Source organism: Rhinoderma darwinii, chromosome 5 (genome assembly GCF_050947455.1).
Source record: "Rhinoderma darwinii isolate aRhiDar2 chromosome 5, aRhiDar2.hap1, whole genome shotgun sequence".
NCBI classification, from domain to species: Eukaryota; Metazoa; Chordata; class Amphibia; order Anura; family Rhinodermatidae; genus Rhinoderma; species Rhinoderma darwinii.
Genome location: NC_134691.1, coordinates 82,890,946 through 82,963,034, shown reverse-complemented (window position 1 = coordinate 82,963,034; position 72,089 = coordinate 82,890,946). Strand labels below are relative to the sequence as shown.

The 72,089-nt window shown below is 43.0% G+C and overlaps 1 protein-coding gene across 3 annotated transcripts; it reads left to right on the top strand.

Moving 5' to 3' along the window:
* Positions 1-27,433: 27,433 nt before the first annotated feature.
* Positions 27,434-50,411, top strand: UBXN2B (UBX domain protein 2B). 3 transcript variants are annotated; one of them, XM_075826213.1, is made up of 8 exons: positions 27,436-27,732; positions 32,692-32,792; positions 37,022-37,142; positions 37,882-37,974; positions 42,187-42,296; positions 45,893-46,030; positions 48,568-48,729; positions 50,204-50,411. In XM_075826213.1, the coding sequence occupies exons 1-8, from the start codon at positions 27,568-27,570 to the stop codon at positions 50,391-50,393; spliced, it is 1,080 nt and encodes a 359-aa protein (XP_075682328.1). In that variant the 5' UTR covers positions 27,436-27,567; the 3' UTR covers positions 50,394-50,411. The 3 variants fall into 3 exon arrangements, with proteins under 3 accessions (XP_075682329.1, XP_075682330.1, XP_075682328.1); XM_075826214.1 differs by lacking the exon at positions 37,882-37,974 and having other exon boundaries at positions 27,434-27,732; XM_075826215.1 differs by lacking the exon at positions 45,893-46,030 and having other exon boundaries at positions 27,434-27,732.
* Positions 50,412-72,089: the final 21,678 nt, after the last annotated feature.

The window sequence follows — 72,089 nt, the reverse complement described above, 5'->3', positions numbered from 1 at the left end:
GACGATGCAAAATTGTTTGATTTTTCAACATAGAATCCTGGAGCTAATAACTGTTTTATTTTTGCATCAACACAGCAATATAGGGTCTTGCTTTTTGCAGGACAATTTGTAGTTTCTACACAAAACATTTATCAAATTTTTGAGGGGAGAAGCAAAAAAAAAAAAAAAATCCTGTTTTTTTTCTATTTTTACATTGTTCATCACTGACCTAAAACAAGTGTATACATTTAAATTAGAGGTCAATACACTTATAAGTACAAGGCGCTTCATCAATAAATATGGAGAAACCCCCACATTTTATTATATTACTTGGGATAGACTCGAAAACATTATTTTCCTACATACAAAAAGTTGAGTTAATGAACGATCCACCACTAACACTGGCGTAGCTATAGGGGTCGCAGCGGTCGCAATTGCGACCGGGCCCAGAAGCCAGAGGGGCCCACGGCCCCCCGCACCACATCAATAAAAAGTTACTATAGTAACTCGGGCCGCGGGCCCCTGTTACTATAGTAACATACTTTACTTACCTTCCTGGTTCCGGATCGCAGCGGAGGTCCTGACGTCAAGCGCTGTGCGCAGCGCATGACGTCACAGCGCTATGCGCCGCACACAGCATCGAGACTACAGAACTACCGCCGCGGCCGAAGAGGAAGGTAAGCTTAGCCCTGACTGGCGGGGTCTGACTCCCGGGACCCGCCAATCAGCTGTTTTGAAGGGGCCGCAGCACTCGTACGAGAGCTGCTCCCCTTCATTCCTGTCACTTCATTCCGGTCACACTGTGAATCGGTGTCGGCGATTCACAGTGTGAGCGAGTAGTGAAATGAAGGGGAAGCAGCTCTCGTACGAGTGCTGCGGCCCCTTCAAAACAGCTGATTTGCGGGTCCCGGGCGACACATCAGCTATTGATGGCCTATCCTGAGGATAGGCCATCAATGTTTAGGGACTGCACAACCCCTAAGCCTACGATGTAGCAGGCTTAGGGGGCCCATGAGACAGAATCACAGATTGTGTGATCCTGTCTGCTGGGCCCTGTATCTAAGCCAATCACATGGTAGGCTTAGATACATGGCCCATGCGTGATCCTGTCTGCTGGGCCCTGTATCTAAGCCTACCACACTGTAGGTTTAGATACAGGGCCCCAGCACACAGTAATCTTATACTGTATAAGATTACTGTCTGCTGGACCCTGTATCTAAGCCTACCTTGTGGTAGGCTTAGATACAGGGTCCCACAGACTGTATCACACATGGGCCCTGTATCTAAGCCTTAGGGTATGTGCACAGACACTAATTACGTCCGTAATTGACGGACGTATTTCGGCCGCAAGTAAAGGACCGAACACAGTGCAGGGAGCCGGACTCCTAGCATTATAGTTATGTACGATGCTAGGAGTCCCTGCCTCGCTGCAGGACAACTGTCACATACTGTAAACATGTTTTCAGTACGGGACAGTTGTCCGGCAGCGAGGCAGGGACTCCTAGCGTCGTACATAAGTACGACGCTAGGAGCCCGGCTCCCTGCACTGTGTTCGGTCCGGTACTTGCGGCCGAAATACGTCCGTCAATTACGGACGTAATTAGTGTGTGTGCACATACCCTAACACATGTGTTACTAATCATATTTTGTGTGTTTTCTTACAGGTTCGGTCGTTGGACTACGGCGGATTCCAGGACTACTTCGATGACGGCTTTTTTTTTATTAATAAAATGGTTAATGAGGGCTGTGTGGGGTTTTTTTTTTATTTCAATAAAATATTTTTTCTATGTCTTTGTGTTTTTTTTTTAAACTATATTACTACCGCCTTAGTAATGGCCGCCGGCTGATTGACAGCATCCATTGCTAAGGCGGGGCTTAGTGTTAGCAGGTACAGAGGCTAACACTAACCCCCTTTATTACCCCGGTACCCACCGCCACCAGGGGTGCTGGGAAGAGCCGGGTACGATCCAGTACCTGACCATCTGTAGTGATGGTCGGCCACTGGGGTGGCCGCAGGCTGGTATTATCAGGAGGGGAAAGGCCAAAAACAGTGGCCCTTCCCATCCTGGTAATGCTGCCTGCTGCTGCTTTATTGTATCTGGCTGGTTATGAAAAATGGGGGGGGACCCCACGTCATTTAAAAAAAACAAAAAAAAATAATAATTGGAAAGAACGATTTCGGGTCCCCCCCAATTTTCATAACCAGCCAGATACAACACAGCAGCAGCAGGCAGCATTACAAGGGTGGGAAGGGCCACTGTTTTTGGCCTTCCCCAGCCTAATACTACCAGCCTGCGGCCACCCCGGTGCCTGCCCGTCACTACAGATGGTCGGGTACTGGTTTGTACCCGGCTCTTCCCAGTACCCCTGGTGGCGGTTGGTATCGGGGTAATAATGGGGGTTAGTGTAGCCTCTGCACCGGCTAACATTAAGCCCCGCCTTAGTAATGGAGGTTGTCAATCAGCCAGCGGCCATTACTAAGGCGGTGATAATAAAGTTTAAAAAGATACAAGCGCATAGAAAAAATATTTTATTGAAATAAAAAAACAACCCTCATTAACCATTTTATTGAGAATAAAAAAAACGCCGTCATTGAAGTCCTCGTATCCGAAGTCCAACAACCGATCCCGTAAAAAAAACACAAACACAAAAATAATCAGTAACACATAAAGAAGCAAAATTATTATTCTTACCTATCCTGGGTCCAGCGCTGGAGCCGCAATGTCAACGAGCTGGGCCCTGTATCTAATCCTATCATGTGTGATACAGTCTGCTGAGCTGTGTATCTAATCCAATCATGTATGATACTGTCTGCTGGGCCCTATATCTAATCCGATCATGTGTGATACTGTCTGCTGAGCCACTGTATCTAATCCTATCATGTGTGATACTGTCTGCTGAGCCACTGTATCTAATCCTATCATGTGTGGTACTGTCTGCTGAGCCACTGTATCTAATCCTATCATGTGTGGTACTGTCTGCTGAGCCACTGTATCTAATCCTATCATGTGTGATACTGTCTGCTGAGCTGTGTATCTAATCCTATCATGTGTGATACTGCCTTCTGAGCCACTGTATCTAATCCTATCATGTGTGATACTGTCTGCTCAGCCACTGTATCTAATCCTATCCATAGTTTATAGGGTCGTAGTGCTATAGATATGCTATGCTGTCTCATATACACACTTTTTTTTTGGGCGGACACGTATGTATTGGGGCTTTTTCCCCTGACATTTTAAGCCCTGAGGGTATGTTCACACGGCAGCGTCTGTTACGGCTGAAATTACTGTGCTGTTTTCAGGAGAAAACAGCACCGCAATTTCAGCCGTAATGGCATGTGCAGGCGTCTTTCGCTGCGTCCATTATGAACGTAATTGGAGCTGTTTTTCTATGGAGTCCATGGAAAACGGCTCCATTTACGTCTGAAGAAGTGACCGGCACTTCTTTGACGCGGGCGTCTTTTTTACGCGCCGCCTTTTGACAGCGGCACGTAAAAAAAAATGACCGTCGGCACAGAACATTGTAAGACCCATTCTAATGAATGGGCAGATGTTTGCCAATGCTTTCGAGCCGCATTTTCGGACGTAATTCAATGCTAAAACGCCCGAATTACGTCCGTAAATAGGGTGTGAGAACCCAGCCTTAGTGACGCCCCCGGCTGCTAGAGCTGCATTGTTGGGTCACTTAGGAGACCCAGCGATGCAGCTGAAAGCGGACCGTCGGCCATGAGAAGTTTGTGGGGGGGGGGGGCCCAGTAAGAATTTTTGCATCGGGGCCCATGAGCCTCTAGCTACGCCCCTGACCACTAATTATATATATATATATATATATATATATATATATATATATATATATATATATAAAATCAAATGTATTTTATTGCACATCTTTTTACAGAAAAGCTTGCAGCTCAGTAAACGTACGGACTAGGAGAAAGTCATTTCATTAAACAGTTCACAGGATATTAAACAAAAAAATTCTATACATTTCATATCATATACAGTGGTTGGAAGCAGATGTTTATGACCACTGTATAGCAGCCTATCTGCTTCGGGCACTGACCCTGCAAAGCATCCGGCCCCCTGAAGCAGTCGAGACAGCTGATCATTGTGAGGTCCGGGTGTCTGTCCCACCACGTTCACATATGGATGACCTATCCTGTGGATAAGGAATTATAAAAACCATCCCCAGCCTGATTTCAGTACAAAGTGAATGTGTGGCCCTGCATGTGCATGGCTCTCTTCATTGAAGGGAATTATGTAGACAGCAGAGAGAGCTCCTTCTGTCATTCTTGTGACCTGTAAATAGAATTGAGCACTCTGAGATTGCTTCAGTCAGTCAGTGACCATTTCATACCGTGCCCAGGACCAGTCTGTGACAACACCCCTGCCAACTTCTGTCTCAGGGTATGTTCACACGCACTGTTTTCAGACGTAATTCAGGCATTTTACGGCTCGAATTACGCCTGAAAAGACGGCTCCATTACGCCTGCAGACATCTGCCCATTGCTTGCAATGGGTTTTACGATGTTCTGTTCAGACGAGGTGTAATTTTACGCGTCGCTGTCAAAAGACCGCGCGTAAAAATACACCCGCGTCAAAGAAGTGCAGGACACTTCTTGGGATGTTTTTGGAGCCGTTTTTCATTGACTCCATTGAAAAACAGCTCCAATTACGTCCGTAATGGACGCCGCAAAAAACGCGAGTACTTGCAAAAACGTCTGAAATTCAGGAGCGGTTTTCGCCTGAAAACAGCTCCGTAATTTCAGACATATTTTGCGTTTGCGTGTGAACATACCCTCAGAGCAATGTGCTCTTTTAGCAAGGACACCTCTAGGCACTAGCATACTATGGAACATGTAGAGACGATCAATACAAATACGATAAGCTAATCTCCGGAATACGACTAGAACAGGGGTCTCAAACTCGGCCGGGTAAGTGGGCCGCATATAGAAAAAAATGGGAATTTGACGGGCGCATTACTTTCAAATTTGATACAATACAAAATTATTGTTAATCAATTCGTTATTTGAACTACTATAACACTATATTACTAGAATAATAACACTACATTACTATAATAATACCGCTAGGTTTAAAATTTGAGATATTTCTCCACGTGCTTATTTCAACAATCCAGCTTTCCAGTTTAAGTGTCGCTAAATGCAGATGCTGCCGCAGAGTCCTCTGTAGATGCTGCCGCAATGCCCTCCGTAGATGCTGCCGCAGTGCCCTCCGTAGATGCTGCCGCAGTGCCCTCCGTAGATGCTGCCGCAGTGCCCTCCGTTGATGCTGCCGCAGAGCCCTTCGTTTGTAAGGGGGTCGAACACTGTACTTCCCCTTACGTAAAAGAACTGAGTTTATGCTTTTTATTAAGTCTGTTCCATTGTCTATTTGTTTTGCCGTGTATGTATTAAGTGTGTATCAGCTGTAATAATTTACTTTGGCCACTAGATGGCTCCATCCTGGCAGGAAGAGATAGAAAGCAGGAAGGAGGAAGTGACGTGCAGTGCAGTGTGAGTGGAGAAAGACTGAGAGGGGCTGCTCAGAGTGTGTGAGCGATGAGGCCCAAACACTGACACCTTGGAGTAAGCGGGTGAGCTGCAATATACACACGTGGCAAGGGCTCGAGTGAGGGACCTGAAAACCCTGAGTACTGAGCGGTGCTGTACAACTAGGTCCGTGTAATAACATGGGGATTCAAGCCAGTTTATGGAACACATGGAGCAGTGAGCAGTAAAGACTTGTCCTCCCCTTTGATAGCCAAAGACTGGTCTGAGGACACGAGTAAAGTAAGTGACCACAATAGATGGCCATCCGGATCACAGATAAGGGTGTGTGTGCAGTGTCTAGATATGCCAGGTGGGCCGGGAGCCACCAAGGACTGTGAATACCCAGATTGCTAAGCAGGGCATAAGCCACGGAGTACTGCTCGAACTGTATGCCAGACGGGCCAGGAGCCGTCAAGGGCTGTAATCAGCCGGATTGCCAAGCGGGGCGGGAGCCGCTGAATAGGCCTAAGTGCTAGATATGCCAAGCGGGGCGGGAGCCGCTGAATAGGCCTAAGTGCTAGATAGGCCTATTCAGCGGCTCCCGCCCCGCTTGGCATAAGTGCTGGATTGCCAAGTGGGGCGGGAGCCGCTGAATAGGCCTCAGTGCTGGATTGCCAAGCGGGGCGGGAGCCGCTGAATTGATATAAATGCTGGATTGCCATGCGGGGCACAAGCCGTCAAGGGCTGGTAATGACCAGGTTGTCAGCCAATGGATATAGTTGCATTTATTAAGAGACTGTGTTATTGCATTTGTAACGTTCAAGAATTCTGCCTCTCCAAGAGACTTTATCTCCAGTAAAGTGTGAGCATTGAATCAACTGTGTCTGCTACATTATTGTACCTGTATAAAGGGGGCCTGCAATTTCTCCTGGTGTGGACTATTTAGTTGCAAACCAGACTTGATAAATTAGCCACTGTGGCCCCCCATGCACCCTCTAACACGTTGATGCTGCCGCAGCACCCTCCGCAGATGCTGCCGCAGTGCCGTCAGGGGCTTGCACAGAGCTGGAGTCCCGGAGCAGAGCCGCTTCTGGCACTCTGCCTGGGATTCCAGCTCTGCTCCTGACATCACTGTCCATATATGGACAGAGATGTCAGGGGCAACCCCAGAGCTGGAGTCCCGGGCAGAGCGCTAGTAGGCTCTTCCTGGGACTCCAGCTGTGCTCCTGACATCACTGGGACTCCTTCTCTGGGGAAGCCCCTGACATCATTGTCGATGTATGGACAGCGATGTCAGACTCTTCCCCAGAGTCCCGGAGCAGAGCCGATACTAGCGCTCTGCCCGGGACTCCGCTCTGGGGAAGACCCTAACACACTGTCCATATATGGGCATCGATGTCAGGGAATTCCACAGAGTCCCGGAGCAGAGCCTATACTAGTGCTCTGCCCGGGACTCTGCTCTGGGGAAGACCCTGACACACTGTTCATATATGGGCAGCTATGTCAGGGAATTCCGCAGTGTCCCGGAGCAGAGCCGATACTAACTCTCTGCCCGGGACTCCGCTCTGGGGAAGACCCTAACACTGTCCATATATGGGCAGCTATGTCAGGGAATTCCGCAGCGTCCCGGAGCAGAGCGGATACTAGCGCTCTGCCCGGGACTCCGGCTCTGGGGAAGCCCCAGACATCGCTGTTCATATGTGGACAGCGATGTCAGGGAATTCCAGAGTCTCGGAGCAGAGCCGATACTAGCGGCTCTGTGTTCCGCGGGCCGCAGATGACAGCCCCAGGGGCCGCATGCAGCCCACGGGCCGCGTGCTTGAGACCCCTGGACTAGAACATCTCATGTAAGAAAATATCACAAGGGTTTAATTATTCTTTCAATTAGTAGTAATTCTCCATATAATGACAATACATATGAAATATGAACAAAACTTAGAAAATTTATAAAATAATTTGATAAAAACGGTTCACTTGCGATTAGAGCCATGCTGTAATTTTCAAATTTGCGCAGTTTACGGCTCTCTTTAGTAAGGTTTCCTCAAAGGGATCTAATCTACATTTTTTTTTCAAGCTTTCTTCCATTTACAAGCATGCTTAAAGGAACAGTGTCACCAAATAATTTTTTTTATATCAGTTTTATGTTAGGGTTTTATTAAAAACGTTTATATTTATTTGTGTGTTACTTTTTTCTATTTTTACACTTTTTCTTCCCTATGGGGGTTGCCATTTTTTTTTCCATTTCTGTGTGTGTCGATTAACGACACATACAGACATGGAATACGGCAGCTCCAGTCCCATAGGGAATGCGAACGGGGCCCGTTCCATCCACTATGGTGTACGCCGTGTGTGTGGGAACGGCGCATGCGCCGCTCCCACACAGTCCAATTTGAAATGCGCGCCGTCCGGTGCCATTTTCCTGTGGACCGGAAGTCGCGGCCGGACAGTAAGATTACTACTTCCGGTCGCGGCTTCCGGACTTGTGCACATGGAGCAGCGGCAGCGGATGGACCGGAGGGAGCGGCGGCGACTGGAGCAGGTAAGTGATTTCTGTGTATGTAAGTGTTATACTGTGTGTTTACTAGTGTATGTAAACCTTCTACACTGTGTGTTAGCTCAAAAAATGGCGACACACAGTGTAGGAGGTTAGACCGTTCAATACCCTCGTTTCTCCCGGTACTAGCCAGGATAAAGGAGGGAGGGATTTTTTCCCAATTTTGCAGCATAAAGCAATGTGGTTGCTTTACCAAATGCAATGCTGCAATTTGGGGAATTGCTCCATCTAGTGACCAGTGCTGGGAAATATTATAAATTGGATTAAAAAAAAAATAAAAAAAATTAGAACAATGTTTAATCACCCACACACTAATTGTTTAACTAAAAAAAACAAAACATGTTTTGCTGGCAACACATTCCCTTAAGCTCTCTATGACCTCTCCAGCGATTACCTTCATAGAATGCATAACATAAGTCTTTTTACAGAGGACTTCCACCCAAGATGTAAAAATGTTCATATTTTAGTAAATCAGTTCAGTAAAACCACAAGGGATCCGATTGTTACATCTGGAATACACTCTTAAGCACGGGTACAAGACGCATGTCTGAATGAGGCCTTAGAGTAATAAACGACGTTTGCTAATCGGGTTTATTGATATACAATTATATTTTTGTCTTGGCTGCTGCAGCCATTTTTGCAGCCATATTTGTTGTGACTTTTTAGCTAGTTTCTCAGTAAGAGTATGTTCACACAGCTTATTTTTGGCCGTTCTTTGGGCCATAAACGCCTGAAAAATCGGAAACGTTCTGTTCCGACGGGCCGTTTTTTTAAGCGGCCGTTTTGAAAAATGGCCGCGTAAAAAAACAGCCGCGAAAAAGAAGTGGAGATCACTTCTTGGGAAGTTTCTGGAGCCGTTTTTCATAGACTCTATAGAAAACCGCTCCAAAAAACGGCCGTAAAAACGCAGCGAAAAACGCGAGTGGCTTAAAAAACTTCTGAAAATCAGGACCTGTTTTCCCTTGAAAACAGCTCTGTATTTTCAGATGTTTTTGCGTTTGTGAGTGTACATACCCTAACTGATTTTCTCACCAATGACAAAGTGACAGCTTACCATCAGCTGCTGGGAAGCTAATTCAGAGGTAAAAAACAATATGGCTGCAATCCATGGTCAAATAAAAAGAAAAATTTCAATACCTCTAAGTTATTGAGACATAAATCACCAAACATTACATCATCACACAATATTTCCGAACACTAATCCCAACGTTCTCACCTTAACGCATATACATTTCTTAGATGGAAATATTTTATTTAGTCGTTTCAGTGTAAAATTAAGCTGATTATTTGTAAAGAATTGAACCACCCTCTGTGAACTATAAGGTCTCTATAAGGTGTCTACGGTCCGTGATTACGCCACGGACGGGCTGCAGAGTGTCATCCGCAGGCCGCCTGCAATCACGGACCGTGCAAGATGTGCATTCATTTCAATGAGCCTGGACCACAACTGTGGACCATATAATGAAGTGTCCTATTTTTTTGCGGTCCGGGCAATGCACGGCCCGTGGAAACCACTGTCGCGTGCATTGGCCCATATGTTAGCATGTGTTTTATACTATCCGTAACTGCGGAAAGTATACAGCCGCAAAACTACGGTCGCATGCATGATGCCTAAAAGGCTAATTGGGAAGATATTAATGTTGAACTCCACTGCTCATACGACATCAGACCCATCAAATTCTCCCACTTACTATAACCCCCAGTTTTCTCCGTTGGATTTATAACTAATTCCCTATATACAGTATTTATGCAATATAACACATTATCCTGCTACTCATTTATTTAAATAAAGTAAAATCTTACATTGTCAACTTAATGCATCTAACCGCATCCCTCAGTTGTATATACATTATATTACCAAAAGTATGTGGGCACCTGACCATCAGACCAATATTAAAAGGGGTAATCCAGTTACAACAAGTTACCCCCTATACGTAGGGTAGGGGGTAACTTGCTTATTGGTGGGTGTCGACAGCTGGGACCCCCACCGTTTAGGATACAGAGAACCTGTACCCCTCGTATGAACAGAGTGGCAGGTCGAGCATGTGCACTGCCTCAAGCTCTATGGCAGTGCCGAAAATAGCCAAATGCTGTACTCGGCTACCTCCAGTGCTCCCATAGAGGATAAATGGTGTGGCAGTGCGCATGCGTGACCTGCCGTTCCGTCCAAACAAGGGTTACGGGACCCCCGTTCTCGTAAATGGTGGAGGTCCCGGCTCTTGGACACCCACTGAGCAAGTTATCCCTTACCCTATGTATAGGCGGTAACTTGTAACCGGAATACCCCTTTAATCATATTCTAAAACTACTGCCATTAATATGGAGTCGGGACCTCTTATGCGGTCAGAACAGCCTCCACTCTTCTGGGTTGGCTTTCCACAAGATTTTGGAGTATGTCTATGGGAATTTGTGAGGTCAGGAATTTATGTTGGATGAGCGTGTCTGGCTCGCAATAGGCTTTCCAATTCAACCCAAAGGTGTTCGATGGGGTTGAGTTCAGGGCTCTTCCACACCAAACCCATCACATCCTATCTTTATGGACCCTGCTTTGTGCACAGGGCCACAGTCATGCTGGAACAATAAAGGGCCTTCCCCACGCTGTTGGAAATATACAATTGTCTAAAATGTCTTGGTATGCTGTAGAATTAACATTATACTTTACTGAAAATAAAGGGCCTAGGCCAACCCCTGAAACCCCTGAAACACAGCCCCCCCCCCCCCCCATAGCATTATCCCTCCTTCACCAAATTTTACAGCAGGCAGTTTGCATTCCGGTATGTAATAATGTCCTGCCATCCACCAAACCCAGATTCGTCCAGACTGACTGCCAGCGTTCTCACTAGCGGTGTCTTTCTCTGCCACTCGCCGTAATTTTCTCCATAGGGCTCAAGTCACACAGTCGCTCGATTAATCAGTATACACAACTGTCTGGCCAATCTGAACATGTCCTCCCGGCCAATCAGAGTCAATGAGCACCTGGCCAATCTGAACAATCATTCTGGGCACAATATATGAATCATCAAAGTGCTCCTCTTTGCGCTAGTTATTAGATGGCACCTTCAAAAAGTAAAACCTGTCCTGCAAAAAACAAAACCACATACAGCGCCATCGATTTTTTTATTTTTTTTAAAGAGAGAAAAAAAAAATAATCTAAAAAAAATTGTTCTGGTCCTCAAGGCCAAACTTGGGCTGGTCCTTAAAAGGTTAATAAACGTAATAAAAAAGAAAAATGTTCTATTTTATATGATATAATTTAACTGTGCCACTATAAAATATAATCGGAATTTAGGAAGATCGAATCCACATTTTTCCTCCAAAGTCGCTCGTTTAATCCTAGGAGGCTTACCTTTCCATGAAAATAACTCCTTCTATTGACATAAATATCCTGTTATTACTTATACAGGACAGAACACGAGGAAGTATAGGAGAGAGAGGACCAACATTTTTATCAATGCAACTGTTTGCAAATGAAAAAGGGAGCTTGGCCCTAACCCTACCCCTTACTTTATGTATAGATGGACTTCTATTATTGTCAACAAGTTCCTCAACTGAGTCTGATACAGTACACCCCAAACTTTGTCTAGTGCTGTAACTTCTGATTTACTACTACGTGGCCATTTTCATATTATAAATTACATTATTGTTGGTGGTTTCTGATTATTTTGGAGGAATCTACTGACAATCCAATGTCTAAATGGACTCTCAGACAGTCCCCTTATGGCAAAGATCCAACAGGATTGAATGTCTACCTGTTCCATCTGAGATATAGATGTGTCTCACCGCAGCTTATCGCCCACTTTTCAAATAACATGCATTATTCTGCCTGTATGTTATGGTGAACTTGTTAGTGTCCCTATGGTCTCACAGTCAGAGTATGGTGGATGATTAGTATCAGTAGTAAACATTGACCATTATTTAATAATAACTATATATCTCCATGCCTATATTCACATGATGAAGTCACATACGGTCTGTGAATGTAACCAGGCATGACAAAGAATGGAGGGTGAGATGACAGGCACTGAAAATGACACATTTATTCCGACGACTGTACCAGACAGAGCAGCTACTCTCCTTTATTAGTTGAATCAATCCTTCTCCAAGGAAGGAGTTTGGAAAAAGAAACACGGTAATTGCTCATAATGCCTCTTAATATACCAAAGTTGAGCCGTTGCTGGAAATACCCTCTTCCCCACATGGACCCTCCACAAACACACTAAAATTTCAATCACCAAGTTCCTCTCCTTGGCGTTTGGGATTGGAAGTGGTGGCAGCTGGTTAGCAAACTGCAATGACAAAAAAAAAAATAAGACACCGTTTTTATTAGAGTCCCTCTTTTATGCCATAAGCAGAAGGAACTCCTTAGTACAGATAAGATCAGTGATGGCCAAGATAACGCATGCACTATTTTATTCTCTGTTGACCAATTGCCATGTCTCAGCTACAGTCTGTGTAGATGGGAAGTATTTATGCACAGTTTCCTGGAAGCTTGTTAGATCCTGTCTCACAGTGCTTTGTAAATGTTACTACTCATTATATGAGCGCCACCTAGTGTTTGATTGGCTCATGTCTCCAGTTTTCTCACCATATGTAAAGATTTACAGCACATTATTTTCAATTCCTGGTGAGTTTTTGTGGTATAATGGCAAATAGTGCAGTGTACAGTCCAAAGTAAGATTTGTACAGTCCCTGGAGACTTGCTCCATCATAATTTTGTGGCGGTGTATACAGTCCTGTGCGGAAAAAAAATTATGCTGCGTAAATACTTGCGGTTCATACCTTCATAAAAAGTGACCTGAAGATAAAACAATGTCCCAAGTGCTCACATAACAGTTGCCACCACGATGCCCCGATGTCAGTTACAATGGCACTATAACATTGACACCATGCTCATATAACAAGGGCAGAAAAAAATGCTCATAGGCTTCATGCGCACGAATCGGGATATTGTGCAGAAAATCCGCATCTATCCGCAGGTAAAATCCGCACCTAATAGTGTGTTTTGTAATGCGTTTTAGGGGCAGTTTTCACATTTTGATGCAGAAATAGGTATGTTTTTATACTGCATATATATATATATATATATATATATTTTTTTTTTAAAGCTAGTCAGATGCAATTCACAAGCAGAAAGGCAAGGGCCTGGACATGGGCACAGTTTAGGGCCCCATGACTTTGGAGGGATGCTCTGGTCCTGAGGGGAAGTTTTAGGTAAAGAAGGGGTTAGGAGTTTAAGATAAATAGCGGGCTAGTGTTAGAGGTGAAAAGTTCAGAGTGGGGGGGGCTTATAGAGTGGGAGGTGACCTGATTGGTCAACATCTAAGGGCTGAAGGAGGGGGATCCTGAAGCAGGAAGAAGGTTCCTCAGTTAGGGTACAGCATTTTGAGCAGTTTAGAAGCAGGATGGAGGCTTTGACGAGAGACGTATGGGCCTTGGCGGAACAGCGGGGACCGCAATGGCTCCAGGCTCAGCTGGAGCTTGTGAGAAGGGGGGTGGAGGAGGTGGCTATGGCACCAGCACCTTCCAGACGCCCTAGGAGGTCTCGGCCTCCTGAACAGCTTAGTCCTAAAGTGACCCACAGGATCGTGCACCAGAGACGGAGCCCCGCCAGGGAGCCTCCGAGGTCAGGGGAGGGGAGAGTACGGTTCCCTCTGCTAGGCGCTCAGGGAGGAATCCGCGGCATTGGCGTGTCTCTCCAGGAAGGTGTCTGGCTGCTGGGTCTCCCCCTACCAGGATGCCACGTCGTTTAGACGGCGGCTCACTACCGCGGGCGGTTATGAATGTGGCTCAGAGCAAGGCTGGGGCCATGGACGCCGTGTCAGGACACAAGCTGCCCTGCCATTTTCTGTTGCGCCGCTGTGTATGGCAAGTGGTGCACGTGACGTGGAGAGGGCCCGTGCATCAGCAGGCCCTCAGGAACTTAGTACATGCCAGTCGCCGGCCGGCAAAAGAAACTCTGCACCTTTTTCTTCGAGGGCTGAGTTTGCAGGTCCTGCCAGTGAGGAGCCGCTGCCCTCCAGATCTGGAGGCGGTCTTCTGGCATGTGAGGAGTCCGCTGAGGAGGGACAGCTGTCGGACGGTGAGGATTCCAGTGACTAGCTTCGTGGAGTGTTCGCGTACGTGGAGTGTAGGATTAGCTCGTAGTCAGCCTGGTAAGTCATGTTTCTGCACTCTTTAGGTTTACTTTGTGATAATACTGTGGTTGTTTAAGCGGATAATCGACCTAACAGGAGTCATACAAACCAAATCACACAAGTATGGATGTAAAAAAATACCTTTTATTGAATAGGATTAAAAACAACAACAGTATAAAACTAAAAGGATATGTAACAAACTTGAGCCGATCAACATTCAACACTAGATGTATTGATACAGCATATATGTACAAAGATTTTCACAAATTGAATTGCATAATAAAATGACTACCAAGAAGACGTGCATTATTTCATTTATAGGTAAAGTGCATCAAGTGAATGCTAGTGCACTAGATTTAAAATGGTTAGTCAAAAGCCCCAGTTAACAAAGTAACTCCATAAGTTGGCATAGCTCACCTAGAGAGCGGTCAGGGTAATATGATCGGCTGCCTCGCCGTGCGTTTTTCTCATCAGTATTCCTAAATGCATGCGAAGTCGGGACCACGTTCCAATTGTTTGGACCTTATTTAAGTGTGCCAATACTGTGGTTGTGGCTGGACGGGCGCATAATTTGGTTGCGGTAGGTGATGCTCGTGTGCATGATGATGGTGATGTGTTGCAGTTCGTGAGAGAGCGGTTGGTGCCTGTTAGTGCGCCCGTACAGTAGTCAGGCCCGAGTAATGTTTGGCAGGCTGCATCATCTGCTAGGGGGTGGGTGATTGCGCCGCCTGTTGCAGTTGCAAATAGTGATGTGAATGTAGCCTCTCCGGTTGCTGGAACGTCGGCGGTGGATACGGTTCGTTTGGATGATCGTGCCAGGGTTGAGATTTACGTTTGTTTTTATAGTCCTTTAGGCACGCACTTGAAACAGGAGGTGCGGGAAAAGATCTGGCGTGAGGAGTACGTCTAGATCTTTTCTCTATTACCTCTTGAGAAATTTAATTTGGACCAGGTGAAACCTGATTGGAGCAAGAAAGAGGTGGAGGAGAAGAGGCGTTATCTTATTCCTCGTCCTTTTTCAAACTGGCTTCAGGCTTTTGCTATTTTAGCTAGTGTGGTAGGCGAAAAGGCCCCTCAGAATTGCTTGGCATTGGTTTTGTTATCTGGACTCCATGGGGGAAGCTTATCGTATATACGGAGGCACCGCTTGGCTCTGGTATGACAAAAGATTTTGTCAAAGGAAGGCCTTTCGCCCTGGTCTTAAATGGGACCACAAGGATATTAGCTTGTGGATGCGTCTGATGGCGGCACCTTTCATGGGGGGGGGGGGGCGGGGTTCCTTGCAACGCAGCGGGATCCTCGGTGGGCCCCCGAAAGAGTTATTGCTGGCATTACAACTAAATAGACTGTCGCTTCGGGTCCTCCTGTATGTTTAAGCATGAGTGCTCCAGTTCTGGGGGACCCCACACCTATCCCAAAAGTTTCAAGCGGGGAAAAGGCAAGTCCGGCTAGTCTGCAGCGAAGAGGGATGGCACCAGTGTAGAAGGAATGATTCAGTTTCTAAATAGATACCCGTATTGGGAATCCGCTGCTTTGTTAGCTAGGTTTTAAGTTGGATTTTGTGTTTCGTCCACAGCCGAAGCTTTGCAGTTCGGGCCGCAGAATTTGAAATCCGCTCATATGCATCCTGAGGTGGTGTCGGATAAATCGGCAAAAGAAGTCTCCTTGGGCAGGATGGCGGGTCCTTTCTTGGTTCCCGCCTTTGCCACATTTGCGTATTACCCTGCTCGGGGTGGTAAACAAAGGGGAGCCAAATAAGTTTCCGTTAATAAGTCACCTGTCGAACCCGGAAGGTTAACGATCGGATAGGTTTGGAGTTATCATCAGGATCCTATGTGTCCTTTGACAAGGCGGTTGATTGGGTGTGCCGGTTTGGTATTGGCGCCTTAATAGCGAAAACGGATATCGAGGCCGCTCTTCGCCTTTTACCTTTTCATCCCGATAATTTTTATTTGCTGGGCTGTGAATGGGATGGTGAATTTTATGTTGACTGTTGTTTACCTATGGGTTGTTCAATTTCTTGTTTTTACTTTTGAGAGATTTAGTATATTTGTAGAATGGTTAGTGAGGGACGAGTCTGATTTCGATTCGGTCCTTTACTGTATGATTTCTCTATGATTTTTTGTGTATTGGCCCAGCTGGGTCATCAGGGTGTTTGGTTCTGTTGCGCACTGTGGAGCAAGTGTCTAGTTGTCTAGATCCCGTTGGCTCCTGAGAAGACGGAAGGTCCGGCTAACTTATGAAATTTCTAGGGATCGTATTGGATTCTCGGGCCATGGAGTGCTGGTTGCCAGCGGATAAGTTGGAGGACTTGCTTTTTACAGCCAAGAAGATTTGCTTGCATCAGTTACAGTCATTGTAAGCTCAACCCTGCCAATGGGACGAGTTTTCTCGTGTCGCTTGGCTCAGGCGACGACCGAAGTATCGCTCCCCTTGGATTTCATTAGCTTAAATGCTGATCACAAGGCGGATCTTGCTATTTGGGCTGAGTTTTTGAGATCTTATAATGGTCGATGTGGATGGATCGGGTGGTGTCAAATGAGGATTTGGTTACGGATGCGGCAGGGGACAATGGTTTTGGTGCTTACTTTTCTGGGAGTTGGTGTGTTGGTGAATGGCCGGCAAAATGGAAAGCTGCTGGTTTGACTAGAAATTTGGCATTATTAGAATTGTTCCTTATTGTGGTAGCGCTTGAGGTCCAGGGTGGAGTTTGTTTTTGTGTGACAACATGTGTGGGGTCCACAGGGTGAACAATTTGTCAGCTGGCTCGCTACCAGTGGTGCATTTGTTGCGGCATTTGGTGTTGCGCTGTCTGGGCCTTAATTTGTGGATATGTGTTTGCCGTGTACCAGGAGTTCAGAATTCTCGGTTTCGGGAGTTGGTGCCAGATGCGTAGCAACTGGGTACCGAATGGCCCGCTGGCTTTTGTCCCCAGTCTTCAAGCGGCAGATTTGGTGAGGGGGTCCTTGGCTCTTGGGATACTTATACTATGGTGTGGGAGTCGTGGGGATGTCTGGTGGAGTTGGTCTGGGGATGTGATTCGGATGAGGATCGTGTGGTTCTGCTTTTGTACATGCTGGCAAAGGCTTGTGGAGGACAGTGTCGGTGGTGACTGGTTGGATAGCTGGTCTGGCGTTTCTGTTAAAAACTTGAGGGAGCAAAGGATGTTACGAAAGATTTTGTGTTACGGCGGGCCATTCGGGGATATAGGAGAGGGCATGTGGTGCGGAATCGGTGCCAGCCAGTGTCCTGAAGTGCGACAACTGACACCAGCAACCCAGGACGGCGTCATAAAGAGCCTGGAAACCGAAGGATACAACAACTGGGGGAGTCTGGTGTCCTCGGGTCAGTTGTTGAGTGCAGTAGGTAACGTTTGTGTGTCCAAATATGAGAGTTGCTTTTTTGTAGTGGCTTTTGTACTGGCTTTTTTCGAGGCATTCAGGATTAGTGAACTAGAGAGCAAGAAAGTCAGAATTCATGGGATGGGGGGGGGGGGGTTGCAGTTCTCATGTGCCTTGCATATCTGGTGTAGTATATTGCTACTTGTGAAAGTCCAAGACTGATGTGTCTGGCAGAGGTTTTGTGGTGGAATTGTTGGGGGTGGACGGCTTGCAGGAATGTCTGGTGGAATGGGTGTCCTCCTTTTTGTTGGTGCTGGGCTCTCGGCCAGGTTCCTTTTTGATGCATGCGGATGGAACGGCCCTATCTGTGTACCAGAGTATTTTCCGCAAATGTATAGAGTGGTATGGTTTGAATGTTAAGGACTATGGTTCACATTCGTTCTGAGGCTGTGCGGTGGGGTTTGATAAACTGACATGCTGCGGATTTTAAAATATGCACTGGAGGTAAATTTACATGCAGAAAAAAAATCTGCACTGTGTAGATGAGATTTCTTGAAATCTCGTTTACTTTGTCGGTACGGTATTATGCTGTGGATTTTCCGCACGAAAATATGCGCAGCAATTCCGCACAGAATATGCATTGTTTGCATTTGGCCCTAGTGTCAGCCACAGTACCCCCAGCCAGCCTATCTGCCCCAATGTCACTTACAGAGAACTCTTCTAAACTGCTGTAGAAATTAAATTAGTTTTAAAAAATTTGCTGCCTACGGGAGCCTAGTACAGAGACCATACATTGTTTACTACGTACTTCATTGTGTGAACAGTGCGCAGCACAACTGGGACACACTAATTAAGTACACTATATTAGCTAAAGTATTGGGACACACCTCTTAACGCATTATCACGTACATGTATGTCACAATCATTAAAAGGTATATATGGAGGGCGCTCTATACTCAGCAGGTGTCGGCTGTGTAATACAGATGATCTCACTGCAACGCGCGGAATCACAGATCACTTGGATTCCTCCCTTTTAACCCCTTAGATGCTGCGGTCAATGGCGACGGCCGCATCTAAGGTGTTAGAAAGAGGAGGGTGGTCCCCTCGGGACACATTTGCGGGGTGCACCAGGTCTGCCATCTTTGTACACCTATTGTTTAATAGAAGCCTGTCAAACTTGCTATATGCTGCAATACATTGGTATTGCAGTATATAGCGCAAACGATCGTTGGTTCAAGTCCTCTAGGGGGAACTAGTAAAAAATCTTTAAAAAAAAAAATATGTTACATATTTTAAATGTCTAAAAAAAAAAAAATACTAAAAATATTAACATAACTTGTATCGCCACATCCGTAAAAGTCCAAACTATTAAAATATAATGTTAACGTCCCAAATTTTTTTAATAAAAAGTGATCAAAAAGTCACATATACACCAAAAAGGTATCAATAAAAACTACAGATTGGCCACAAAAAATAAGCCCTGATACCACTCAATCGATGGAAAGAAAAAATAGGAATTAGACCTACCGGTAATTGTATTTCCAGGAATCCATCATGACCGCACCACAGGAGGTTGCCCTATTGACCTCTGTAGGGACAGGAAGACAGAGAGGTTAAAAGGCCCCTCCCACCACCCACTTGCCAGTGTTTTTCAATTACTACACCAGGATGGATGCAACCCTATTTTATTTCTAGGGATAATAACTGACACGTTAATTGCACAAATCAGAATTTCAATAAGGGTGGGAATGTAAGGGTGCAGTCATGATGGATTCCTGGAAATACAATTACCGGTAGGTCTAATTCCTATTTTCCAGTACATCCCTCATGACAGCACCACAGGAGCAATACCAGATTATAATGCTCAGGGCGGGACTACGGATTGGAGGACTTTCCGTCCAAAACTTAAATCCGTATCGGACAGAACATCGAGCCTATAATGTTTGCAAAACGTATGATGGCTTGACCAAGTGGCAGCTCTGCAGATTTGGTCCATAGAGGCTTCTCTTCTTTCTGCCCAGGATGCCGAAACTGCCCTCGTCGAATGGGCTCTGATGCCCTGTGGGGCACATAGTCCTTGGGACTTGTAGGCTTCTTGTATGGTAGTCTTACCCATCTTGCTAGAGAGCCTTTTGAGGCTCTTTTTCCTCTATTCTTTCCCCCAAACAGGACAAATAGATTTTTATCTCGTCTCCAGGAGGAGGTTCTATCCAGATACTGAAGAATTGTTCGCCTGACATCCAGGCAATGGAATTTTTCTTCTTGTTGTTTTTTTTGGATCTGGATAAAAGGAAGGTAGAATTATTTCTTGTTCTCGATGGAAAGCAGTAGATACCTTTGGAATAAAGGAAGGATCCAGCTTTAGAATGATCTTATTCTCTAGTACTTTTAGGTACGGTTCTATGACCGACAGAGATTGGATTTCTCCAATCCTTCTTGCTTAACTCTAAGAATGCAGCTTTTAGAGTTAAAAAATGCATACTAATTGTGTCGAGCGGTTCAAAGGGGGGCTCACAAAGAGTCGTTAACACTACATTCAAATCCCAGGTAGGAACTGATTTCTTTAGGGAAGGTTTCAGTTTAGAGACTGCTTGAGTGAATCTTCTGATCCACCGATGTTCAGCCAGGGGAGTGTTAAAAAAATTACCTAAGGCTGAAATCTGTACTTTTAAGGTACTAGGGCTAAGCCCTTTTTTGAATCCCGATTGTAAAAAATCTAGGATTTTCGCGATGTTGGGAGAAAAGGGGTCTGGTCCTGGGTCTCCATACCAGGAACAGAATTTCTTCCAAATTTTTTGCTAGATTTTTGAGGTAACTTCTTTATGACTTGATAAGATAGTTGAAATTACCTCATCTGACAGACCGTGGTTTCTCAAGATCTGCCTTTCAGGATCCAGGCTGACAACTTCAGAGTTTCTATTCCCTGAAAGAATAAGGGACCCTGGGAGAGAAAAGATTCTCCTTGACTGGGAGCATGATAGGGTCTTCCAACGCTAGGTAGTTTACGATTGGAAACCAACTTCTTTTTGGCCAATAGGGAAGAATAATGATGAGCTTTGTCAAATCTTCCTGGATTTTTCTTAATACTATTGGTATTAGAGGAAACGGAGGAAAGGCATAGGCCAGATCCATGCCCCAGGGTTGGGACAATGCATCTACTCCCAATGGGTTGTCTCTGAGATTTAGGGAGAAGAATGTCTCTACTTGGGAGTTTTTCCTCGTGGCAAACAGGTCTATTTGTGGATAACCCCATCTTTGGGTTAAGGACAGAAAGACCTTCCCTGTTTAGGGACCATTCTCCAGGGTCTACTTTTTCCCGACTCAGGAAATTTGCTGATAGGTTCTCTGAGCCTTTTAGGTGGACTGCAGAGACTGCCTATCAGTCTCCTGCCCAACTGAAAATTTGTGTAGAAAGGGCCTGAAGAAGAGTGTGTCTTGATCCCCCTTGATGGCGAAGAAAGGACACCGCTGTCGTGTTGTCCGATAAAATTCTTATATGCTTCCCTTTTATAATGGGTGAAGCTCTTATAAGTGTCTCCCATACGGCTTTTAGTTCTCTGAAGTTTGAGGACATCATCTTCATTTGAACAGGCCATGTGCCCTGAAAGTGCTTGTCTTGGATTACCGACCCCCAGCCGTGTTTGCTGGCATCTGTGGTAATCACCACATAAGGAGAAGTTCTCCAGGGGACTCCCTTGTCTATGTTGTTTGTGCAGAGCCACCACAGGAGGGATGATTTCACAGTCTCGGAAATTAGAATTCTTGAATTCAGGGAGTTCTGTTTTCGATCCCACTGGGACAAGATCAGATTCTGTAAGGGTCTGGAGTGAAATTGACTCCATGGGATAGATTGGATGCAAGACGTCATCATTCCCAACATCCGCATACATTCCCTTATGGAACAGGCGTCTTTCCCCAAAAATCTCCTTACTTCTGCCAGTAGGAGTATTTGTTTCTCTCTTGGGAGGAAAAAATGTTGAAGGGAGGAGTCTAGTAGTACTCCTAAGAAGACCTTCTGTTTTTGGGGAGGAAGACTTGACTTCTGAAAGTTGATTATCCATCCCAATTCCTGTAGTAGGGAAAGAACCTGTGACCGATGACTGTCTAAGATAGACAGTATCTGCCGTCAACAAGAAGTCGTCCAGATATGGGATAATTACTATGTCCTGACTTTACGAATGCCATGATCTCTGCCATAATTTTTGTAAAAATTCTGGGGGCGGAGGAAATGCCGAAAGGGAGGCAGACAAACTGGAAGTGAAGAATGGAAGTACCGTTCTGAATCGCGAATCTGAGGAATCTCTGGTAAGCGGGGTGGATAGGAACGTGATAATACGCATCCTTTAAATCGATCGTACACATTGATGCCTCTTCCCTTATTAGAGGAATAGTCGATCTGATAGACTCCATCTTGAATTTTCGATATTTCACCCACTTGTTTAGGACCTTCAGGTTGATTATTGTCCTGTAGGAACCGTTTGGTTTTTTGACTAAGAAGATTTTTGAATAGTGGCCTTTGAATTTTTCGTTGTGGGGAACTGGAGTAATGGCTCTCAATTTGAGTAGTTTCTGAACGTCCCGAATAAGGATCTGATGGTCTTTTGCTTGGTACTGGGTTATTAGAAATTTCTCTGGAGGAATGGAGAAAAATTCTATTTTGTACCCTTCTTCTATGATCTTTAGAACCCAGGGGTTCTGGGTTATTCCCAACCATTTGGGATAAAATTGTAGGAGTCTTCCTCCCACGCTCTTGGCATCATTGCTTTGAGGGCTGAAATGAATTATTGGGGTTAAGGAGATATCCTCGACCCCTTCTTCCTTTGGGGTAACTCCAGCGACCGGACTTCCCTTTCCCGCTGTAGTTCTGTAAGGTAGGTTCCCTCTGTTGGCGAAACCTCCCAAACTGAGGTTTTTTTTGGGGTTTCTCTTAAGGAAACCCCTTTTTCCTATCTGCTGCATTCTCCAGCATGTTATCCAGGAGAGGACCGAACATCAGAGACCCTGTAAACGGGATAGAACATAATTTGTTCTTGGACTTCGTATCTCCTGACCACATTTTGAGCCATAATGCTCTTCTAGCAGCATTTGAGAGAGCCCCATTCCTGGCAGCAAATCTAATAGATTCCGCTGAAGCGTCTACCAAGAATCCGGTTGCCATCTTTAGTAAGGGTAGAGATTCTAATAGGTCTTGTCATGATGTCTTCATCATCAAATGGGTCTCCAGCTGGTTTCACCATATAAACATTGCTCTTGCTACTGATGTGGCCGCGATATTAGTCGAGATCAAAGCAGAGGAAGATTCCCACGCTCTTTTCAGTAGCCCGTCTGCCTTTCGGTCCATGGCGTCCTTCAACTGAGAGGAATCTTCAAATGAGATTGCGTTTTTTTTAGCAACCCTGGCTACTGGGACATCTACTTTTGGGATCCCATCCCAAGGTTTAGTGTCTTCTGGATCAAAGAGAAGTCTGTTTTTAAAATCTCTTGAAATGAAGAGCCTTTTTTCTGAATCTTCCCATTCAGTTGTCACCATTCTTTTGAGATTTTCGTTTACTGGAAAAACCTTTGTTTTCTTTTCCGTTAGACCTCCAATCATCCTGGATGGTATGTGGTTGGTCTTCTTCGGGAATATCCATGGTTCGACAGGTAACAGGCAATGCAATATGCAATCCACAAAATCAATCCAAGTTAGAGGTATCAGCTAACTACATACCTGTGCGTGTCCCTTTAAATGCGGGCATTTTGTATTTCCCGCCTTCCAAGATGGCCGCGGACCAGAAGTAGCCCGACGTCATTTCCGGTCGGCTATTCGTTGAGGTGCAGCCGCTCATAGCCGGCGACTGAGGCTTGCTATGCGGAGCAGAGAGGATCCCTGCCGGTGCGTCCAAACCTATGGAGCTGCCGGTCCCCGCCTGGTCACGCGGCCAGGCCGAAGCCTGCTTGGGAATCCCCAACCCCACACACTACCGGAACCCTGCCTTGGATTCCTCCGGTAGGTGTCTTAGGTTGGGAGCGAAGGGACCTCTCGTTCGAGGGGTGTTAGCCTAGGCTTTAGCGGGAAGAGAAGGGGGAGTGCACGGACCCCCCGATCTTGCCCCCTGCCCGAGTTTTTTCCTGCAGTAACACAGGAGCGACGTCTCTGCTCCTGACCCTGTAGGGACAGGAAGAACACTGGCAAGTGGGTGGTGGGAGGGGCCTTTTAACCTCTCTGTCTTCCTGTCCCTATAGGAGGTCAATAGGGCAACCTCCTGTGGTGCTGTCATGAGGGATGTACTGGAAAAAAGAATTATTGTAAAAAATTATTTTAAGTTTTTTTCTTTGTAAAAGTGGTAAACCATACAACTATAGAAATTTGGTATTGCCGTAATCGTATCAACTCATAGAATGAAGTTAACATGCCATTTTTACAGCACGATGAATGCCATAAAACCGAAACCCAAAAACAATGGCGGAATTGCTGTTTTTTGCCCATTTCACCCCACAAATATTTTTTTCAGTTTCCCAGCACATGATATGTATAACTTGTCCCGCAAAAAACAAGCCATCATATAGCTACGTCAACGGAAAAATAAATATAAAATAATGAAAATTGGCCCGTCATTAAGGGGTTAATCATTAAATTCAGGTGTTTCATTCAGTGCCATTGTCACAGGTGTATAAAATGAAGCACATAGCCATTGAGTCTGCAAGAAGAACATTACCTGCCTCACTGTATTGTGCCAAGTTTGGTGGAGGAGTTATCTATGATGATAGGAATCACTGCCTCCCCCATGGGAAAACTGTCCTGTACTGTAATCACGATTTCAGTTTTCCGCGGGGAGGCAATGACTCCCAGCATCACAGATCACTGATGCTAGGAGCCCGGCTTCTTAAAATGTGTTTGGTACGGGAAGTGCAGGCGACATACGATCCATATATCACGGAGCAAACACAGCCATGTGAATAAGGCCTAATAGTAATTAACCCCATAATTTCCCTCACAGATTAACTCAATGTTGCCCATTATAATCATTATAGTAAGTGTTCCCACCAAGTACCTCACACAGTCATAATGGGCAACATTGGGTTAATGTGAAAGTTACATGATGGGGTTAATTACACTTAACGTGAGTGAGGCACATGGAGGTCCAAAATTGATTACACCATGTGCCTCACATCAGAAAACGGAAGGACATTTTTGTAGGTTTTTTATTGTTGGCAAAGTATCGTTTTGGTATAGAGTATCGCAATACTACTCTAAGTATCGGTATCGAAGTCCAAATTCTGGTATCGTGACAACCCTAGTCGGCAGTATTGGTGTCCCCGAGCAGAGCATCAGTTGATGCTCTGCCTGGGGACTACCGTGCTGCTGGCGACATCCCTGTCCTTATATGGACAGTGACGTTGGCAGCAGTGATGGACTTTCCTGATGTGAGGCACATGGTGTAATCAATTTTGAACCTCCGGGTTTGAAAGGCACCATTTAGTACCGAATTTTTAATTAAAGTATATTAGTAAGTGACTTCTTTTTACATAAAAATAACAATGCAATGCAATTTTTGGTTCCCGGATAACCCTTTTAAATGCCACAAAAACATGACATCAGGCATCAGGAAGATGAGGTTTTTGCACAGAAGATTCACAAACAAGGCCTCAATAGTAAAAACATCTGCAAGAGGACACTAGAGGGGGAGGGGAGCAGGACACTGGAAAGGGAGGACACAGCCGGGTACCGCGACCACACACCTGAATGTCCAGCACGGAGGATCTACATGAAATAATTTACTTGTAAGTGTAGTAGAAAAAAACAGAGCCAACAATTAGGACATGCATGCCGACATACTGAGATATTGAATCATTGATTGAAAGGGGCTTGTTCAAAATAATTTTAGTGAGGAGTTAAATTACTGAAGTCCTTCATTCTGTGGAGTAACAGGTGTCAATTTTGGCCCTTATTTAAGGTAGGAGGGTGGCAAATGTTGCCCATGTTGGTTATAGTGCATTTCCTTCGGAAATACAGGGGAAAATGGATTGTTCCAGACATTGTTCTGATGAAAAACGTACTTTGATTAAAAAGTTCATTGGAGAGCAAAAAACAAAGTGCAGCAAGTTATAGGCCGCGCCACTAAAACGATCTCAAATGCCTTGTAGTGGCAACCAAAACCTATAAGACACAGAAGGCAGCGGGGAACTTCTGCTCGAATGGATGGAAGAATAGCCAAAATGGCAAAGGCTCAGCCAATGATCACCTCGAGAAAGATCAATGAAGATGTGAAGTTACCAGTGAGCACTGCTGCAATCAGAAGACTATTCAGTGAAGCCAAGTTACCAGCAAGAACTCCACGCAACGTCCTGTTGATGAAAAAGACGTCCTGAATCGGTTAAAATTTCATTGACTGGCCCAAAGAGAAATGGAGAAATGGCGCAACGTTTTCCGGACTGATAAAAGCAAAATTGTTCTTTTTGGGTCTAGTGGCTGCAGACAGTATGTCAGATGAACCCTGAGCACTGAATTCATGCCACTGTACACTGAAGACCGTAAAGCATGGTGCTGCAAAAATCATGATATGGGGATATTCCTCATACCAGGGTGTTAGACCTATTTATCGCATATAAGGGATCATGGATCAGTTTGAATAGATCAAAATACTTGAGATCACGTTGCCCTATGCCGAAGAAGAAATGCACCTGAAACGGGTGTTTTAAAATGACAATGACCCAAAACACAGCAGTTAGCGACCAACATCCTGGTTACTGACCAACAGGATTGAGGTCATGGAGTGTCCAGCCCAATCCCCTGACCTCAATCCCATGGAGAACTTGTGGGGTGACATGAAAAAAAATGAGGTTTTCTGAGGCAAAACCCAAGAATTCTGAAGAACCGGAATGTCGTCCAATCTTCCTGGACTGGATACCTGTTCAGAGGGGCCAGAAGTTGGTTGACTCCATGTAACCCCAATGTCAAGCAGTTCTCAGGAACAATGGTTATTCCACTAAATATTAGTTATAGGGGTTTTCCAAGAATTGAAGATCAACACAGCGGCCAGAGAGGGACGTCACCCGTCAAGTACCCCGCGGTAGCATTTGGAAACGGGGCCAATTTGGAAAATGTAACAAATGTATTTACATGAATAAATTACAAGCATTAACACAGTCATTTTATCTCAGAAAACCCCTTGAAGTGAAATCTGAAACATTTTTTCAGTTTATACATTCAATTTTTGACTTTTTAAAGAAAAATGCCGGTGTAGTTCACATACACGTAGTTTTTTTGCAGGTGGAAAAATCTGCCACAAAATTCCTTAAGGAATTTCGGGGAAGATTTTGACCTGCCTGTACGCTCTTTGCCGCGTTTTTTTCAGCAGCGGCCATTGAGCGCCGCAGGCAAAAACCGCTTTCTCTGCCTCCCATTGATGTCAGTGGGAGGTCAGAGAAAATCAATGCGAGGCATTTTCAGACTTTTTTTGGCGCGGTTTCCACGTCAAAAAACGCTGTATGAACATACACTTGTATTCCTTTTCCTTTACTTTCTGTAAACTTATTTGTATTTAGGCAAATACAAGTTACTAGAATGATTTTTCGCTTTGCTTTTTTTAACTCACTGCTATTTTTTGGACCACTACTGTATGTAGTTATTTATAATACATATTTACTATTCACATAACTGTAACCTGTACAATATATGTAACACTTTATGGTGGTCGCTTCTTTCTGTATTTCCTCCATATAATAGAAATGAAATTATATAATGTTAAAAGTCACCTAAAATTGCGCCAAAATCTCACAAAGCAAAAACACTGACGTAAAAATGAAACATGTACGACGGCTGGAATAGAGGGACAACTACAAAAATATATAAGTCAATGGTAACAATGTGCGAAGTGCCAGTCATACGCATAGAGGACATAGAAGTAATGAGGTGCCACAGCCGACAATTCAATTACCCGCTCTACACAGCAGAGAACGGAGCCTGCGCGGCCATGTTGCCATAGCGACTAGCGGCGCGCCGACTGGTGACAGGCATGTCAGGGAGCACAGGGCGGTGACGTAACCAGCGAGGACCGGGGACGCGGTCACCTGCAGCAATAGAACATGGCGGAATCCCGAGCAGAGGAGAACGGACAGGACGAGGCTGAGGGTCAAGATGGAGAGGAGGGGGAAGGAGGAGGAGGCTACGGAGAAGATGAAAGGCAGAGGGAGGAGACAGAGAAGGGGGCGGGGCCAGCGCCTCTCAGACCCTCCGTGCTGGACATTCAGGTGTGTGGTCGCGGTACCTGGCTGTGTCCTTCTCCCTTTCCAGTGTCCTGCTCCCCTCCCCCGCTAGTGTCTTCTGCAGATGCTTTTACTATTGAGGCCTTGTTTGTGAATCTTCTGTGCAAAAACCTCATCTTCCCGAGGCCATGTTTCCCCCATACTGGCTTTTCAGCTGGGTTCACACTGTTAACATGCGTTTTTTTTTTTGGGCTGATCAAAATGGCTGATAAAATTGCAGCAAAAACACAGCGTGAAGCCAGCTTTATGGGGAAAACGTAGCATGGCATCGTACCGCAATCAATGTTTTCCATTAAGCTCCGGGAACGTACATAGAATCTTTTTTTAAATGTACCTCAAGTTGTGACATGTGGAGGATCTCACCATTGGGGTTCGGACACTGAGCCCCCTATAACTAGAACAGAGGGGCCCCTTGACTCTGTCAGCTTAGATTTGCGTTACTTTCTGTGTCTTGTCTGTATCTCTTCTGAGGGGTGGGGGGCTCTCTTTATTCTTGAGATGAATAGGGGTCTCCGCACGCAGCCCTCCACTATTGAGAACTTCTGAGTGTAAAACATGTCAGCAAAGCCACCTTTAATTGCCACGTTGTTTTGTAAATACAGTAGTAGCGCGGCACAGATCCAAGTGTGAACACGGCCTATGGGGCAGTGCACGCATACTGGAAGTAGTGCGGCTTCCACACCACAAAAAAATCATGCATTACAATGCTGCGATCATTCCCCGAAAAAGCCGTTTTGAATTCTATATAACACCATGTTTGCCGTTTTCCTCAGTAAAGACTGCAAGTAAATCCTCAACAAAACCAGAAAGGAGCGGCATGCTGCGATGACATAAAACCTCCGCCGTGCCCTGACACTAGTAGAGGACCAGCATCCTATCATATGTAATCAAGAGTGAAACAGTTTCACAAATCACCACAAGATGGCGCTCGGAGCAGTCCTCAGTTTTATAGGTTCTATTCACACTGTCTTGGCGGTGTCTACACCGTCTAAAAACTCCTGTGTACGTCCGAATGTGTCCAACTGTATAAAGTTTCATTAATAACTAAGATTTTGATTTAGGACTGCGTCTGTCTGAAACACTGTCTGGGAATTCGTCACACATTTATGACATAATCGCTGGATATGCCATAAATGTCTGAGATGGGAATAAAGTGCAGGAAATCCAGATATTTTTTTTTTTTGGAGAGGTAATAGATTCAGGTCAAAAGATCACATCATTCAAGCCGTGATCTCATAATGCCACTGATTTTTATAACAAGGGCGATACCACGCTCTTTCAAAGGCAGCACCACTTTGTGGCCACCGAGATATTTACGTTACTAGACATTTCTGATACAACACTGGGCACATTTGAAAGCTGGCGAAGGTCTGAGCTCATGGACTTCACCAGTGCAGAGGGGTCTGTATACTGTGCCTGGCATCCAGCTGGAAAGGACATGTGGGAGGAGCATTGGCAAGAAAGTTCTGTTGTCAGCCAATCAGCATCTCCAGGAGTGTTCTCAGCAATGCTAATTGTAGAAATGCCAGGCATATACTTTTGCGCATGGTTAACCCCTTAATGACCGGGCCATTTTGCACGTTAATAACCAAGGATTATTTTTTGTTTCTTCACGGTCGCATTCCAAGAGTCGTAACTTTTTTTTTATTCCGTCGACATCGCCGTATAATGGCTTGTTTTTTGCGGGACGAGTTGTATTTTGTAATTGTACCATTTTTAGATGCTTACAATATATTGATTAACTTTTATTAACTTTATTTTAGGGGAGTATTGAAAATAAGCAGCTATTCCAGCATCGATTTTCACATTATAAATTTACGCCGTTTACTATGCAGCGTAAATAACATGTTAACTTTATTCTATGGGTCGGCACGATTACGGGGATACCAAATATGTAAAGGTTTTATATGTTTTTTCTACGTTTGCACAATAAAAACCCTTTTAGAAAAAAAGTACTTGTTTTTCCATCGCCGCGTTCCAAGAGCCGTCATTTTTTTTATTTTTCCGTCAATGTGGCCGTATGTGGGCTTGATTTTTGCGGGCCAAGGTGTAGTTTTCATTAGTACTATCTTGGGGTACATAGGACTTATAGATTAACTTTTATTTTATTTTTTAATGGGGGAATGGGAGAAAAAAAGAGAATTTTGCCGTAGTTTTTTGTTTTTTTTTTGGACGCCGTTCATCCGGCGGTTTAATTAATGTGTTCATTTTATTGGTCAAGTTGTTACGATCGCGGGGATACCATATATGTGTATGTGGTATTTGTTTTGACACTTTTACTGAATAAAACCACTTTTTGGGCAAAATAAGTCGTTTTATTTGATTTTGACTGTAATTTATTTAATTTTTTTTCACAAACTTTATTTAACTGATTGACATTTTTTTTAAAGTCCCACCAAAGGACTTCACTATGCGATGTGCCGATCGCATATATAATGCTTTGGTATGCTTAGTATATCAAAGCATTATTGCCTGTCAGTGTAAAACTGACAGGTAATCTGTTAGGTCATGCCTCTGGCATCGCCTAACAGGCATTTGCTGAAGACAGACCTGGGGGTCTTTGTTAGACCCCCGGCTGTCATGGAAACCTGACGGCGACCCGCGATTTGTTTGCGGGGGCGCCGATTGGGTGACAAACACATTAGATGTCGCTGTCACTATTGACAGCGGCATTTAATGGGTTAAACTGCCGGAATCGGAGCGCGCTTCGATTCCGGCAGTTGCAGCAGGAGCCAGGCTGTGTATAACAGCCGTGCTCCTGCCGCTGATCGCGTGGGTACAGTGACAGTACCCGCGCCATCACAGGACGGATATATCCGTCCTCCTGCGCGAACTAGCAGCTGCTGAGGACGGATATATCCGTCCTTCGGCGTTAAGGAGTTAAAGGTGACCATGAAAGCTATAGTAGGGGCTCTTAGCAACCGCTAGTTTAACCCTTTCATGACCAAGGGTCATTGATGCCCCTGTGTCCACGTCAAATTCTATTTCTGATATGCATTTCTTTAAACGATAATATCTTTGCAACCGCTTTGAATATCACAAGACTTCTGAGGCTTTCATTTTCTAGATTAGTATAACTAATTCCATGTTTTTAATTTTTATTATGAGCAGACAAATCACAATGTATATTATATGTATATAGATCTATATGCTGTTGCAGCTTTGTAACAATTAGGGTATGTGCACACACACTAATTACGTCCGTAATTGACGGACGTATTTCGGCCGCAAGTAGTGGACCGAACACAGTGCAGGGAGCCGGGCTCCTAGCATCATACTTATGTACGATGCTAGGAGTCCCTGCCTCGCTGCAGGACAACTGTCCCGTACTGTAATCATTTTTTCAGTACGGGACAGTAGTTCCACGGAGAGGCAGGGACTCCTAGCATCATACATAAGTATGATGCTAGGAGCCCGGCTCCCTGCACTGAGTTCGGTCCGGGACTTGCGGCCGAAATACGTCCGTCAATTACGGACGTAATTAGTGTGTCTGCACATACCCTTAGTCTTCTCTCTCCGCCACCCTGGATCCCTTTGAGGGGAGAGTGAAGAGGGCTATAAGGCTATATTCACACAAAGTGAAAAAAAGGGCAGTTAAAGGGGTTTTCCAGCTTCTGACAACTGATGACCTATCCACCGGATAGGTCATCAGTACATGATCTGTAGGGGTCCGACACCCGGGCCCCTTACAGATCAGCTGGTGCGGTGCCTCCGTGCATCGCACGTACAAGCCGGAAGCAGTTAGCACCGGCCACGGAATAGCGGCCAAGCTGCAGTACTGCAGCTCTGCTCCTATTCAAGTGAATAGGAGTGGACCTGCAGTTCTGCTGCACGGCCACTATGTTATGTACGGAGCCAACTGCTTCCGGGCTCCGTACATAGCGTTATGTGCCCACAACATCCGGTGCCCGCAGTCCGGTTCCCACCTAGTTCCCACTATGTGCCTACATAGTGCCACAGTTCCCACTGTAGATAGTGCCCACATAGTGCCGCATACAGTGCCCATGTAGATAGTGCCACGGTGTCCCCTGTAGGTAGTGCCCATATAATGCCACAGTGCTCATATAGATAGTGCCACACCCCCTGTAGATAGCACCATCACCCTATAGATAGTGCCACTCCCCCAGTAGATATCACCCTCCCCCGTAAATGGCACCCCCTACCTGTAGATAGCACCACTGTAGCTCCCTGTAGGAGCGGAATCCCTCTGGCCGGGGATTCCGTTCCTAGAGGGAGTCCCTGATGTCTCTGTCCATATATGGATAGTGACGCCAGGGGCTTCTCCAGTAGCAGAATCCCCGGCCAGAGCGATCTGACTGGGTATTCCGCTCCTAGAGGGATCTTAGGTGGCGCTATCTTCAATAGGTGGCAATGCGCTCTACAGGGGGGTGCGGCGCTATCTGCAGGGGGGTGGCACTATCTACAGCGGGGATGGAGAGACGTCGGGGGCTCCCTCTAGGACGTAACAACTACACGGGGTATCAGCAGTTGGAACGTATATAACAGTATGTGAAGGGGGTTAATCTTTATGGGCTGAATTACCATGTGTATTGTTTGACAGAGGCGCTTTAAGTCACTGTTCACACAGAGTTGTTTGCAGACAGAAAAATGTGCCTCAAAATTACGTCTGGAATTTTGGGGCAGATTTTTAACCTGCCTTTACGGCCTTTGCCGCGTTTTTCGGTCGCGGCCATTGAGCACCGCAGGCAAAAAAACGCCTTCCCTGCCTCCCATTGATGTCAATGGGAGGTCAGAGACGGAAACACCCGAAAAAAGGGCATGTCGCTTCTTTTTCGCCTCGGCCACCCATTGAAATCAATGAGAGGCGATTTCGGCCGTTTTTTGCCGCGGATTCCGACGCGGTTTCAGTGGCAAAAATCTATGTGTGAACAGGGCCTTACTCTCCTTTTTTTGCTCTTGTTTTGAGTCTTCTTTCTTTTGTAGTTGGCCTTGGAACGTTTATGTGAGGATGGCTATGGAGAGCAAAAGTCTGAATCGGACAAACCTATTTCCTTGGAAACTAGCCAGGAGGATTCCCTCGAAAGGTAGATGAAATAAGCAACTAATGTGTATATGTGCCTCACAGAAGTATACAAGATAATCTCTATTCCATCCTAATGTTTACAAACAGGTCTGTTGTGTGAACCTGTGATGTCACCATCTAATTCAAATCTTAAATTGACACTCCACCGTTAAAGCCAAGGGTCGTCTCATGAACTTGTCTCATGTCTTTTTAACTGGAAGGCGACGGCGGGTCTGGAGTCCTAACCCCTGCCAATTAACTTTTATCGCCGGGGAAAAGCTGCTTTCAGCCATGCATTTCCCCTGCAGCAGCCACTGCAGGGGAATGTACAGGTGTAGCAATCTTTAACTTCATACTTAAATAGACATTAACTTTCAAACAATTTATGCTAATTTAATAGTTTATGTGATATATATATATATATATATAAACTTTGCAATTTATTTACTGTTAAAATGTAGTTTATTTTATCCATGAAAATGCTGTGTGAAGTCACTGCCACTAGGTGTCTCCCTTCCTGTAATCTGCTGTCCACCCCTGTTGTCGAGCAAAATCTGTTTCTAGTTATAGACGAACTGCAGAATGTGGTAGTGTGTCTTTTCATTGCTTGCCAATACAAGTCTATGGAGAGGGGAGGGGAAAGCAGGCGGAGGGAGCATGAGCAGAGTGAGTCAGACACAGAAATTCTGCCAATACAATTCTATGGAGAGGGGAGGGGGAGCAGGAGCAGAGTAGGGATGCACGACGCATCGAAACTTCGATACTGTGCACCCTGAAACGGTTCAATATCATTATTTCATGTATTTCTATACTAATCTGTGTGGCCGCACAGCTAAGTATAGTAATACATGCATGTAGTTAGAGCGGTGCTGTGGTTGTGTGATACAGCCATTGTCCCGTTCCTGAGTACTGACAAGTGCGCGCGCGGTCAGTGTGATGTGATGTTACCAGCGCTGCACTAATGAGCGCCGGCACTGTAGACAGAACATGGCAGCCGCACACTGAAAAACACTGCCATGTTCTGTCTTCCGTGCCTGTGCCGCCGCTTATTAGTGCAGCGCAGGCCGCATCACCTCATGCTGACCGCACGCGCAGTTATTGTCTCATCTCCACCGTTATTTCCCTGAATGCTGCGTACACAGGATAATGTACTGGCATATAGATATACGCCAGTACATTAACGTTAAAAAAAAAGAAAAGTAAAAAAACAATAGGTAATATTAAATAAAAATCAACACATTTTTTTACAATAAACATCGTCTCAATACATAAAATATACAAATATTCGGTATCTTCGCGACCGTAATAACACATTTATAGCGTCATTCATGTTTATGCTGTTATAAAATAAAAATACTGCTTTCTTTCACTTATTAATGTGAGGCGCGTGTTGTGATGAATTTTGAACCTGAATGTGCCTCACATTAATAGTAATTAACCCCATCATGTTCCTCACACGTTAACCCAATGTAGTCCATTATGACTGAGGAACATGATGGGGTTAATTACTATTAATGTGAGGCACATTAAAAATTCATCACATAACGTGCCTCACATCCGAAAATGGAAGAACTTTTTTTATAATTATTGTTGGCAAAGTATCGTTTTGGTTTAGAGTATCACAATACTACACAAATTATCGGTTTTGAAGTCCAAATTCTGGTATCGTGACAACCCTAGTGCAGAGTGAGAAGGACACAGACAAAGGTGCAGCAGCTTCTACTACTTGTTACTGTCTCACTCCAGTGCTGAATTCTCGGCGAGCTACACCCCTGCAATCGGCCCCGTTAGTTTTTGTGACCTTTACAAGTAAACTGTCAAGTGGCAGGTGCCCAGCGCTCACCATCTATGACTGAGATTGACACTGAGCACTGGGAACCGCCCACTTGACAGTCTATTCATGCAGGTCACAGAAACGAACAGGACCGATTGCAGGGGAACGCGGGTGGCTAAAATAAACATTTTAAAAAAACGCTGCTTCTAGATGTCAGAGGACATGACAGGTTCTCCTTAAGGGATAAGTTATCAAGCTGCACTAAGTTATCAGGGTCAAGTTAAAGATTGCTGTAGCATTTCATGATCGCCATTCAAATGGATGTCTATGTAATCCATGGATTGGCCAGGTCCACCTGAGTGGGAGCTACTTTAAAAGCTCACCTGTCTAGCTCTATGACATCCCATCCCCCAAATAGAGCATAAGGACTGAGGTTGTCTGTTGTATGATTCAACCACTTTAAGGGCTTAACTCAAATTTAAGCCAACCCAGTGATCAGCTGGTTGACGCGGCTCTGCCTTTCGAATCCCAAGAGCAAATAGCTGAACTAGCCAGGGTAAATGTAGTATTACATGCTGGCCATTCAATTGAATGGCGAATCCTCAAATACATTGACAGGCAGGGCCCGCCAGAGTGGAGACCCCAGTTTTTAGCTGCGCTCCATTCTAGACATTTCTCTATGACGTTCATATCCCCTATTAGGGCACATGTAAAGATTAATGGGCAAAGCAAGTGCTGGATATTTTTTCTTTCTACCTTTCAAGAATGATAATACTGATATAATAATTACTTGCCATCATATCATTATACACATCTGCTGTTGGCTAATGGTGACCATAAAAGCAAATTTCCATTAATTTGCTTTGACTTCTCATTGGCAAAACTTGAGCTTTCAGAAGGATGTTGTTTTACATGTACCCTGAACAGAGATTCTTCATTCCCCACGTTGTACACATAGTATGAGAACAGTAGATGGCACCTTTCCCATACAACATAGATTCAGTATGTTAGGCATGGTGAATCAGCTTTTCACTGTACTGTAGCAGATGGGCATCCTCTACACCACATATGCAACACATTTGTCCCGCAGTGCCAATGTGTGCAGCCCTCAGCAGGATAGGAAATTTCAATGCATCAATACATATTATCTTCATAATAAGTGTAGTACTTGTAAATATTCAGTGTTACTGATCTTATGCTGAGTTACAACATGTATTAAGCCATGTGCCCACGCAGCAGATTAGTTGCATATTCGTAAATCTCCTACGCAGGGCTGGAATTGAGTTGGTGGAGGCCCCTAAGCATAATATTTGGTGGGAACCCCAATCTTCTGAAACCTGGACCCTACCTGATCTCCTATACCAGCCACTTATAGGAAAAGTGGCAGTGCATTCGTGTGTCCCTCTCCACTGAAGTCTATGGGCGTTATGGAGATAGCCAAGCAACTTACTTAGACTTCTCGTCTGGATAATGTTGCCAAACAGCCATCAAGTTTTCCTGAGATGTTGGGGTCGCGGAGGCGAGCAGAGTATATATTTACCCATACATGGCTGCAAAGGCGTAACTAGAAAATGCTGCGCCTCCTCAATGTAGGTCCCTAGGTCATAAATACCTACTTAAAGAGTCATTGAATTTATTAACATGTATAGATAAAGATGAAAAAGATAGACGGAAAGATAAAACCATCCTGGGAGGGATTGTGGGTGGGTGGTCGAAGCTCACCAGTTCTCCATGGTACTGGAGGCCCCCTATAATCTGGCACTTATCCCATTCTTTTATTCCGACACATACAAATTTTATGGGATAAAGTGGGGAAGCTGCAGAGTCGAACGAAATGCAACTCATTTATGAACATTTTCAGTCTCTTTTGTTGAATTTATCTGATGCACACTGCACACGGAGAGATACTGGCGCACTGCTTCCATTGGATGACTGTATAAAGGGGGTTTCTGGGACTTTTATATTGATGGCCTATCCTTAGGATAGGTCATCATTATCAGATGGGTGGGGGTCTAAATCCCTGCACCGCCACCGATCAGTTGACTAATACGGCAGCGAACACCGCGGCCTCCTTTCAGTTTACCAGACACAGGGCAGTACACATCCGTAGCGGCTGTGAATGGAATTGCAGTCCGGTCCCATTCAAGTGGCCAGAAGGGGTGCCGGGAGTCGGATCCCTGCTGATCTGACATTGATGACCTATCCTGAGTATAGGCCATCAATATAAAAGTCCCGGAAAACCCCTTTAATTTCCTCCCATTATGTCAAAGTGATATTGTCGTCATCCCTAGTGGTGGGATCTGATAATGTGACCTTTAGGCCAAAAATAATAGGTACCCCTGCTCTAGATTGACCTGTAATAGAATGAAACGTTTTAGTCATATTTTATGTTTATTTATAATTGAGAATATGTGTTCAAATATGTTATTACATAATCTAAGACATTTATAATAAAAAAATAAATGTTATCTCATTAGTTTTTCTAGATTTCATTCTCCGGGCAAGATCGTAAATGAGCTCTTTAAGGAAGCAAAGGAGCATGGAGCGATCCCTGTAGAAGAAGCCAGCAAATTGTCAGAAGAACTTTATAAACCAAGGGTATGTGTTCTCAAAATGTAGCAGCCGCAGTGCACAGGCGCCAGTGATCTTCCCAGCTGTGAGAGGCGCCATAACAGTGACATTTCGACAATTTATTGGAACATTAAATATAAGGGGTTTCTATAAAAAGTGTTTGTTGCTGACAGTTAAAAAAAAAATAATAATAATAATCCACAAATGCAGATTGTCCTATATTAGATGAGAATAAATAATTTACTCACACCCATAGAGTATATAGTTTCTTTAAGATTTCAACTTTATTGATATGACCTATATGTCCCATCAAAATAAGTCTTCTTTAATGGTGTATTTATAAGTGACGATTTTAAGTTGTTTTTTTGTTCAGCGATTTTGTGATAATTCTGGCAAAGGAATGCCACTAAACAGTCTGCCGTAAATATACACTAAAGGACACCCCCAGGGTGATCAGATAATCCCCACGGGTACAGCTATGGGATGCCACACATTTCACTACACAGGAAATGTATTACATGCATACCAAGGATGGCCCCTCCCCATTAGCTAAGCTCCACCCACTGTTTTTAAAAAGACTTACAACATTTGCGCCGTCTGTGACCAGTAAAGTTGTTTAAATCCCCCCTCGGTGTTTTGTCCGATTTCTTTTATTTCTTTTTTCTCTTCTATATTGTAAATCCACTTTTATTGAAAATGTTCCCTGTAATGCAGGACAATACTAAATGTGTATCAATGGTTTGAGTTTGTGATTTTTTTTTTCTAGTCTTTTTCCGGTGGTGGCTACAAACTGGGTGATTCATCAATAAAACAGTCTGAATACATTTATGGGGATGATCTCTTTCCTGGAGGACCGGATGTAAGCAGCTTCTGTATACAGTTATTGTTGTATGATCTGTTTATGTGGATTTCTAGTTATAACATGTATACAGTATTCAGCTACTAATAAGTGACACTTAAGAACTGCCAAGTACGTAGGTATTACATCCTGGCTGTCATGGGCTTTTGTACATCCTGACTTCTAAGGCTGGGATCCCACAGTGCAGATTTTGCTTGCATTTTGGAAGCAAAAACCAGAATTGGATCCAGGAGATCAGACATATAAGGCCTTTCTTTATATATTTCTTCTGTTTAGGTTCCGTTCCTGGTTTTGGCTTAAAAACGCATGCAAAATCTGCAGCAAATCTGCACTGTGGGAATCCAGCCTAACAAGTGCCGTGACTCAGAAATCCTGGCAAGGACTACAGTTTTAGTATAGTAAGAAAGCCAAGACTCTTGATTTTAAATTGCAGCATCTGTGCAGGGACGGCTGGCCTGGCGGAGGAATTATTCTGGCAAAAAAAGTAACATTTTGGTGCACGTTTGTTTTGCACATAAATTTGCGACTTTTTTGTTTTGCACATAAATTTGTGACGTTTTTAACTTCGCAAGTCGGCGTGGTTTTGGAAAATGGGGCAGGGAAACCCTCGGGCCAACAGATTAACCATGTTTTACACTAGAAACTTGTGTAGATTAACAATTTATAGCTGGAGTAGATTTGACTCTCTGGTGCACGGGCAGCTAGAGATGCGCTTAATTTATTATAGTAAATTAGGCACATTTTACTCCAACTTTGTTTTTATTACGATTGGCATATGAAACCCCAGTCTCAATAATTTACCCCCCATGACTTTGGTCCTGCCCCTGTATAACCTACCAGCGACCCAAGGGTTATGATGCATTAACTTGTTTTCTGACAAAAGGATGATATGGCACGCCATGTTGGTGGTGTCGTTACCTAGGAGCACTACCAATCTAGAGAACAAGAGGGACCCGTAGCCTGTTCTTAGGAGAGGTGGATATCCGTGTACTAATGTGGGTATACAGAAATTGTTAAATTACATCAGTCCCTACTGTCCACAATGGGACTCCTAGTCATCTATCCCTTTTTCAGATACAGAAGCCTAGGGATAAGTTTATAGTAAGTGAGTTACCATATTAATAGGTTTGAAGACGCAGCTACGTTATATTATGTCAGTATGGATGCCATGTCACTGAGGCCTAGTGTAGACACAGACCTGACGGGAACTGAAGCAGCAATTTTTTCTATATGTTTAATTTTATTTCTTACAGGGTTTTAGCATATTGGGGAAATGGCTGAAAACCCTTATAATATTTGTACTATGGAGAACTGCTTGTATTGTTATGGATCTGTCAGTGTAATATGCTGACCTAGTTAAGGGCTGAATATCATAAAGCCAAGCCCAATGGGTTACTAGGACAAATAACACAAAATAATAACGGTGTAGATTAATAATTATTGTCCTAAACTTAGACCGCTTAAAACTAGACCAGACAGGTAGAAAATGTGCCAAAATTATCACAGTGGTGCCCACTGTATGATAAATTTGGCACATCTTACTAGACATGTTAGACACATTTTTTCTTCCTTGCACCATGTCTTGGTGAGCTTTACCAATATTTTGCACAATTTTGGTGCACTTTTGCACATTGTAAGACGCTCCCCTTTTTTAGACACTTTTCAAAAATGTCTAGCGAGGTGCAAAAAGTGTCTAAAACATATAATAAATCGGGCACATGGCATGTACCCCAGTTTTTGTCGCAAGCTGAGCCAGAATTCTGTCTCATTTAGCTTAATAAATCTCCGCTATTGTGCCATTTGTCTAATAACCCTTGCTTATTAGTACCTCATATTCACAAGGAGAGCGCTGTCCCGTCTCTCCCCACTTCCTTCCTTCTTAGCTGTTGAGTAGCGGCTGCTGGCTTATAAGCATGAGGTTGAAATATATTTATGTATCTACATAGCCCCAACTCCATCTGCAGCACTCAACACAGATTGTGTCCAATCACATCAGTGTCTGTGCCCAGCGGAGTTCATCATCCCAGGACAGGTTTACACATATACCGATTACATTGGAAGCTGAAACTATGCTGACCAGTTAAATTACCACAATACCTGGTAATGATTCATTAAAATCAGAACTAAATCCGTAGGCCCCATGCACACGACCGTAAAAAAAAACTGTTTTTGTGGACCGCAATTGTGCTCCCCAAAAACGGACCCATTCACTTTCATTGAACGCGGACACCTTTCCGTATCGCTACGGATGAGTGTCCGTGCCGCAGAACTGTGCCGGGAATTATGGAGCATGTCCGTTCTTGGTCCGCAATTGCGGCACGGACTCCTCCATAGAAGTCTATTGGGGAAGCCAAAATTGCGGATGTCTACGGAGGTGCGTCCGCAAATACGGATAGCCATCCGCAAATACAGAAGTGTTGCTAAGCAACACAAAGGGGATTTCCCATCAACCAGGCTTCTTCTTTTGCGGATCCGTATGTACGGCTGCACTACGGACCGTATGTGCGGATACCATTCAGGAGAAATGGGTACGTTGCTGATGATTTGCTGATGACTATAAAGCAATACGGAACCGTATTTACGGTCAGTATTTGTGGATACGGTCGTGTGTATGAGGCCTTAGGCCCCATGCACACGACAGTATTTTTCATCAGTAATTACTGACCCATTCATTTCTATTGGCCACGGACACCTTTCAGTATTTTTACTGATGGGTGTCGGTGCTGAAAAAATGATAGAACCTGTCCTATTCTTGTCAGTAATTACGGAAAGGACTCTCCCATAGAAGTCTATGGGAGCTTCCGTAAATACGGAGGGTATACGGATGTGCATCCGTATACCGTCCGTATTTACGGAAGCGTTGCAATGCATCATGCTGATGACATCATTTGCATCCTCCCTCCTTTTTTTATGGATCCGTATATACGGCTGGAATGCGGATGCAATACGGACCGTATTTACAGATCCCCTTCCGTATATATGGATGAGATCCGGAAGCCTACGGATCTGTATTTACAGACAGTATTTCGGGATAGATAAAAATACGGTCGTGTTCATGGGGCCTAAGGCCTTAAGGAGAATGTACGGCGGCACAGAAAGTAAGTATGGGACTGGGTATTCCGCTGTACAATGCTCTGTCACTTGACTTGTGTATGGAGATATTGTAAAGCTCCGTAAATATGGCAGCCGATGGAGCATTCCATGATATTTTTTTCCGTATGGAAACCTCCATATGAAATTGGAGGTACGGTAGAGATCCCATGCACTTCTATGGGTGGCCTGTTACATATAAAATGAAAGGTAAATGGTTGGCACAACCTGCTGCAATAAAATGTTCATGAAGTAACATGCCAATGAGCTGGTTATCTTTTTGTTAGTGGTAAAATATTTATTTTGATATGTTACTTTAGTAAATAAAGGTCTGTAGTGTCAGACAGTTTCATTATTATCTGGTAATGATGTTATTACATATTACTCTTATCGTACAAATGCGTCACTGATTGTTATGTCAAGGCTGATTGACCATTTCAAGGGCATTAGCCTGTCTCTATGCCAACATGTTGGTAATCCTTTCTGCTGTCATACCCGTGCTTCTAATTGTCCATGAACTTCGACTTCGATCTAGAGAAGCTAACAGTGAAAGTCCACAAATCTACAAAGGCAAATAAGCATGTTCCATTAGTTATTGTACTGTAGTTTTATGGCAGACATATTAAGATGTTTTCATGTAAATATAACTACTCTGCTACATTTCTAAGGGCCTATTCACATCAGCGTCGTGTTCCGTTTGGGGTTTCTGTTCATCCATTCAGTCAGAGGAACAGATGAAAGGAAACCCAAGCTTCCATTTGCATTGCTATTTATTTCAATTGTAATGCTTCCGTTTCCGTTGGTTCCGTTTACTTTCGTTTCGTAAAGTTTCCTTTGTTTTAACGGAAACAATAGCGTAGTCGACTACGCTATTGGTTCCGTGAAAAAAATGGCAATTTTTTCGGAACGGAAACCAACTAAAATGGAAGCATTACGATTGAAATCAATGGTAATGCAAACAGAAGCTATAGTTTCCTTTCGGCTTTCCGTTCATCTGTTCCTCTGATGGAATAGATAAACGGAAAGCCCAAACGGAACCCGACGCTGATGTGAACAGGCTCTAAAAGGCATTGTATGATTTTGTTTTCTAATTGTAAAGTTTTATTTCATCATTTTTGGCAGATGCAAATAGTGCTCAAACTATGGAACAATGGCTTTAGTTTAGCTGATGGAGAGCTTCGTTCCTACACAGATCCAGTCAACGCTCAGTTTCTGGAATCCGTTAAGAGAGGGTAATGTTTTTTCATTCTGTATGGAGATCTACCTTTATGAATTACACCGTTTTGTTGAGCTGTCCGTTCTCGAAGGTGTCTTCAAAAAATTGTAAGAACAGCAGATTTAAAGGGGTTTTCCCGGATTTTAAATTGATGGCCTCTCTTTAGTATAGGCCTTGTATGTATGATTGGTGGGGGTCCTGGCCTTGGAGCTACCACAACTACCGGAACGTATCTGACCCAGCAAGGTCCATGTTTGTGCGCCTGTCTCTGTTACTGCAGCTCAGCCAATTCAAATGAATGGGATTGAGCTGCAGTACCAGACACAGTGGCCTGAACACGTGTTGCTATGCAGTGAATGGTCTTTGCACTCCAGTGACCACTGCTGCCCCTGCATTCTGCTTACTACTGGGGATCCTCCGGGCCCCCTTTAATAACCCATTGATGACCTGTCCTAAGGATAGCCTATCAATGCAAAATACAGAAAAACTCCTTAAACAAAGTTAAAACCCCTAATGAAGCTGTGCATACTAGCCTTAGTATGTGTATGTATATATATATATATATATATATATATGTGTGTTTCTGCTGTTGAGTGACATAGCAGGCGCCGGGTCTACAGGGCGTATTGAGGCTGCACACCCCTAGCCATGTCAATAACAGTCTTTTACAGCAGAAAATCGATTCTGTTTACATGGTACAAAGGAAAAGTGATCTGATCTGTGCTTGTGGTCGGTAATTGTGCATTGATGTGTACAAGCTTAGTATCTGATGGCATGGGTTTACTATACCATAAAATTAGCTTAGATATTCTATTATATACCTAGGCTAATGTTTGGCATAGTAATCTATTTTGTCGACTGTAGGCACTCGCCAATACGGGCCATACACAACAGACATTTGTCAGCAAGCTATCTCTCCCCACTCCCCTGGTTGATCTAAGATTAGAGTGTTTTCTAATTTCCATTGATAGACAGCTGAACTTTGTATTTACTGCGGCAAGCAGCGGGGATATGCCCAAGGGTGTAGGGAGATGTATGTGCATGCACAACTGCATTAAACTATATCCCTGTTTAGATGTCCAGCTGTGGGAATGGGTTCAGGGGTATATTCTCTACCAAGCTCCATGCATGTTTACTGTAACATTCCCACTGATTTCAATGAGAGCATTGTCAACATAACCTGGAGGTCCAGGAATCTGATTTATTGTGGTCATACACAGTGCAAATGGTTTGCAGACTTACATTAAACTACTGTAATGTAGAACAAAAGGTTTTCTTTGGTTAAAAAAAATATAATACTCTAGATTTCAATCCCCAATCAAATAAAATATTGATATTATATAGCCTCCGAAATGAAAAAACTGGCTGACTGGGATAGAGATTCGAGAAATAGGGAAAGATTACAAGGTTGGTGTGAGCAGTGGTTGGGATTTAATAGTTTTTCAGCAGCTTGAAATGGGAATTTTTCAGAGACCCTTTCAGGAAATACCCAACTTTATTCATGATGGACAAATTATGGAGGGATATTAAAGATAAATGAAAGATAGATGGGAGATTTGGTTTTAGCCCAATTTTCACGATCTGTGGGTATGTGGACCCACTGGGCCGTAGTGGTATAGCAGCTGACCAAACAGGGTACAAAGTCAATGTCTATAGTTCGGATAAAGGTACCTGTGGCAATTCAGACAGTAGCGTTGGTTTAGGCTTGGATGGAACTCTGGCAGCAAGCAAGCAGACAACAGGTGCGGTGAAACACAGCGGGTGTAGTAGGAGACACAACAGGACTCCAACTCTGTACAGCACAGGAACACGGTAGCACGGGATTCAAGTAGCAGGAACACTGGGAACTGGAAAACACTCAAGGAACCATTGCAAAGACTAACACGGATAGGTACAAACAACGCTCAGGCAATGAAGGAAGGGGCAGGGCCCTTCTTATAGTCCAGGATGATCTGGGAGCAATCAGCTCAATCTCACACATGTGTGCGCTCTGGCTCTTTAAGGCTGGACTGAACTCGCGCCCGCACTCTAGTGGTCACTGCGGGACAGGACAGCCGCATGTGCTGGCATCTCTGGAGAGAAAGGCGTTGCCAGGATGAGAGGAGTTCGTGGTCAGCGACCGCGGACGTTACACCAATATGGGGAAATATTTATTTCCTGGTACTGAATAAAATCTCGAATTTGAAATATTGGGAGAGAAGAGGTATTATTTATATCGAACACATAGTAGAGAAAGGAGTCCTACTGGATTTTGAGACCCTGGATAAAAAATTCAATTTGGCAAAAGGAGGATGTTTTTTCTTTGATCAGTTGCATCGAGCATTTTGTCTGGAAGATCAGAGTTTTCTTAGGATTGTGGATGTCCCAGATTTTGTCAAGTTAATAATGAGGTGTTGTTTTAACAAAAGTTTGATGTCCAAATTATACAAGATATATGAGGAAAAATATGTAGGAAAATCGAGGGAGTGGCCTCCGGTCCTTCGTGGGTTGTTAAAGGTTTCATATAGTCCTTCTCATAGGATGTCACAATTTTCCATCATACATAATTTACAATTTTTACCCAGCTAAGATATCCAAGCTCTATAAACTCCAGGAAGCAGGATTTCCTAAATGTAATAGCTTGGTGGGAGATCATTTGCATTTATTTTGGACATGCCCAAAAATTAGTACTTTCTGGAGAGATATATGTAATGTAGTCTTTAGGATTTTTCAAATTTAAATATCTTTAGATCCCTGGTTATATTTGTTGGGATCATTGGAGCCGAAGGAAGGGATAAGGTGCAAAATATTGCGGTGGGAAAATTGCTATATTATGCCAGGAAATGTATTTTATTAAATTGGAAAAATAAATGTCCTCCATTGATAGAAAACTGGGTCAAATATGCTAATAGAATTATAATTTGGGAAAAAAATTGTATATAAGAAAAATGTTTTTTTTTTCCTGGAATGTTCTCCATGGATTGAAAGCCTGTTTGGAATAACTGAAAGAGGTACGAGAGTGTTTAGTGGAGGATGGGTGAGAGATGCAGGAAGAGAGTAGTCGAAAGAATGGTAGGGGTTTTTTTTTATTTTTTTCTCTCCATTTCTTTTTTGTTTGAGGTTAAAATATATTAAGTGTGCAGTAAGCTGTTTTTTTTGTAGAGCATATTTTATTGTAATTTACAATGTTAGATTAAAAGGAATGGTTAAGGGAGGGAATTGAGGGGGTTGAGAATAGGATTTATATTTTGTATGTGAAAGTTTGTGGTTTACCTTTAGGGGATTGTCCCTAATATGTGATTTGATATATGAAAATAAAGTATTTAAATAAATTATTGATTCTCAGCGTAGGTACCAGGTTGGTAGCTTTATGGGGTGCAGAGGTAGCAGTCGCATGGCTGGGCCCAGGTCCCTCTATCACTTAAGAAGACATCAGTATTACAAATTTTTCTCTGGGGCCCAGGAGCTTTACTCTTCTTCACCAGTCCCTCAGCTTAATCATCTGCTGAATATAACCATAGTGAATGCAGTAATATGAGGAATATTAGTTGTGATATAACATATGTAGAAAAGGTTGTGTCTGCAATGAAAGAAAATTACTTGACATTCATATTTGTTTCCTTTTTATTTTAGGGAAATTCCTTTAGAACTCCAAAGATGGGTACATGGGGGTCAAGTCAGTTTAGACATGGAAGACCATCAAGACCAAGAATATGTTAAACCAAGGCTAAAATTCAAGGCCTTTAGTGGTGAGGGCAAAAAACTTGGAAGGTATAAAAGTAATTTTAATTTGATTTCATATGTTGTGGTGTTGATGCATTTTATTGTTAAGACCTGCTTGTAGTCACTTGTATTCATTTGTGATACACTATGCTTTATTGTGGGGGATAACAAAACTATTTAATAGAAACTGACATTCTGTGAAAGGGTGTTGTGAGAAATCAGAACTAGAAAAACATCTTGCTGAGCCTTCCTAGATAGTGGAGTCCAACATATGAGGAGAATCCTAGGTAAAAACTTCCTTGTATCTCACTATGGGGATGCACGATGCATCGAAACTTCGATACTGTTTCGATACTGTGCATCCCCAAACCGTTCGATACTGTTTTTTCATGTATTTCGATACTTAGCTGTGCGGCCGCACAGCTAAGTATAGTAACACATGAATGTATGAGAGAGGAGCTGCGGCTGTGTGATATATGTGTAATACAGCCATTGCCCCGCTAATGAGTCCTGACAAGTGTGTGCGCGGTCAGGATGATGCGATGCGGCCGGCGTTGCACTAATGAGCGGCGGCACTGAAGACAGAACATGGCGGGGGCACTGCAAAACACCCCTATGTTCTGTCTTCAGTGCCTGAACCGCCACTCATTAGTGCAGCGCCGGCCGCATCACCTCATGCTGACCGCGCACGCACTTCCTGTCAGGAGCGGGGCAATGGCTGTATTACACAGCCGCAGCCCCGCTCTATAACGGCGGAGATCAAAGAAACCTCTCATCTCCGCCGCTATTCCCGTGAATGCTGCGATCTCAGCGGACTGCAGCATGCAGGGGAAAATGAGAAGGGGGATGTGAATTGGATCCATTGAAGGACCCCAGGGCTGTCCTACCATATTTCCTGTTCTTAGGGCATACTTAGGTATGTCCTAACAACTGCCTGTGTACTATCAGTACACAGGCTAATGTACTGTCATATAAATATATGCCAGTACATTAAAGTTTTAAAAATAAAGTAAAAACATAAAGTAATGTTAAATAAAATTAAAAAAATACACATACACCTTTTTTACAATAAACATTAAAATAAGTTTCAATATATAAAAAATACACATATTCAGGATTGTCGCGGCCGTAATAACCTGCGCAACAATTTTTTTGCGTCATTTATGATGTGTACACTGTAAAAAATAAAATAAAAACTGCTTTCTATCACTTCTTGTGAGGCACGAGGTGCGATGAATTTAACCTCCATGTGCCCACATTAATAGTAACTAACCCCTTACACATTAACCCATTATGACTGAGAAACATGATGGGGTTAATTACTATTAATGTGAGGCACATGGAGGTTAAATTCATCATCACTCCTCGCGCCTCACATCAGAAAATGGAAGAACTTTTTTTTTTTTATTACTGTTGGCAAATTATCGAATTGGTATCGAAATCATAATACTAAACGAAGTATCGCTATCGAAATCCAAATTCTGGTATCGTGACATCCCATAGATATACTATAGTACCTGTGATGTGACCTTAGGAATGGACAAGTTAGGAATGTACAAAGTCCTATAGATTTTTGGAACCATTTAGAAAACTGCAGAAGCCACTTTTAATTCTATAGTGGACTGGCAAAGGGAACAGCTCAAATCTTAGGATCTGGTAGCAGATTATTCGGCACCTTGGCTACTTTGCATGTGGGATTTTCCCAGTCCTGCTATAAGTGCTATCATGTTCTGCATTATTATTTCTCATTATTATTGCTCATTATTCTGAACAAGCCTATGGCATGGCAATCCTGTAGGGGCAATCAGAGAATGATACCTTCTTGTTTCTCTGTCACCCCCGGTTTTACCAGGGACTCAACAGTTCCCACTAAGAGGGATTATTCAGCAAGCATTTTAAGTTTGCCGATAATTTATACCTGGGTGCTGTTTTTTGTGCCATCAATCCACGACGACTAAAAAGGTGTAACATATTTTTATAGAAAAGAACATTTAGGCAATGTCTTCATTTGATATTTTTTTTAAGCAATTTTTACTAAAAGGCTAGCTCTCAACGTCTCTATTTTTCTGTTTGTTTTTGGATTACTCGTTTCAGCTACTGTACAGGTCATTGCTACTTCAGGATGATTTATTATGCTGCAATATATTCTACAGAGTCTCCTCTGAGCTAATACCTGCTGAGAAGGAGAAGGATGCACATGATGTCACTATTAGTGTATCAGGGCTAAAAATCAAAGGCCAGTCAGTGGTGTCAGTAGGTGCTATATATCTTCACAGGATGTTTTTACCTAAAATTAGGATGAGAAGTTGCCTGAAAACCGTCTGTAAAATGGTAAACCATACCAAAGTGTACGATACGGCGCCACATGCAGTACCCGGGCTCGGTGATACAGACCCATAGGAGCTCGGTGCACACAGCTTTTACTAAATTTACTTACAGCACAATCCCATATTACCAGACTATAGTTGACACACTGCCGCCCCTCAAGTGATTCATACACCAATGCTGACTGAATGACAAAAGTAATTTTGAATTTATATATATATATATATATACACGTATAATTCATTTATTCTGCCTCACAGCTTGACTCCGGAAATAGTCAGTACACCTTCATCCCCTGAAGAGGAACACAAACCATTTTTAAATGCTGAAGTTCGACTTGATGAACAAGTTCCAACAACCAAAATTCAGATTAGACTAACTGATGGAAGTCGCCTCGTCCAAAGATTCAACCTCAGTCATAGGTAATGGCAAAACGCTGTCTATTACGAGCATATTTATCACCGTGGGACCGCAACCAGTTTTTATTTTTTTTCATTTAAATTTCTTTACCTCCTGCTTTTGAAGAGCAATAACTTTTTTACTTTTCATAGCTTATGAGGTCTTATTTTTTTGTGTGATGAGTTGAGTTTTTATGGCACCATTTTATGTCCATATAATGTATTAGAAAAACTGTCTTTTTTTTTTTGTGGAATGAAAAAAAAAATAAACAATTTCACTATTGTTTTTTGGGCTTTGATTTTTTTTGGGCGTTCATCAAGTGGGAAAAATGGCATATTAACTTTATTCTGTGGGTTAGCACGAGTCTATTACTCACGATACTATTTTTACAAATTAAGAACTATGAACAGTAGTTATTCTTAGAACGCAACCTCTTTACAGGCTGTTCACATCACAGTTTTTGTTTACATGCAGCATGTATGTCAAGTCAAGCTCCTGACGTACACTTTAAATGTGTTTATATGGCTCCATTGTCCGAAGGAGGCCAGAAGAGTGTCCTATCTGACAGGCAAACGCTATTCCATCCCGCAGATCCACTAAAAAAACATATACATGAAACGTATACTTTTTTTTAACATGATAGTCTATGGGGGATTGATACCAATGAATGGCATTCGTCACAGGCATCCATTAAATGGTTATATCATGCTTTTTAATAACTTTTCATGACGTACCCATTAAACAGATGCCGATATAGCCTTTAGGTGATGAATGAGTTAAACCGTTGGGTATCGTTCGGCATCTATCTCGGCCTACATTTAACTTACAGGTCAAAAGCTTATCACGGCGTAAACCTTGAACGTAGGCCCAAAAAACTGTGAACAGCCCCTTAACTATTAATACAGTAAAATAATTTTATTATATATTTCACCGATTTCTTTGTTATTTGTATTATAGGACCACATATGGCATCCTTTTTTTTGTTTTCCTTATAGTGTAAAAGTTCTGTTTTTTCTGTTTTGTTTTTTTATGCAGAGCCTATGTTTGTATTGTCAACTGGATTATATTGATTTATTTTAATAAATATATATATACTGTATATTTGTAGGGAAAGATACAGACAGACAGACATACAGTTATGGTAATGCCAGTTGAGCACCATTGATAACAGTCACAATCCAAACTTGGGTCCAAATGGCAGAACGCACTAGAAGTATGTATTTTGCATTTCGTTTGGTTGAAAGTTAAAAAGTTTAGTCCTCTTCCAGCAGCGTCATGCAACAGATATTAAAGGGCTATTGCAGAATCTCACCGTAGATTTTAGACAGTCTGCAGAGCCTAGTTGCATTTCAATATTGATTTATATGATATTGAGGGACTGTGGAAAGATAGGTGACTTTGCATATCCAGTATGAGAGTAGAATATATAGACATTACACAAACGGACATCTAAATTATTTGTATATATAATTCTCTATTCTCTTTGTTCCCTTCCAGAATTGCGGATATACGTCACTTTATTATCCAGTCTCGCTCAGACTTTGCACAGACTGATTTTGTTTTGGTGACCACATTTCCAAATACAGAACTTACAGACGAAGACCAGACGCTAGAAGAAGCTAATATAGTCAACACTGTGATTCTTCAGAGAATTAAGTCATTCTGCCCTCACACTGGCTGTAACTAAAGAAATATTTAAGTGCCATTTTCTGCCTCCAACCTGTAGGATTTACATGTCATAGTGATCATTTATCGTATAGCCATTACTGCATATGCTGATGTTTAGAAATGGAAGATAGATACTTTACAACGCTCTTTTTTATATGACCAAGTACTCTATGTAGATAAAAGGCCACTGTATGTTAGGGTTCAAAATGTCACGGGACATATATGAAGATCTAATGATGAAAATGTATCATGTTTAGACTGTTAGATTTTTGCTAATATATTTTTGTCATATGTTTTTTTTTTTATATATATAGTATAATCCCTGAATGCTGCTCATAGGGACAATGGTGGCAGGTGGGAGATTCTTTACTTGCATTCCATTCTAGAGATTCTCCAATGCGGGGTTGTAATATAACAGATCAGCAACTTTGGACTATTTTCTCTCCTGTCTTTGCAATACACCTCTCAGACATGGAGCAGTCGATTGCACGTACTGCAGGAGTGGGCCACGTTTCCGACACGTCACCTGTCTTCTCCGTACTGCAGACAGAGGGAATGTGGCATATTCCGGTAGTTCATGCAGATAAAAGTGTTATAAGAAGTGCACATTCCTGGCAGGGGAGACAATAGTCCACAGATTATTGCTACACCATCAGATGTTTTTTGTTTGTTTTTTACTAGAGAGTGTCTTTTAAAAGACTGTAAAGAAAGAAAAATGTCTTGTAAAATAATCAGATGATTTTAAAAACATACTTTGGATACCACGTTTATGACAAACTAAGATTTATACCAAAATCAGAAATCACTGGACTCACATTTTGGTTCTGGTACCATCTGTCATTTACTGAATATTCACTGTAATTATGTAATTTTATTAACCCAAATACTTACAGTATATTTACACATAGAAAGTTTTACAGTCTGTTCCAGAAAAAAAACAGTGGTTGTTATATTAATCAGTGCCTCTAAGGGGTTAAAAATATTGTTTTCATCAGGGAGAAAATGTATTTGACCTGCTAAATTTTTCTCTTAATAAGCCAAAGTTTTCACTATGTAGTATCCCTACGCCTTATTAGGGCCCGTTCGGGATCCCACTCCTTTAGCCACAATGGAGAGCTGCTGCAAACAATGGCTCTCGTTCGGGAAGCGGAGATTATTGATTATTTTTCGTTTTACAGGTCCACTTATCCTAAAATGACGGACAGCCAACATTTTTTAAGGACATATTGGAAAACCAAAACGGATGAAAGTAATATATCTCCATAGTTTAGAATACTGATATGAACACTTTAGCAGCATTTACTGTGAATTGATGATAATTACAATCCCAATAATATACTCAAGATCCTTTATCATAAAAAAATTCACAGAAGCTTTCTTTTTTTTTTTTCCGGACACAGGAAAAAAGTCCCCTATTTTTACGGACTGTCTAGGAATTTACGGGTGGTTGGCAACCCTGAGACTCAGCGCAACCATGTATTATATGGTCACCTACGCATTTTAATAGGCGCTGTGTAATACCACATTTCTCTTTCCGTGGCCACAGCTGGTTGCCGGGGGTTTCAGCTGCCACATTGGATCACAGATACAACATTATGAGGAATAGCAGTACTTAATTCTGACGTAACGGGAATTAATCCGCTTTTCATTTTGTCATGATTAGTGATTTCTCCAGTTTAAAGAATATACAAATGCATGTAAACGTATACGGTAGTTGAGAAAAACATCTTGATAACGAAAAAAACACCTTGGTATGATTGTTCGCAAAATTATTACTTGTAATGCCAGTTTTAATAGTTGCTGACAACGTACTAGTCAGCAAATCCTTTTCCAGGTAGGCAATGTTAACAAATGCTGTACTGCAGCTTAACATATGGACAGTTAATCACCCGGTATATTTATTGAGCAGGATCCTGTATTTTGATGGATATTTCTGCACATTACGAGCAATGTAAATGCTGAGTAAATATCGCATTAGAGTAGAATGCTCCATTAACATGAACACCCTCAGCTTTAATAGGTCTTATCCATACAAATGCTGTTAATTATGGATTTCTTTTTAGCGTACTTTTAGGTCACAATCAATCTGAGTCCAAAATAGTTTTAGTATTGGAGTTCTAGTTGGAAAGCCATAATTTAACTTTAGTACATTTGTCTTCAGTGAGGGCTCTTGCACACGAACGTGTTTTTGCGGCTGAAATTCACCTGCAAATCTGTGGGTGAATTGCGGTCCCATTTATTTCTTAGGGCCCATGCACACGACCGTGTCTTATTATGGCCGCATTTTGCGGTCCGGGCTGATAGAAATAAATGTACACGGCCATGTGCACTGCCGGTGACATGCGGGCGGCCCGCAGATGACACTCCGTCACAGTCCGAGCCACAGATCACTGGCTGTGCACACCACTATGGTTTTGTGCATGAGCCCTTAAGTAATGTTCTATAGGAAGTATAACCTTAACGACCGCCATATAGTGTTTTTACGGCGGCCGTACGGGGTAGTTCTTCTAAAGTGCCGCTTTTTAACAGTGGCACTTCAGAAGATGTTTGTCCCGAAATTGAGTGCTCTGCTCTGCAGCCCAGGCTGTTGCTAACAGCCTTGGGCTTCAGGGCAACGATCGGAGAACAATAGCACTGCGCTTGGTCTCCGATCATATTTAAACCCTCAGATGCGGCGGTCAATAGCGACCGCCGCATCTGAGTGGTTATAGAGGGAGGGGGCTCCCTCTCTCACCCCATCGGCGCCCCGCGATGCAGGGTGCCGATGGTTTTTATGGCAGCCTGGCGGCCTAACAAAGGCCCCCAGCTCTGTCTTTAGTAAATGCCTGTTAGGCTATGCCAGAGGTAAGGCCTAACAGATGCCTGTCAGTTTTTTACACTGACAGGCATTAATACACTGCAATACAGAAGTATTGCCGTGTATTATGAAAGCGGTCAAAAGATCGCATAGTGTAAAGTCACCTGGTGGAATTTTAAAAAAAAGTTTGTAGTAAATAAATAAAAATCCCAAGTAAAAAAATAATGAAAAACTCACTTTTTCCCCTTATAAAATGCTTTATTATGAAAAAAAAAGTTACACATATTTGGTATCGCCGCATATGTAACGACCCCAAATATAAAACAATTACCTTATTTATACCACACGGTAAATGGCGTACATTTAAGGCGCAAAAAAGCGTGGTGAAATTTGTTTTTTTCCCATTACCGCACCAAAATTTTTTATAAAAGTTAATCAATAAATTATACCCCAAAATGGTGTTATTAAAAAATACAACTTGTCCCGCATGAATTAGACAATGGAAAAACTTAAAATATTGCTTGGTCATTAAGTTTTAAAATACCTTTGGTATTAAGGGGTTAAAGAGGACTTATCACTGAAAATAAAAAAAAACATTAAACAATAAATTTGCTGCACACTCCAAAAGCCGTTGCCCGCTTCTAAACCTGCTGCTGCCTGCTCCGTCTTAGCAACTGTTAGAAATTTGTAAAATATTCATTATTTTATCTCTGTAAACTGCGGGATCTTGTTAGTTATTGCGGTTTTGAGATAAAGCAACACTTTCCCTCACTGCTGCAAGGGTGTGTGGAACAGTGACATAGCAACGCCTGGCATACCGGGAACTCCTGAGAAGTCTGCCTGGCGGCGACTCATTTACAGGAGTGAACTAATTAGCATATTTGGTGCACAGTAGGTATAGTATTTATTTTTGCTTAATGAATTATATTTCAAGTCTTTTTTTTTTTTTAGTAGCTTTGATTTTTTTAAATAAAAATGTTGATGATCGGTACTCTTAAGGGTTTTTCTGTGACATTTAAAAAACTGGCTGCTGGCAGAGGATGTGATAAAATAAAAAAATAAGTAATTCTTACCTGGTAAATTCCCTGCTGCTCCAGCGCCAGTACTTGCAAACTTTTACAGGAAGTGATGATGCGTCGTTTCATCAATGCGACCGCTGCAGCCAATCACTGGCCTGAGGCAAGAACGGCGCCGCACCAGTGATTGGCTGCAGCGGTCACGTGGATAGACTGGCCCATCATCTCTACAGGACAAGGAAACCGACCCCGGTAGGGAGCATCAGTGAGTATTACTGGTTTTGTAAGCACACCCCCTGCCTACAACCTGTCGTTTAAAGGTCCCAGACAACCCCTTTAAAGAGGACCTATCAGATCTTCTGACATGTCTGTTTTCATTATTACTTGTATTTCCCAATGAAATAAGAAATCTTTTCTTAGAACTCTGTGTTCTGGAAATATGAGTAAATTGACAACTGGGTCTTGCCATTTCCCTTGTCAATGGAGTGTGTCCCTACACAGTCTGACATCTCTCGGCACTGATTGGACAGGTTAAGACTATGTAGAGACACGTCTCTGACATAATAATTCTCAGTTGTCAATTTATTATTATATTTCCAGGAGGAATAACAGAGTCATGGTACAACAAAGACTTCTAAGAAATGGTTCTCCAGCGTTTTCTTTTTTTTGGGGGGGGGGGGGGGATACAACTACTAAAACAGTCGAATCAGGAGTGCAGACAGATATTCTATTAAATCTTTTAATTCTTGTTAAAAAAAAATGCACTTATTAAATACTATGTACTTTCAGTGAAAGACACGCATCTTGTTGTAAATAAGTCTGTAAAATACGTAAGAAACCACTTGTGATGTAAGTCACCTGCCAAGTGACATGTACAAATACTAGCGCAGCCAAAAAGGGGAGGTGAACCTTGTAGAAGCCAATCAAAGTGCAGTTTTTCATTTTCCTGTACGGCTTTGTAAATGAAAGCATCGGTCAGGTTGGTTAATATGAATATTTCAACTTTTTCTCTGCACTAGTTTTCATACATGAGACGATATATATATATATATATATTTTATTGGTAAGCATGTGTTGTAAAAAGAACTGAACTCTATGCATTCAGGAGCATGATAATGCACAATAATTATTTTACATAATAATCACTAATTTATAAGTATTAAAGTTACTTGGCATGGATATCATTATGGAGTCTGATTTATACCTTAGTGGCATTTCTTGTACTTAGACCAGCCTAAAGTGTAACTAAACTTTTAAAAAACATTTGACATGGCATAGAGAAAATGTCAGAAGTTTTGATCGGAGAGGATCTGAGAACTGAGACCCCCACCGATCGATAAAACTAAGCGCATATGTGTCACGTTTCGTTTCTGATCGGAAAGCCGAGCAAGTGGTGTACAAGCTCAATAGAAAGTCTCAGTGCTTGGACCCCATCGATCAAAACTTCTTACATGTCAAAAGTTTTATAAAAGTTTATTTCCCCTTTAGTTCATCAAATATATGCTAAAATACAAGTCAAAGTTCCATTTGGCTCCGCATATTTTCCATACACGGTAAGTTTGTTTATGAGATTGACATCTACACTGATAATAAACAACAAAATTCCCTAGTTTAACATGATCCCCAGTATTATATCATTAGTCTTAGGGCTTATTCAGACGAACGTGATATACGTCCGTGCAACGCACGTGATTTTCACGCGCCTCGCACGGACCTATATTAGTCTATGGGGCCGTGCAGACAGTCCGTGATTTTAAAACTCACGACATTTCCTTTCTTTGTGCGTATTTCGCGCATCACGCACCCATTGAATTCAATGGGTGCGTGAAAATCACGCGCACCACACGGAAGCACTTCCGTGGGACGCGCGTGATTCACACAACACCACGTGCTTTTCTATTTACAAACATTCAAACGGAGTGTCATAATGATGGCGGCTGCGCGAAAATTACGCAGCCGCGCATCATATGGTGATGACACACGGAGCTGTTAAGTGCATTTTGGGCACGCAAAACGCCGCATTTTTTGCATGCGCAAAACGCACACGCTAGTGTGAATCCGGCCTAACTGAAAAAAGTACATCGGTTAAACCTTCGGTAACCCATAGAAATTAGTGATAAAATATCAGAAGTGCCTAGTTGCTGTAGCACTCTGGTACGTTAACTTTGTGCTTACTGATAGTATCCACTTGGATACCAACAAGTTATTTTTTTCAAATAGAAAACCCTGAGACAAATCCTTCATAATTAATACCTTCATAAGTCATGGGATACAGATTGGCTAGTCCATTGACGGAATATATAGTAAAATTAGAAGATGAGCACAACTCATGTTTTAAAGCAAGGCTCCAGAAAAAATAAGAATTTTAAGGAGTTCTCCAGGAGTTCTTTAGGATCGGCCGCCAGTGTTTTAATTGTGGGAGTCCAACCTTTGGAAAGCAACGTTCCTGCAAAGTGCTGTGTCGCCTTTTGGGCCAGTTCACACTGATTTTTTTGGCGAAACCGCCTCCCATTAAAATCAGGCGTTTTTCTCCATGGCGGCTTTTAGCGGAGTGTTCTTTCTTGCCTCTGTTCCGCCTCTGACCTCCCATTGAAATCAATGCGAAGCAGACAAAGTGTTTTTCACTGTGTTCATTGCCCACCGCGCTCAATGACGAGGGGCGAAAAGCGCAGCGAAAACCACAGCAAGAAAGTAGGCAGGTCAAAATCTGCCTCAAAATTCCTGAAGGAATGTGAACAGGGCCTTATTGTTTACGTTGGTTCAGTATGAGCTCCTGTGCCTGGTACTGCAGTTCCTCCCATGAATTAAACATTGATAGCCTATCCTAAGGTTATAATAACATAGTTTGAAGGCTGTAAAAATAGACATTAGTCCATCCAGTTCAGCCTATACTCCTTCAATGTTGAGCCAGAGGATGGCAAAAAAAAACTGAGGCAGAAGCAAACTTTCCTCGTCTTAGAGAAAAAATTCCTTCCTGACCCCAAATATGGCAATCAGAATAAATCCCAGGCTCAATGACCCATCTACAGTAATCTATTACTTATAACTCGTAATCTTATGGTACTAAAGAAAGGCATCCTGGCCCCTTTTGAACTCTTCGGCTATGTTCACACGTTTAACAAAAACTGGCTGTAAATACGGTGCTGTTTTCAAGGGTAAATAGCCCTATATTTTCAGCCGTTTTTTAAGTAACTTGCGTTTTTTACGGCCGTTTTTGGAGCTGTTTTTCTATTTACCCAATGAAAAATGACAAACTAATAAAGTAAAAAATACTTGTGTAAAAATAAACAAATAAACTATACATAATTAGTATCGCCGCATCCGTAACGGCCTGAACTACAAAATTATTTCGTTATTTATCTCGCGCGGTGAACGCGATAAAAGAAAATAATAAACCATACCAGAATCACAGTTGTTTAGTCACTTTACCTCCCAAAAAATGGAATAAAGAGATGATCAAAAAGTCGCATGTACCTAAAAATAAACACAAAAGGTGAATGATTTTTTACAAAAATATTTTATTGTGCAAACGCCACAAGACATAAAAAAAATATAAACATCTGGTATCGCCATAATCGTATCGACCCGCAAAATAAAGTGAATGTCATTTATAGCGCATGGTGAACGCTGTAAAAAAAAATTGAATAAAAAACGAAAGTAGAATTGCTGTTTTTAGTCACCACGCCACGTAAAAATAGAATAAAAACCTGATCAAAAAGCCGCATGCACCCCATGAAAACTACAATGAATTCCTCAAGGGGTCTAGTTTCCAAAATGGGGTCAATTTTGGGGGGTTTCCACTGTTTTGGCACCACAAGACCTCTTCAAACCAGACATGGTGCCTAATAAAAAGGAGGCCTCAAAATCCATTAGGTGCTCCTTTGCTTCGGAGGCCGGTGCTCCAGTCCATTACCGCACTACGGCCACATGCGGGATATTTCTCAAAACTGGAGAATCTGGGCAATAAGTATTGAGTTTCGTTTCTCTGGTAAAACAATAAAAAGGATTTTCTGTCAAAAATAAATAAATGTAAATTTCACCTCTACATTGCTCTAAATTCCTGTGAAACACCTAAAGGGTTAATAAACGCTTCTTACATTATACTGATAATGAGCCATGCCCACCCCGAGATGACCCCAGTTTTAACAGTTTGTATAAACGGATACCCCTGTTAGACCATTTCAGTGCCGGTTTTCCCAAGCATACAGCCCCGAGAAGTGTATTTCTGTTGATGAGTCCTTGGTAGATTTTAAAGGGAGGCTTCAATTCCGCCAGTGCCTGCCGAGTAAGGCCCCATGCACACATGTTTTTGCGTCCGCAATTCCCCCGAAAATCCACGGGAGAATTGCGGACCCATTCATTTCTATGGGCCCATACACACTATCCGTGTTTTCACGGGTCCCCACATGTCCGCAAATCCGTGCCGCACAAACTCAGGACATGTCTTATTACGGCCCGCAAATTCGATGCGGACATGCCCATAGAAGTCAATAGGCCCGTGGAAAATGCGGGTACACCTCCGTGTGTCAACCGCAGTTTGCGGATTTGCGGAAGTGTTGCTAGGCGACGACCGGGTATGAGTTCTGTCGTCATCCTGTTTTACCTAGGCTTTTTTTTTTTTATCCGCATTTTGCGGATTATATACGGATGAACTGCGGATTACATACGGATGAACTGCGGAGGACATTTCACGGAACACGGTCCTGGAATTTGCGGACCAGAAAAACACTACGGTCGTGTGCATGAGGCCTAAGAGGGCAAAGTATGGCGTGAAGATGTATAAGCTGTGTGAGAGTGCATCAGGGTATACCTACAGATTTGAAGATATATGAAGGGAAGGACATCACTATTCAGCCCCCAGAATGCCCCCCCCCTTACTGGGAATTAAAAAATTGTGTGGGATTTGGTGCACCCACTGCTGGACCAGGGTTAACACCTCTACCTGGATAATTTTTATACCAGCGTCCCACTCTTCAAGTGCCTCGCTTCAAGAAGTCCTGCAGCATGAGGCCTTCCTAAGACTCTGCTTGGGCAAACACTCAGAAGGGGTGAGAGCAGGGCACATTCTAGCAGCAACATTTTGTGTGTCAAGTACAAGGACAAGAGAGATATCCTTGTATTGACAACAATACATGGCCACACCAGTACCCATGTACCTGTACGATGTACCGTACAGAGACCCCCAAACCAGACTGCATCCTGGACTACAATATGTACATGGGAGGGGTGGACTTGTCAGATCAAGTCCTGAAGCCCTACAGCGCCATGCGGTGTGGTATAAGAAGCTGGCCATGCACATCATACAGATGGCATTGTACAACGCGTACGTGCTACGTCTATGTACAGGCCAGACGGGAACTTTCCTGGAATTTCAAGAGGTGGTTATCAAGAACCTAATCTTTAGGGACCAGTACTTCTGGAAGCGGGGCCACACATATCGTATCAGGGCAACACTTTCCAGGAGAAGTTCCCCCAAACTGGCAAGAAGGCAAAAAGTCAAAAGAGGTGCAAAGTCTGCTATAAGAGGGGGATAAGGGAGGACAATATATCAATGTGACACGTGTCCCGAAAAACCAGGGCTCTGTATGAAAGTGTTTTAAAATTTATCATACATCCCTTGATTTTTAATTTACCCCAGTTTTACTTACCCTGATGCCCTCCGCACAGCTTATCCCCCTCATCTTTGCCTTCTGAGCCCTGCTGTGTGCCCAGGCAGCTGTTAACAGCCACATGTAGGGTATTGCCATACCCAGGAGAACCCACATTACAGTTTATGGGGTGTATGTCTCCGGTCAAAATGCTTACTACACCTCTAGATGAATGCCTTAAAGGGTGTAGTTTTTAAAATGGGGTCACTTCTCAGGGGTTTCAACTGTACTGGTACCTCAGGGGCTTCTGCATACATGACTTAGCACCAGAAAATCCCTAGTAGTCCAAATGGTGGTCCTTTCCTTCTGAGTCCTCCCATGGGCCCAAACGGCAGTTTATCACCACAAATGAGGTATTGCCGCACTCAGGACAAATTGGGCAACAAAATGTGGTATTTTATTCCTTGTGAAAATTTGAAATTTTGAGCCCAAACAACATCTCATTGGAAAAAAGAAAAAAAAAATTAAATTCACAGCCCAATTCAAATAAATTATGTGAAAAAACTGTGGGGTCTAAATGGTCACAAGACTCATAAATGAATTCCTTGAGGGGGGTAGTTTCCAAAATGGGGTCACTTCTGGTGGGTTTCCATTGCTTTGATATCTATGGGGCTGTGCAAATGCGACATTGCACCCGAAAATCAATCCAGCAAAATCTGGACTCCAAAGAACACATAGCGCTCCTTTCCTACTGAGCCCTCCCATGGGCCCAAACGGTAGTTTATCACCACAAATGGGGCATTGCTGCACTCAGGACAAATTGGGCAACAAAATGGGGTATTGTATTCTTTGTGAAAATAAGAAATTTTGAGGCAAAACTACATCTTATTGGAAAAAATTACATTTGTTTTAAAACCCAGCCCAATTCAAATAAATTCTGTGAAAAAACTGTGGGGTCTAAATTGTCACAACACCCATAAATTAATTCCTTGAGGGGTGTAGTTTCCAAAATGGGGTCACTTCTGGTGGGTTTCCATTGCTTTGATACCTCTGGGGTTCTGCAAATGAGACATGGCACCGAAAACCAATCCATCAAAATCTGGACTCCAAAGAACACACAGCGCTCCTTCCCTTCTGAGGCCTCCCATGGGTCCGTTTATCGCCACAAATGGGGTATTGCTGCACTCAGGAGAAATTGGGCAACAAAATGGGGTATTTTGTTCCCTGTGAAAATAAGAAATGCTGATGAAAAATTACATTTTATTGGAAAAAAATGCATTTTTTTTTATTTCACAGCCCAATTCAAATACGTGCTGTGTAAAAACTGTGGGGTCAAAATGGTAACAACAACCATAAATTAATTCCTTGAGGGGTGTAGTTTTCAAAATGGGGTCACTTTTGGGGGATTCCTACTGTTTTAGCACCTCAACACCTCTTCAAACCTGGCATGCTGCCTAAAATGTATTCTAATTTAAAAAGAGGCCCCAAAATGCACTAGGTGCTTCTTTGGTTCTGGGGCTTGTGTTTTAGTCTACGAGCACACTAGAGCCACATGTGGGACATTTCTAAAAACTGCAGAATCTGGACAATACATATTTAGTAGTGTTTCTCTGGTAAAACCTTTTGTGTTACAGAAAAAAATTGAAATTCAGCAAGAAAAATTAAATGCATAAAGGGTTTTGAAAAAAACTTTCTAAATGCTGTTTTGAATACTTTGAGGGGTCTCGTTTTTAAAATTGGGTGTTTATGGGGGTTTCTAATACATAAGCCCCTCAAAGCCACTTCAGAACTGAACAGGTACCTTAAAAAAAAAAGGCTTTTGAAATTTTCTTAAAAATATAAGAAATTCCTATTTATGTTCTAAAGCCTTGTAACATGCAAGAAAAATAAAAGAATGTTCATATAAAAAAACGATGCCAATCTAAAGTAGACATATGGGAAATGTGAACTAGTAACTATTTTGGGTGGTATAGCCATCTGTTTTACAAGCAGATGCATTTAAATTAAGAAAAATGCTATTTTTTCAAAATTTTCTAAAAATGTTGCCATTTTTCACAAATAAACACTGAATATATTGACTACATTTTACCACTAACATAAAGCCCAATGTCTCAGTAGAAAACAATCTCAGAATCGCTTGGATAGGTTTAAGCATTCCGAAGTTATTACCACATAAAGTGAAATATGCCAGATTTGAAAAATGGGCTCTGAGTCTTAGGCCTCATTTACACGAGCGTGATTTTCGTGCGTGCGACGCGCGTGATTTTCACGCGCGTCGTACGCACCTATGTAAGTCTATGGTGCAGTGCAGACAGTCCGTGATTTTTGCGCAGCGTGAGTGCATTGCGTAAAACTCACGACATTTCCTAAATTTATGCGTTGCTTTTCTGTTTACAAACATCCGAACAGAGTGTCATAATGATGGCGGCTGCGCGAAAATCTCGCAGCCGCGCATCATACGCTGATGACACACGGAGCTGTTAAGTGCCTTTAGTCAGTCTTCTACTGCTTGTCTGTATGTTCATTACCCTGCACATAAAACAATCACGTTCTCCGAATATATTCACAGCGCAACCAATCTGAAAGTTTACAGGTTAGGTATCGCCGGAATCGTACTGACCCGCAGAATAAAGTTAACATGTAATTTCTAACCCATGCTGAACGCTGTATAAAAATAAATAAATAACTATGCCAGAATTGCTGTTTTTTGGTCACCTTGTCTCCTAAAAAATAGGATAAAAAGTGATCAAATAGTCGCATGTACTGTGCATGTCGGCCGAGAACCAATTGCAGCAGTGCCCGGCCGGCGATCGCTGTGATTGGTCCATCAGTGTAGATGGACCAATCACAGCTTGGTGTGACATTTAGAATACTTTAAACTACCGCTGCATCGTGATGTGCGGCGGGAGTGTAGAAAAGACGGCTGTCCATGACAGCCTAGTAACGGGATGCTGGTCGGGGACCAATCACAGCAGTACCTGGCCGGCGATCGCTGTGATTGGTCCATCAGTGCAGATGAACCAATCACAGTTTATTATGAACAATTTAAACTGCCGCCGCACCGGGATGTGCGGTGGGAGTTTAGTAAAGGTGGCTGTCCGTGACAGACTAGTAACGGGATGCCGGTCGGGGACCAATCACAGCAGTCCCCGGCCGGCGATCGTTGTGATTGGTCCATCAGTGCAGATGGACCAATCACTGTTTATTATGACAGTTGGAGCGGGGAGTTTAGTGTAGTCTCCACCTCTGAACGCTTCACTTCTGTCAGGGAAACGATCAGAGAAGGAGCCATTGCAGCTAGTGAAAAATAGACCTACAATACAGTGCAAATTAACCCCTGGATCACCCAGCAGCCAGTCTACTGTGCCCTATACCCCTGTCCTGTGCTCTATACAGATATCCTTTGTCCTATATAGGTGTCCTGTGTCCTATATAGGTGTCCTATGCCCATCACCAGCCATTTGCCTCACAGAACAGTACACTTGGTGCCCCTTCATAAGACTGGCAGCCTCCTGTGTCACATCCAGCCTCCAGTGCCAACGTTTCACTGCCCAGTGTAAAAACAAGAAAAAAATCAATCCCGTTATTGCCCCATCACTACCCTCCTGTGCTGTATACCAGCGTCTTGTGCCAGATAGGTGCCTATACCAGTCTACGGTGCCTCATCCAGCCTCCTGTGCCTCATCCAGCCCCCTGTGCCTTATTCACCCTCCTGTGCACCAAGACGCCTGTCACTGCCCAGCGTATAAAGTAAAAAAATTAACCCCGTCATTGACTGATCGCCACCCTCCTGTGCCTGATTGGCACCAATCAGCCTCATCAGCACTCTGTGCCTCCAGTATCACTTGTGATCCCTGTAATTCACTGCCCAGTGACATGTGTGAAAAGTGGGGTGTAAAATAAATTCACCCCTTCATTGCCTCATCGCTACCATCATGTATTCTGCGCCTAATTAGGACAAATCTGTGGCCCATACCAACCTCCTTTACCTTATCTCCATCCACCTGAGCTTGACACCTATTACCCGGGAGTTTTTGCAGATAGATAAAATAATTACATTGGTTTTAGCTAATTAGTTATTGTTCTGTAAAAAAAAAAAAACACAAAAAAAGTTTTACGTTATTTTTGACACCTGTGACACTTCTTCCTAACTTCTCAGTGACACGGAGAGATTTTACTTTAGGTTTGGGGAATAAGTGTTCGCATTTTATTTAAAAAAAATCTACGAAAAAAACTACAAAAAAATTAAACACACACAAAAAAAAAAGTTTTAGGGGCGTGGCTTGGCAGCTGAACTTGATGGCCGCTTGATACCTCAGCTCCGGCACACAACATCGCTAATTAGCAACTTATAACCGAAGAACGGGAGAGAAATTACACACAGACCTTACCTAGTGGGTGGAGATGCCGAGGAAACGAAAACCGGTGGCTAAACCGGTCAAACTCACCGACTTTTACTACCCTCTCTGCTCGGAAGAGGGGAGAGACGAGATGGCCTCCGCTTCACAGGCCGGTTCACCTACCTCCGAGCCGCTACATCGCTGTCTGCGGGGAACCACTGAGGAATCGTTGCCAAGACAGAGCAGGTCTGTGCCATCGCCGGGGGTTAGCTCGCCTTCCAGGGGGAGGGTAGCGCTCACAGCAGCTGACAGTGCCGCGGCTTCTCTAAGAGAGCACAACTCCCCATACAGCTCTGCATCGCCACGTGGGCAGCTTTGTCGGCGCCATCTTCCCCATCTTCCCCATCTTCTAGAAGCCCTGTAGCACGACGGGGGAGCGCACATGACCCTGATATGACACAGGACATGGCGAAAGATACTAGCTTGTCTGACTCTGTACCTGGATATGTTTTAGCCAATCTACCCTCATCTTCCAACCCGGTCACGGAATCTATGCTAAAAACCATGCTACAGGCACTTCACCAGTCACTGCATGCAGGCATGGCTGAGCTTATTACTCCCCTTGCAGCTTCTGTTGCAGCAGTGGAACACAGAGTGCAACATGTAGAAACAAAAATGAGTGAAATCACCTCATCTCATAACACTCTTATTGATGCACACTATGACCTGGAAAACGACCTATCACAGGTTAAAGCAAAGATTGCAGATTTGGAAGACAGATCCCGACGCAATAACCTCAAATTCAGGGGAATTTCGGAGGACATTGCGCCAATAGATCTTAACCAATATGTCCAGGAATTCATTCAAGCCTTGCTGCCTACTTGTACTCCACAGGATCTAATTATAGACCGAATACACCGTATACCCAAACCTAAACACTTGGCAGATTCCATACCCCGAGATGTGCTAGCCAGGGTACATTTTTTCCACATCAAAGAGGTATTTTTAAATGCCTCAAGAAAGGGAATCGCCATCCCGGCAAAGTTTAAAAAAGTCTCAGTATACTCAGATCTATCTGCGGTGACCTTGCAACTACGCAGACAACTACACCCTATCACTTTGACATTACGGGATAACGAAATTCACTATTGGTGGGGCTTTCCGGTCCGTCTCATGGTCTCATACAAAAATTCGTCTCACATCATTAAATCCGTATCGGAAGGAGTTAATCTTTTGCGCCAATGGAACATTGTTGTTCCCCCACCCAAGTCAACAGCACAAGGGTCTCCACACCATATCAGAGCAGAATGGAGTACAGTTGAACATCGTAGACGGCCTCCCCGCTGAGAGATGGGAAAGATGTCTGGACTGTCGTAATATGGATCTCCGTGCTATTTTCTTGGACTCTCTCTTGCTCACACGGTTTTCATCAGCCACATTCGGTGCCGAATGGCGGTCATCGGAATTCGGTTTCGGATGAACTGTTCTACCCCTGACCCACGGGACAACAACACAGTTTGTCCCCTCCTGGAATTTGTTTATATGTTGTTTTTTCTTTGTTTTTTCAATTTGCTTTTCTTTATAATCCCACATCTGCTATCTATAATTCTGAATTTAATTAGGGCTTACAAAATTGCTTTACGTATGACAGGTTATGCTAACGCTAAGGAGTCTCAATCTTGGAGAGAAACATGGAGCTCACTCCTAAATACTTACTGTCAGAAATTGGATCAGATATTAGCACGCCTCCATATTGAATAATGGTTATCTCATTTGCCTCCCTGAATGTAAATGGCCTTAATAGCCCTCAAAAACGGGCTCACATGTGGAATGAAGCTAAATCTAGGATGTATGATATTTTGTGCATTCAAGAAACACATCTCCTGAAAAAAGATGCTGATCGCATAAGGCATCACCTATTTCCTGATATTTACCAGTCACATTATTCCAATAAATCCAGAGGCGTGCTGATAGCTGTAAAAAATACTGTAGCATTCCAACTGCTTCAGACACATATAGATCCGGATGGAAGATATGTCATATTAACATGTTTACTTAACAATGTCAAATATACACTGGTGAATTTATATGCCCCTAATAGACACCAAACTAGGTTTTTTCATAAAATCTTTAGACTTATTGATAAATATAAAGAAGGAAAATTGCTCATATGTGGCGACTTTAACACGGTAATGGACGCCTCACTTGATTCTACCTCCAATACTAGGCTTTCTCAGACCTCACTCTCTGATATGTGTTGGAACAGAGAATTGTATGGCGCTTACAACATGGCTCTGAGGCGGACTTCTCTTTTTATTCACAACCTCATAATAGCTACTCGCGTATCGATATGTTCATTGTAGATAGAGAGTTACTACTGTTGACTAAAGAATCGCAGATACAAGACATTAAATGGTCAGATCACGCGGCCTTGACGATGAAACTTGAGGAAAAACATAGCATCAATCAGTCTTACCTATGGAGATGTAACCCCTTTCTCTTGTCCCATAGTAAATATAAGGGAGAACTTGAGCGAGATCTTAAGGAATATTTCCAAACTAACGATACCCCTGACATTACTATAGATACTCTTTGGAATGCCCATAAAGCGTTTATAAGGGGATCTTTGATTCGCCTAGGGCATATTGTTAAAAAGCAAAGACTGGCAAAGATTGCCTTGCTAACTGAGGACATTCATAAGGTAGACGTGTTAAACAAAGAAGCACCGTCTCAGAGCTATACAGAGCAGCTTTTCCACCTTAGACAGGATCTACGTCAATGTTTACTGACAGAATATGAAAAATCTCTTAGGAAAACGAAAGCCAGATACTACTCGCAAAATAATAAAGCAGGTAAATTGCTGGCTGCTAGACTTAAAGAGGCTCTGTCACCAGATTTTGCAACCCCTATCTGCTATTGCAGCAGATAGGCGCTGCAATGTAGATTACAGTAACGTTTTTATTTTAAAAAAACGAGCATTTTTGGCCAAGTTATGACCATTTTTGTAGTTATGCAAATGAGGCTTGCAAAAGTCCAAGTGGGTGTGTTTAAAAGTAAAAGTCCAAGTGGGTGTGTATTATGTGCGTACATCGGGGCGTTTTTAATACTTTCACTAGCTGGGCGCTCTGATGAGAAGTAACATCCTCTTCTCTTCAGAACGCCCAGCTTGTGACAGTGCAGATCTGTGACGTCACTCACAGGTCCTGCATCGTGACGGCCACATCGGCACCAGAGGCTACAGTTGATTCTGCAGCAGCAACAGCGTTTGCAGGTAAGTCGATCTTACCTGCAAACGCTGATGCTGCTGCAGAATCAACTGTAGCCTCTGCTGCCGATGTGGCCGTCACGATGCAGGACCTGTGAGTGACGTCACAGATCTGCACTGTCAGAAGCTGGGCGTTCTGAAGAGAAGAGGATGTTACTTCTCTTCACAGCGCCCAGCTAGTAAAAGTATTAAAAACGCCCCGATGTACGCACCTAATACACGCCCACTTGGACTTTTACTTTTAAACACACCCACTTGGACTTTTGCAAGCCTCATTTGCATAATTACAAAAATGGTCATAACTTGGCCAAAAATGCTCGTTTTTTAAAAATAAAAACGTTACTGTAATCTACATTGCAGCGCCTATCTGCTGCAATAGCAGATAGGGGTTGCAAAATCTGGTGACAGAGCCTCTTTAAAGCTCAAACTAGACGATCTATAATCCCATTCTTGATCGACTCTCACACTAAAAAGACAATTATGCACCCCAAAGACATAGCGGATCAGTTTAGAGTATTCTACTCGTCTCTATATAACCTGAAAGATGACCCATTTACTTCCCACCCGACTTCAATAGAAATTGCGGACTTTTTGAAACAAGTCTCGCTTCCTAGATTGACGAAATCCCAATTATCTGCCCTTAACGCCCCAATCTTGGAGACTGAGATATATGGTATTATTCGTGGGCTGCCGTCCGGTAAGTCCCCTGGTCCGGACGGTCTGACCAACGCATATTACAAAACGTTCCATAATATTTTGACACCCTCTCTTACCAGGTTTTTCCAGAAAGCTATGTCTTCGGGGTCGCTCCCCCGAGAAAATCAGATGGCCTTGGTTGTAACAATCCCTAAACCAGGGAAGTCTCCGGATGTCCCCCAGAATTTCAGGCCCATTTCTCTGTTGAACTCAGACATTAAGATATATGCGAAGCTTTTAGCAAACAGACTAGGTCCCTTACTTCCTTCCCTGATTCAGGAGGACCAGGTAGGATTTTTTCAAGGTCGCCAAGCGTCCGATAATACTAGACGGGTAATGGGATTACTACATCACATTAATAAACATAAAATACCATCTGTATTACTAGCTTTAGATGCTGAAAAGGCATTTGACCGTATTCACTGGTCCTATGCGTTTACAGTCCTGGATACTATGGGGTTTAAGGGGGAGATTCTCACAGCAGTCCAAGCCTTGTACTCCAACCCGTCTGCAAAAGTTTTCACTAATGGCGTGTTATCGGCTGACTTTCAAATTACTAATGGCACGAGACAGGGTTGCCCTTTATCTCCTCTTATATTTATACTAGCTATGGAACCCCTTGCCCAGATGCTTAGAGTACATGAACAAATACATGGCATACCGATTGGCTCTCGAACTCACACTATCTCATTATATGCAGATGACATTCTTCTGTCATCGCAACCAGAGACTTCCCTGGCAGCGGTCTTAGACTGCATACAGCTATTTGGTAATATTTCCCTTTATAAACTTAATACCCAAAAATCACAAATTCTACCCTTGTGTCTATCTCCGTCCACATTACACTTTTTGCAAAACAAATACCTCTTAGACTGGAGGTCGGTAGACATTTCATACCTAGGGCTCCACCTGACTCCTCTGCATAAATCTTTATATGTGGCTAACTATATACCGCTTCTTACAGACATTAAGAATGAAGTGGACAGGTTACAAAAATGTGAGATCTACTGGATAGGTAGAATTGCCTCTTTTAAAATGCTCTTACTTCCGAAGCTTTTGTACCTATTCCGCACTCTTCCCATACATCTCCCCAAGACATTTTTCCAGCAAACCTAGAAAGTAGTATCACAATTCGTGTGGGCAAAACAGAAACCCAGAATTGCCTTTCATATACTTACCAGAGACAGGAAACTGGGAGGGATGGGGATTCCGAATATACATGGATACTACATAGCCACCTTGGTTGCCCAAATTTCTTCTTGGTGGCACTCTGATAACACAAATCCTTGGGTTAACATTGAAGCCTCCTATATTTATCCAGCTTCACTGAAGGTGCTTTTATTTCTCCATCACTGGGACTTACCATGTAAGTCAGATATATCTCCGCTTACTTTGGCTGCTCTACATTGTTGGAAATATTTGCATACACACTCCAAAAATCGCCTTCCTATGCCAAAATCGTGTATACCCATAGATTTCTTTGAGCTGGTTATTCCAGACATGAATATTGCCGTATGGAAACGCTGTGGTATGACGGATCTTCCCAGCTCCTTGAGAATAACCAACTAGTAGATTTTTCTTGTCTAAGATCCAAATACTCAGTGCCTGCAAGGGACCTATATAAATATTTCCAAATTCGACATTTTATGACTAGACATAGTAACCTGGACTCTGTGTGCAACCTTAAATTAGTTGGATGGATGAACAAGAGACTCAAAGTATATTTATGAGCTAATTGACACCCAAGCCACCTTTGTAAAAACATATCCTATTAAAATGTGGGAAAGGGATCTAGGGACTAGCTTTACAGACAAAGAATGGCTCAAGGCCTTTAAACTCATGCATGTCTCCTTATCATGTTCGTCCCAGGCAGAAGCTGCGATCAAAACTGCCCTACGGTGGTACTACACACCGGACCGTCTCCAACAAATGTTCCCTCATACTACTTCCCAATGTTGGAGAAACTGTGCTTCTAAGGGTATGCTAATTCATGTCTTATGGGAATGTCCTGTTATTGGTAGCTACTGGAAGTGGTTTTTTGACCTCCTAAGAGAACTACTTGGGATTCAGATCCCCATGTCACCACAGGTAGCCTTACTTTTCCTTCAGATGGATGAGATTCCTCCACAATCTCGTAGCTTGATATGTAAAATATTGGTCATGGCTAACTTGGTTCTAACTCGATATTGGAAAACCCCCACGACCCCACCCCTACCTGAGCTGGTTGCGCTGATCAACATGTCTTATGTATACGAGAGGATTATTGCATATGGGAATTTCACGTATGGTACATTCACTAACAGATGGAGTGCGTGGACTCAAAGTTCTTACTGTATTTCCACATAATGACCTGTACATTATCTCTCTGTAAAGACCTGTATACTGTCTTATTGCAAGTGATATATAAGCGGGTGTGGGATTAACCTTGTTTTGTTTACTTTAACCTTGTTTTGGTTTTTCTTGTTCTGCTGTTTATGTGCCCCTTTTGGCATCTTCTGAAAATGCCTATAAAGGTCGGAATACTACACAATAGTGTCCAATACATAAGATGATAACAGATACATGACCTGTCTTGATATATGTTGATTTAAGACAATGCACATTTCTTTGTTTGTTTATTAATCTGTAAACTTATTCTGTAAAATCTTAATAAAAACTATTGAAACGAAAAAAAAAAGTTTTAAATTAAGTTTACTGAACAAAACAAAAATGACTAAGCGTTTGTATACTGCCAAAGAGGCATGTGCCATGCTCTTTGAGGAATCAGATTTTGGTAGTGGGGAAGAGGTGAGATTTTAAGAGTCCTCTTCATCTAGTGACTCATCTACTGATGAACCGCCACGTAGGCGTCCAAGGGAAGGCCTCAGTGGTGCACAATCGCAGCCCAGTACAGCTGACTCCGCATGGATCCCCGCAGATAATTTTGTGCCCCAGGTGCCTGAATTTACTGCGACTCCAGGCATCAATGTAGATACCACAGGTTTCAGTGAAATTAACTTTTTTACACTGTTCTTCACTGATGACCTTGTAAACATGATGCTGCCACAAACAAACCTCTATGCAGAGCAATTTATTGCCTGCAATCCAAATAGTTTTTATGCCAGGCCCCAAAAATGGACCCCCACAAACCCCACTGAAATCCGCAAGTTCTGGGGTCTTTTATTGAGTAAGGGCATTACCAAATAATCCAGGATACGTTCCTATTGGACTAGAGACATCCTTTATCATTCCCCTCTTTATGTTCTTGTCATGCCCAGGACCCGTTTTGAAATTTTATTACAATTCTTTCACTACAACAATAATGATGAGTGCCCACCCCCAAACGACCCCAATTATGATAGACTCCACAAAATAAGGCCAGTAGTTGACCACTACAACTTAAAATTTAGTCAGGTCTATACTCCCGAAAAACACCTAGCAGTAGCCGAATCCCAAGTCAACTTTAAAGGCAGATTACACTTCCGCCAGTACCTGCCCAACAAAAGGGCTAGGAATGGCATGAAGCTGTATAAGGCCTGTGAAAGTGTGTCCTGGTATGCACTGCACTTTCTTGTATATGAAGGGAAGGATTCGAAGATCGAGCCACCAGACTATCCCTCTGTCCTGTGACGAAGTGGGAGGATAGTATGGGATTTGCTCCACCCCATTCTGGACCACAGATACCACTTGTATGTGGACAATTTTTACAATAGCGTTCTTCTCCTGAATTGCCTTGCTGCCAGAGGCACACTAGCATGTGGCACAATTTGGCAAAATCAAAAGGGTCTCCCCAAGTCCTTTATGGAACAGACATTGTGCAGTGGGGAAAGTAGGGCTGTTTGCTCCAAAAATTTGATGCTTGTCAAGTATAAAGACAAGCATGATGTCTTTGTTTTGTCCACACTCCATGCCGATCAATCCACCCCAGTTCCAGTTAGTGGAGCCACAGAGCAGACCTTCAAGCCTGTGTGCATCCAAGACTATAACCAATTCATGGGAGGGATGGATCTTTCGGACCAGGTACTGCAGCACTA

Coding starts and splice junctions, on each gene's coding strand:
- UBXN2B (XM_075826213.1), top strand. CDS start 27,568: ATGGCGGAATCCCGAGCAGAGGAGAACGGACAGGACGAGGCTGAGGGT. Junction 32,793..37,021: donor CAGGAGGATTCCCTCGAAAG/GTAGATGAAATA, acceptor TTATCTCATTAG/TTTTTCTAGATTTCATTCTC. Junction 37,143..37,881: donor AAGAACTTTATAAACCAAGG/GTATGTGTTCTC, acceptor TTTTTTTTCTAG/TCTTTTTCCGGTGGTGGCTA.